The sequence below is a fragment of the Gossypium arboreum genome, chromosome 12, assembly GCF_025698485.1.
Source record: "Gossypium arboreum isolate Shixiya-1 chromosome 12, ASM2569848v2, whole genome shotgun sequence".
In the NCBI taxonomy this organism is placed as follows: domain Eukaryota; kingdom Viridiplantae; phylum Streptophyta; class Magnoliopsida; order Malvales; family Malvaceae; genus Gossypium; species Gossypium arboreum.
This window is the reverse complement of record NC_069081.1, coordinates 8,778,105-8,850,193: the sequence shown is the minus strand read 5'-3', so window position 1 is coordinate 8,850,193 and position 72,089 is coordinate 8,778,105. Positions and strand designations below refer to the sequence as shown.

Sequence of the window (72,089 nt, the reverse complement as noted above, 5' to 3'; positions counted from 1 at the left end):
ATTAAAACGAATGTTAACAGAGGCACCGGTGTTGACTTTACCGTAATCGAAAGAGATTTTGTAGTGTACGGTGATGCTTCATTGAGTGGATCGGATGTGTCTTGATGCGAACGGAAAGTCATTGCTTATGCTTCACGGCAATCGAAACCGCATGAACGCAACTATCCAACTCATGATTTAGAATTAGCAATTGTAATTTTTGCCTTGAAGATTTGGAGGCACTATCTTTATGGTGAAAAGTGCTATGTTTATACGGATCATAAAAGTTTGAAGTATCTACTTTCACAAAAAGATTTGAATCGAGACAAAGGCGTTGGATAGAGCTTCTAAAAGACTATGATTGTGTCATAGACTATCATCCAGGGAAGGCTAATGTAGTAGCCGACGCACTAAGTAGAAAAGCTGCGATTGAATTACGAGCAATGTTTGCACAACTTAGTATCACTGAAGATGGAAGCCTTTTGAGTGAATTAAGAATAAAGCTAGTAATGTTTGATCAAATCGATCAGACAGTTAGAAGATGATAAGTTGTTAAAGAAAGAGAGATGATTCGGAATGGTACAATGAAAATTTTAGCATTGATGGAAATGGTCGCTTAAGATTTCGAATCGACTTTGCATTCGAATAATTCGAGTTGAAAGAGTTAATTCTTCGAGAAGCTCATAATAGTTCATTTGCATTTCATCCGGAGGTATGAAAATGTATCGTGATTTGCGTGAATTGTATTGGTGGTCGGAATGAAAAGGATATAACGAATATGTGGCAAAGTGTTTGACTTGTCAACGAGTGAAGGCAGAACATCAAGTTCCATCGGATTACTTCAACCCATCAATATTCCCGAATGGAAATGGGACCGAATAACGATGGACTTTGTGACGGGATTACCGATGTCTACAAGTAAAAAGAATGCTATTTGGGTAATAGTTGATCGACTTACGAAGTCACTCATTTCTTAGCTGTGAGAACCGATTGGTCGTTAAAGAAACTTCTTGAGGTTTATGTTCGGAAATCATTAGATTACATGGTATTCCAAAATCAATAATTTCGACAGAGATCCAAGGTTTACGTCAAGGTTTTGGAAGCAATTACATGAATCTTTCGATTTTCGACTTCATTTTAGTACGACTTTTCATCCACGATCGATGGTCAATCCGAACGGTAATACAAATTTTAGAAGATATGCTTGAGCCTGTATGATTGATTTTGAGTCTAACTGGGAATATTATTTGTCATTAGCCGAATTTGTGTATAATAATAGTTTCGATCAAGTATCTGATGGCACCGTATGAGGCTTTGTATGGACGAAGATGCCGATCACCGTATGTTGGATGAATCGAATGAGAAGAAGATGATTGGACTGAATTGGTTCAAGAAACGGAAAGTACTGATTAAGAAAATTCGGAAAGATTGAAAAGCGCTTTTGATAGACGTAAATCGTATGCGATTTGAAACGACGGATATTGAATACTCGATCGGGGATAAAGTATTTTTAAAGGTTTCACCTTGGAAGAAAATTCTAAGATTTGGTCAAAAAGGAAAATTAAGTCCTCGTTTTATTGGGCCTTACGAAGTTATTGAGAGAATTGGACCAGCAGCGTATCGATTGGCCTTACCTCCTGAACTACAGAAAATGCACGATGTCTTCCATGTTTCTATGCTAAGAAGATATCGATCGGATCCTTCACATGTTATTACGACCGAGAATGTAGAGATTCGACCTGACTTATCGTATGAAGAAGAACCAGTTGAGATTCTAGCACGAGAGGTAAAAGAATTACGTAATAAACGTATTCCTTTAGTAAAAGTGCTATGGCGAAGTCACAGTGTTGAAGAAGCTACATGGGAACCGAAGAAACGATGAGATCTCAATACCCCATCTCTTTTTCGTAAATTTCGAGGACGAAATTTATTAAGGAGAGAATTGTAATGAACCGAAAGTTACGGTATCGGAAATTGAGTCTTGAGTATCTTGTTTAGTGAAATTTATTCATGAATATTTATTAGAAATATTTATGAATTATAGTTGAATGGTTATTTAGTGTTTAATTAAGTGAAGTAGCTTGAATTTAGTTTAAAGGATTAAATTGCATAAGGAATAAAAGTTTAATTATAGATTAAAGAAGTAAAAGGACTAATCTAGCAATTAGACCCTAAGTGCCATGTGTGTGAATGTATGATATAACATGTGTAATAGTTGGTATATATGTGTAATAGCTATAAGATATTTTATGTTATAGCTATTACACATGTTAATTTATATTTTTATAGGTTAATAATAATATAATATAGTATAATGAATAAATAATAATGAGTAAAGAAACATAGAAAGAGTTACAGAGAGCAAACGTGAGAAAGAAAGAAGGAAAGAAAGAAAGAAAAGAAAAGGGAAATTTGAGGATTAAGGCCCTAAAGTTTAATTGGTAAGTTGTTTTAGCTCATTTTCTTATGATTTTTATGTTTATGGATGCCTAATTCAAAGTTCTACATGTATGAGGTTAAAATGAAGAAAAATAGAAAATTTTTAGATATTGATTTAGTTGAATAAATTGAGGTTTTATGGGTTAAATTGATAGGAATTGAAGTTAGAAGTGAAAATTGAGTGATTTATTAAAAGAATTCTAAGTTAGGTTTAAATAGGGATTAAGTTGAATAGAGCTCAAAATTTATGTTTTATAATGAATTTTATGAGTTAGAAATTGTTAATGAGTTGATTAAAAGAGAATATGAAGCTTAAGTTAAAGAAAAAGATTAGTAATGGAAAAAGGACGAAATTGAAATTTTGTAAAAGTTTGATAGAAAGTGAAAATGTGTTTTATGAATTAGTATATTGATGAATTTTAATTGTATGATTGTTAATAGCAAACGTAGCACGGATACGTCATCAAAGAAGGAAAGAGAAAGTGAATGAAGATATCGATTAAATTCGATAAATAGTGGTTTGTATTTCTATAAACCGAGCTTAATCGTTATTGCTATATTTGATATTTATATTGTATGAAAATGTGAATGAGGTAAGTATTTTTACCATATTGAAATGAATGTGATTTTGAATACCCTATTAACAGTGTCGGGCTAGTCGGATATAGTTGACATGTCATAGGAATTGGAAGTATTGGGATATTCCGACATTGAGTCGATGAGACACTATGTATCGACTAGTTCCGGATTTGTTCCGATGAAGTACTTTGTGTACTATAATGTTAAAGTTCGGATTTGTTCGATGAAGCACTATGTGCTTATCCCGAGTGTGGGTTGGATCCGTGTATCCGTTAGTGTCCGAGTTATGTTAATAAGGGTAAATAAAGTAAAGGTTATTAAAGCATCGATTGATATTGAATAATAGCAATAATGTGTTTGAATTACCATGTTTTAAAGTTGATTAAGCTATTGTTTATGGAAATACCACTGAGAGTATTCTCAGCGTGACGGTTTGTTTCCGTCGCATGCAGCTAGGTACGAAAGTATAAGGACTCAAATATAAGCCGATCCCCAAACTCAAATTGGTGAAGTTTCTATCTTTTGGAAAATGGCATTGTACCTAGGATGTCTTTTGGTTATATTGAAAGTATCTAAGTTGTTAAATGATATTTTGGTATGTTTTGTAAATGTTACCAAAACCTTAAGAATGGTATGTTTTGATATGTTAGTGAAGAGTAATAAGAGGAATTGTTGGTAAATGTTGTAGAAAGAAGAAATGAAGATGTTATAAACTTAGTTATCAACATTTTATACTAAAACAGATTTGGACAGTAACAGTAGTCCAACTTTGAAAATATACCAAAAATAGTATAAAGTGAATTAGATGATGAATAAAATATGTAATTGAAGCTTAATGAATCTATTTTTATATGGAAGAAACAAAATTGGTAAAAGAGTTGTATTTTATGAGATATTTACGTTTTGGTGAAACAGGGTTAGAACAATTTCTGGATTCCCTGTTCTGACTTTAGAAATTCACCATAAATTGTGTATTAAGAATTAGGACTCAAACTTTATATGTATGGATTCATTATTGAGTCTATTTTAATTGAAACAAAGGGCATAGTCATTGGATTTCTGTACAGGAAGAAATTTGATTCGAAGTGCACAAGGGTCAGAGTAGCTGAACCCTGAAACAGGGAGACTTCTTATAATAAACTGTACTAATTGGCCTGACCAAAAATTCTAGAAAAAAATTAGTAAGTAGATATATGAGTCTAGTTTCAGGGAAAATTTACGGAATTGGATTTCGAGTTTCGTAACTCGAGATATGATTTTTTTAGCGACTGTGACGCAGATGGATAGTTTACTACGAAAACTGTTTAAGTGCTAAGATAAGTTTTGTAATGTCTCCTGCTTGACTCCGGCAACGGTCTCGGGTAGGGGGGACGTTACAAACAACAAGTCTTGTGTGTAATTTGAGGATCGTAATCCTAACATTTATAACATTGGCATATTAGTTCTAATCAAATTCTAATTAGCCCATCATTAATTAGAATTTGATTAGAACTTAATTATTAGAGTATCTACACATATTTGACACATATTTTATTTAATAATTAAAGCCCAATAAAATTTTAACCAAATTAGATCACTTTTAATTTGGGCTAACCTATCATGATAGTTAATAATAACATGTAATTACCCTTATTATATATGTGATGTTCATATTTTCCAACAATCTAGTCTTACACTATTAAAAATTGAGCAAAAAGAACAATTAATAATAACATTAATTATTCCGATTAAAAAACTATTATGCAATTGTCTATTAAGTCTCTTCCAAATTAAATAGAGTAACTTAGTTTATATATTATTTAAAAGTGAACAAATAAGAATAATTGAATATGACATTTATTGTTACATTTGTAAAAAGTGATGTGGTGGAAAGAACAAAAAATATATGTATAATCGTGAAAAATATATACATGTGTATATACTCAATTGGTTGAATTTTAAAATAAAAATTAATAAATATTAATATTCAAAAATTAATAAATGTTTCCAAAATGAAAAAAAAGGTAAAAATTTTAAAAATTCTTTAAAGAACTTATTATTATTTTTATTCTTTTGAATTATATATATTTAAAATTTTAGAATATTTTATAATTTTATGAATATTATATATATATTTTTATTAATTTGTTAATTTCAACCACTTACATATTCATACAAGGTATGCTTTTCATTCAATTTTTTAGAGATGTTAGTTTTCAATAAACAAAAACAATTATTGTCACTCAAATTGTATTTATTTGCTCAATTTCGGGTTAAATTGTATGTTGTAGTCTATTAATGGAAATAATTAACACTATCATTGATTATTTTATCTTCTAAATTTTTAATATTAGAGAGATAGATGTTTTTTCAAAAAAAGAGATTAAATTTCTCCGTTTATTTTGAGAAAGATTGTTGGGGAATATTATAAGAATTTAAAATAACTCAAACACGAGAGTAGTGGCATGTGCATTGAAACGAGCAGGTCAACTTAAAGTGTTAGTGTGATTTAAACAAAGATAAAAATAATCAAATTATTTATGAAGATTGATTTAATGATCTAACTTAAAAATTAAACTTTATTAATTATAAGACTCAAATCTAAAACATACAAATAAAATAAATCTAACCTAAAATATTGATTCGAAATTCACCCAAATTAATCAGGTATATAGATTGAGTCTCGACGGTAAGCTAAACATTCCACATGTTGGATCTACACCCTATGAAGTGGGCAAAAATAACATTCATGTACTTACAGGCTAAAAAGCATAGACGCACGCGGATTGAGGGAGATCACGTGGAGAGGACCAAGCTAAACGCTGAAAGAAGCTGAGCTGTACAAACTCCAAAACCAAGCGTCCAACAGTCTTAAATCTAGAGCAGAATATACCGCCAAACAAACCCCTAAGCATTCTCGTACCCTTTCCCTGTATTCCCTGCGTCCAAGCGCAGCAAAGAACCTTCCTTCTCCAAATTGACCATACCCACGGACAAAGTATTTAACTTCTAGACCCACATACACAGATCAGCTATGGCGAATTCGGAGAACGAAAAGATACTGAGAAAAATGGCCGATGCCTTCAAGGAACTTGCCGCTACGGTAAACTCGCAAACTCCGGATATGGAGGTGGCCCCTTTTTCACGCGCATGTTCTTTCGTTTCTCCTCTCTTTGGTTGTTTAGGCATCGCCTTCAAGTTCGCGGAAATGGATTACGTTGCAAAGGTGCGAATTTTCCATGATTCCTTCAATCTAAAACGCTTGATTCATTAAATTTAAACAAATTGAATTCCTATCTATAATCATTGCTTTTGGTGTAACAGGTTGGTGATCTTGCAGAGGCGTCAAAGTCTATTGCAACGCTAAACGCAATGCTTGATAGGGATATAGAAGGGAATTGTGTGAGGAAAGCTGGGAGCCATACAAGAAACCTTTTGAGAGTGAAACGTGGGCTTGACATGGTCAGGGTACTCTTTGAACAAATTCTGGCTACAGAGTAAGAACTAAGAACCTCAATACGTATACTCAATTGAAACTAAATTGTTAAGCTGTTTCCAATTTGTTATAACTCAATTGTGCTGCTAATGACCTTACTATCCACAATAATGACCTTGAGCAATAGTTGGTCATCTCTTTATCTTCACCTTTCTTTCAGATATATAGATGGATGAATCTAGAACATTGGTAGCTAAGAGTTTAACTTGGGGTCTAATATAGCCTTTTTAATTCAATTCTTTTTCTTGTGTTATTAATGCTCTAATTTTTTGTTTGTACAAGTGACTCTCAAGCTCTCATTTTGTATAACTTGGGTTGTAGATTATTCTTTGGATAGTGGTAGATATCAGTTTTCTGTCTATCAAGAAGGCTTTACACTACTTTGGAACTTAGCTCTACATTATAGAGCATCGTTCTATGGTAATATTACCATGGCATGCACCATTTTTAGGGTGCGACACTAGGACATCCCATAAGTGAAGTAAACCTAAGAATCTTGCCACATTTTTCGGGATTAACTCTGTGGCTTGTCATGAATTTACATATCTTGGCTAGCTGCTCCAGATTATCTTTGTTATAGGTCACGCAACCTATATATTGTGCTACATTTCTGGCAAGTTTGGAGTGCTGAGTAGTGAGTACTATTTTCAAAGAACATTGTCATTAGGGTGTGCCAAGTGAACCAGGTCACATGTCTCTTCTGTGTTATGTAATATTATTGCATCTAATTAATTAGGACTGGCTTAGTTGATTATCATTGTTTTCAATGGGCTCGCAATAAAACCACTTTTTAGTTAGTCTTTACTATAGACCATGTTACATGGAATAGAAGCATATGCCTTTTCTATAATCTTCTGCCAGAGCTTCTATCATTTGCTGCAGGCTTTATACATAATTTTTCTATGAACTTTTTCTCTTTTGAGAGAAGTTTTACTAGATCTTTGGAGCCACTTTGTGTTTATTTAGAATTCTAAGCGGAATGATCAAGCAAAGTTCTATTGTTAAGTTCAGATAATAGTAGCTGATGCTCCTTTGAATGGTAATTTGCCTGGTATATCAGCATTGTTCTGCAGTGACCTTTATGTTTATGGTTAATCATGCTCCTTTTAATACTAGTTTGCCACATTAACATTGTTATGTAGTGACCTCTATGGTTAACTGTATAGGGATATCTCATTTGGAGGTACAAAACAAGCAAGTGATGGTCAAGACTTGCAGATATAAACAGACAGATTAAATTTGAAGTTGAAGTTGTTGAATGAGATTTTAGTAGGGATGTAAATGATTAGAGTGTTTGATGAATGGTTCATAAACAATTCAGTTTCTCTTTGTTTATGTTTGTTTATCAAGCTAAATAAACAAACATGAAGGGAATTTTGAGGCTTGTTTATTAAACAACCAAAAACAAATAAAGCTTGTTCAGTTCATTTATATTTGTAAACAAGCTCATTTATGTTTGCTTAAAGCTTGTTTAATAAATTATTTAAAACTAGTTTATTGTTTGATTATTATATAATTAATAATTAATAATATTATTGTTTTTGTGCTTATTTTATTTATAATGTAATTATTAATATTATATTTGATTATTTTATATCTAACAGATAAGATATATGTTTATTTGTTGTCTCTTTGTTTATTACTCATTAACATTGTTCATGAACACGTTTGTTAAACTTAAAAGAGTGAAGATGAACATTTATAATCAAGTAAACAAACATGAATATAATTTTGAAATTCTTAATGAATACCAATTGAACACTAACAAGCTTAGATATAAATAAACTAACATGAATAGAAGTCTGTTCGTTCATGCTTGGTTCATTTATAGTCCTAAATTTTAGAACTCATCAAATCTTTCCTTGGCAGGGGGGATTCCTTAAAAGATCCAGCTTCCAAGGCCTATGCACAGGTATTTGCACCCCACCATGGCTGGGCAATCAGGAAAGCTGTAGCTGCTGGGATGTATGCCCTCCCTACAAAGGCACAGCTAATGAAGAAACTAAATGAAGATGGTAAGTGGATGTATGACTTTGCTTTAGTTATCAAATAACTCTTAAGTAATGAACTTCTTGCAAATATTTACTTCTGTTTCGATTAGCTCATGGTTGAAAATGGTGCATCCATTGGAACGTGGTTTGGTGGCACAAAGCGAAACCTGTCTAGCATAGACATACAAAACCTGTCTGCATTCTCCAGGGATATGTTTAACAATTTCATAACAGATGTGTACAAGGATACAGTTCAACCTTTAGCTTAGGGGTTGGTTCGCATCAACATGTATTCTTCAGGATTGGATGAAGATGTGTCTTTGTTCATGTTTGGAAAATCATAGTTTGAATTTGTATCAGTTGAACTATTGCATAGCCTTAAACTTTCATGTCATGAATGTCTTCATCTCATGAGGGAAATGGCCTCTCAGTGATTTCTTCACCTGAGAGAAGTGAAAAATCAGAAAAATGAATGTGAGCTTTTGTTTAAAAGTATTGACATGCATTAATATTAATTCTCTACTTCCTTTTCTTGCAGAGGCATCGGCGAGGATTCAAATGCAACACTATGTTGCAGCATCCAGACCTGTCATTTTGTACATTGACAAACTCTTCCTTTCAAGAGAATTGGGTATAGATTGGTAAAAGAAAGAACAACTGTATTAACAGATATCTGTTTATTGTGATAATGTCAATAAAGCAAAATAAACTGGTTGTTAAGGCGTTTCAGTTATTCCATTTTTTGCTCTCTTTTGCCTTTTTCCCACTTTCGCAGAACACTGTCTAGTATTGTTGTACAAATCTTATTAAACTTATCTATGGTGAAACTGGAAACAGAAACATGATGTTAGTTGGTAGTCTCATATGAACTGATCTTTTATAGCACCTGTTTTATTCGGATCGGATCATGTTGCTTTCTGGTTTAGCATGTACTCTTTTTTTTTTTCCTTCTGATAGCGGAACAAGCATCCAAAAAACTGCCTAGAACTGAAAAAAGGGGAAAAAAAAAAACAGATAACAGACACTTCATGATTATGGTTCCTTGAGCTGCTTGTCTTGCCTATTTCTTAACTCCGTCCAGATGCTGGTGTCATTGCTGGTGTTTTGTTGGAAGATCACATTGCTGCATAATTTGCTAATGCTCGACAAGATAAGATCATACTTCCAATGCGTTGTCCCCTTGTCTCCCTGCAAAACCATTTGTAACAATTTACAGGTGGCTTGCATGGCAGATAAATGGCGTTCAGCCGTTTCGCTAATAGAGAACCTATAGTAGTAGGTAAAGTTTTGCAAGTGTTATGTGATTAGTGTTCAAAAAGAGAGTAAGAGCTCAAACTGGCATTTCTCTTATCTTTGAAATGGAACGCCGAACCGTATCCTTTATTATTTCTCCTTTCTTCCATGGCATGTAAACTTGATGATGGTTAAAATGCATTGTGAAGTTCGGGTGAGCCTTCTTTCCTCCCAGGTTGCTTGTATCATGGGCATGTATTTCCCCGTTAAATGCCTTGCTCCACTGACATGCCAACTCTTTTGCTTTATAAATAGTTGCCATAGGGTTAACCTTCTCTTTCTCAAACTTTGAAGTCAAATGCACCATAATAGACTCGCAATTTGCTCTGGTATGTTACACTTCTTTCAGTTGTCCAATTATGGTGGATCATACTCACGTTCTGTTAGGGTAGTTCTGATACTTACAAGCTGATATTAGATCCAAACCATGCTACTCGTGCGAGATTGCAGAAAAGAGAAGGTGGTCAGCTGACTCTTGCTCTTCGTGACACGAGGAAGTGTGCAAGTTGACAGTCTATATCCGTTTCCCTATCTCATGAGTACAAGGAAGATCATTGGAAGAAAGAGGATAATCTAGAAAGGCAAATCATAATCTCCCCATTTGTAAGTAGGTGAAAAGCGATCTTTGACAGTGTACTTCCCTGATAAGTGGTACTGCCGAAAAGCTCTTATCATTCCCGCCATAGAGAACACCTTATCCTTCATCATGTCATGGCTCGTTTCTGTTGGTTCGATCTCTTCCAGATTTTGCCCCTTCATACTGTCATAAGGTTCCTTGTAGGGACCAAACTTTGATTGCTATTGGTATCATTATGCTTCTTTTTTTCTTTTATTCTTAGAATCTCATTATGCTTCTTGAAAATCAATCTGCCCTCCTGAAATATAGATGTTTGCCACCCTAGATTCGGTGGTCTGTTCCCATTGAACATCGATCCCTTCCAAACAGTATATCCTTTCATGTCCAAGATGCACTTGATTTATGTCTTTTGTATCCATGAAATTCTGTTTGTGCAGAACTTCCTTACCAATTCTTTTGTGAGACAACTTTCTCAAGAAAGAGTGTCTCCAAGCTTGTTTAGCAAGGAGTGTGATTAAAATGCCTAGTTGTAAGCACAAAAGAAGGCTAAAATACTAAGAAGGGATGAACTAGTTTTTAAAACTTTGAAACTTTAGAGAAAGATAGAGAAAATGACAAGTATTTATTGTTCAGTCTTCCTTGCCTACTTCCTCTCTTTTGGCTTTCCTTGCCAAGCTAATGAGAATGAAATATTTGAGGTTATAAGGAAAGATAGCTCCTTTAATTCCTTTTAGGCTTTTTTTTGCTCGAAAGAATTTGAACTCTAGAATGAAAATAGTAAGAGAAAATCGCAAAGAAAAATTAACCTTTAGTGCTTGCTAACTTAAGCCCTTAATAGAACTTTGTTGATGCCTGGATCGAGAAAGGCAAAGATAATGGTGGAATTGGATGCTTCACCTTATTTGGTAGATGACGGAGAGGGTGTTCGAGTAAAGGTTTGAGATCTGATCAAGAAGTTTAAGGAGAAGAAAGAGAAAGAGAATAAAAAAGTTCTCTTTCTAGTCAGAGTCAAAAGCTTTATAGCCTTTGCTCTAATCTCGAGGTGTCACGTGTTACATCTTTATCAACGAGTTAGAGAAAACTAGTAAAGTAATTTGTTATCGTAAGTTTAACTAAGGTGGAGATTGACGTGCTTTCAATCACTTAGATAGGATATGACGATAAGATCAGAAGTGATAGTTAGTAAATATGATTCACATGAGCTTAAATGAATATAAGTTAATTAGTGTTTTCGAGGGGTATGTCTAAAGAGTAAATGAGACTCTCTTAAAAAATAGATTCAAAAAGTATACTCAAAAAATAAATATATAACAATCTTTTTCAATTTAAAATAAGATTATTTAATAGCGTCTCTCGAAATATTGTCAAACTATGAAGTTATTGGAGTGAGAATTACTATATCGCATTTGAATTTCAAATTTTAAAATATTGGGGATTTGCAGGTGGGATATGCATAGGATCCATGGTTTTTAGAGGTGTGTGCGTGTGAATACTTACATTAATGGTTATGCGTTACACATAATACAGTATTAATAATTACTTAGGATTTCAACGTTTCAACTCGCCAGGTGTCTAGTTCTCAAATGTATTCTAGAATCTTCCTCAGATAGAAAGGTTTATAGAAAGGTTTATAAAGTGCTCGGCTTCATTAATGTTGCTTCTTCCCAATGTAGAAATTATTTTCTAAGTTTTCCAGTTTTTCAGTCTTCCGAGTTTCTAAGTTTTAAACTTTTCCGTCTTCGTTTTGAGTTTTTACTTCACCAACGTGAGTCAGACAAGCATTAAGGGTAACTTGTAGTAAGTTTGTTTGTTCCATATTGCTTTTAAGGGTTTCTTTTAGTTGAGTATGGTTAGGGGAAATCGGGATGGAAAGGCTAGTAGTAGCGTGGGTAAAGGGGACCGACGAAAATCGAAGGCAAAGAGGCTGCAGGGAACCGTTTGTGATAGAATGAGATGCGATAGTTGTTGCAATGTAAGGGCTTGTTGATGCATAACTATGAATTCGAGTTTAACATTCCTCAAAGAGAGAACGAATTAATCACCGTCAGCGGGCCAAAACACGACAGTGGGAAACTAGGGTTCTATTTGCCCTTATATGCCTCGGAAGCTCGCTTTCACCTTCCACATGAATTCATTTGCGCGGTTTTGAATTAAGATAGAGTGGCCCCTAGGCAACTGTTTGGAGCCTCGTGGTGGATTTTGATTGGGTTTCTTATACTATGTCATTAGAGGGATGAGGTGCCCTATCTAAAGGTATTTCAAAATTTGTTCAGCTTCACTTCGACAAACCATGATCGGTAGCATCCTAGGATGTTGTGTTTCAATAAATGGTAGGTATGAGGATTGAGCATCTACTGCTGGGAAATGGGAGCAACTTGGGGTCGGATCGTTCCAAGTATATTTTGGTGGAGCACATGTTCATCGATGATCTCACTATTTCAACCACGTGGTCACTGCCTCCAAGCGAGCTGTGTTTGTCTGAGCCAAAATTGGTTGATAACTTTAAGACAACACAGTTCAATGCCCTTCGAAAGGGTAATCCCTTAGATGTCTCCAGGGTTGTCATGGTCAGATAGATGTTTAAGCATTGTTTGATGGCTGTGAGCCCCAAGGGTACAGAGACAGTGACTTCAATAGGGTTTTCAAAAATGGGACCCCAAGGATTCCACGTCACTTGTAATCATGGCCTCACGGTTGTGAGGACGAGGTGACCCGATTATTCTTTGGAGTGACCCAGGAGCTCTAGTTGTACATTATGACATACAAGTTTGAGGTGGTGCTCTCCGAGGAGGAAGTGGGGATGGAATTGCCTTTGACGAGGGGTGGGTTGATTGAAGGGTAGGCGACATTGTTGGCTTAGGGGGAGCTAGAGTTGCTCGGGTTGTTAACGCTCCTCAAGAGGTGGTGCATATTGATGAGGGGTCCAGTGATATTTAGGGGCAATCCCAACACTTCTTTGTTGGTGATTACGAGGGTATTAACATTGGTATTGACATTTCTAAGTTGAGGAATTGGGTTTAAGGGAGGCAGGAGTGGTTCAATAGATACATGGAGGACTACCCCGTGGGCTTTTTATCTCATAATATCACTTCAATATATTTTTTCCATATTATTATTGACATGCATCTGTAGGGATTTAACTACTTTGTTTGATTTTGTGTAGGTGAAATGGCTACCTTCCCAAACAATGTTTCAAGCAGTGAGGAGGCTGATGTTGAGCAGGCCCCGCTCAACAGTTTGAACACTGGGGCTCATCAAAAGAGATCTTAAACAATTTAGAGAGGAGAGGGCTCAACTCAAAATACTCCGGCGAAAGGTTACCGTGCCTCGTTCTTGCTACTTCAGAGCGTTTGCTTTGTTGTCTTGTTTCGATGGTCACAGAGACGGATTGTTTCTGCTCCTATTGCTGCAAGTTCTATTGATGTACCCTTTGACACTGTAATTGGACCATGCGTCGCTACTCCTTAACAAGTGTTGTACTTAACACATGTCTGTACCCCACTCTAGGTATGCCTTTGGTTCTTAACCTTTTGCCTAGTTTGTCTTTGTTATCAATCTTTATATTGTTGGTACTTATGACCTAGTAGTGTTTTAATACGCAGGTACATTTACCATGGTGCCACCTGCTGGGGTAAGCCCTATTGCCAACAAAGTTGACATGTGAAGTGACGAAAAAGATGAATAAAAGATGAGTAAAAAAAATTAACCAATAAAAGAAATAATGATAAAATAACAGATTTAATCTCAGCAATTTTTGTTTTAATCCTTAGACTCCGTTTGTTTGCCAGTAAAATATTTTTCGAAAAATAATTTCTGAAAAATAATTTACATTTCTGGAAATGATTTACTTTTCTAGTGTTTGGATGAACTTGTGTAAAATATTTTCTGTTGTTTAGCAGATTTCCTGAAAATATTTTTTGAAAAAACTGCTTTTACATATATTAATAAATTTATATATATTAATAAATTTATATTTTAAATTGTTTTTACAGATATTAAAATAATTTATTTATAAATAAATAAATTAAATTAAATATATAATAATACTCAATTATAAATAAATAAATCAAATTAAATATATCAATCAAATGGTTTAATTGTTCAAAATTGGCAATCATCCTATAAGATTCATTCACATCACATGTAAATGGTAAAAACTAATTAACATATTTGTAATTAAATAACCAAGTAGCAGCAGCTCGTCTGGTAACGTATTGAAGCCAAAAAATATATAGATCATACAAAAAAATATCTAATCTGAAATGAAAATATACTTTCATCTACATAAAAGTGGATCATATCTGATTGTATCTAATGAAAAACCCCAATATAAAATGAAAAATAAGGATGATGTTTGCAGTTTTAATAGTATCCTCAGGCATTTCAGTGCCATTGTAGATTTAATAAATGCCAAAAATGAAAAGTTTAGTACATGAGCCGCTCCTTTCAGAACAAAAATTTAAGGATCAAACAATACCTACTAAAGGGATCATACAAAGATGGTTCTACCCGCAAATGATTAATGCTTATCTCTATCCTCATTGCTCAGCATTTCACTTTCTCTTTTTCTTGCCCTAGGGATTTGCTACAATGGCAGAAAGGAATTGGAGAAAAAAAATTCATGATGCAACGAGATCAGGTGTTTCAGCCTCAATTGATAACTGCCCATCCAATTATCCAACCGGTCACGTAAGGATTTGATCTGTGGAATCCCCAAAACTTTTGGCAACACCTAAGAAACATGAATTGTTCCCTCAACTTGATCAATTATGCCCTCAATTAGACGAACCTGCAGTCATTATTCGCAAAAAGGTTATACAAGTTATCTTTAGAATTTTGAACCCTCTAAAGTATAACTAGTTGGTACATGCAGGCCTCAGCTCAAATGTGTACAATGGTGCATCGTCCATATGAAAAATTAAGACTTGGACTTCCACAAATGTTCACTATTCATAATAATTTGTATTTTCCTTGGCTTATATCCAAAATTTATTTGTGTCCCCTTATAGTTTGCAGTCCCTATTAAGGTGTCATGAAAAAACTGAAGATAAAGGAAAATGAATACGTGTAAAAACAAAGATGACAACAATATTATGAATATTTTAACTTACAGATAGGCTCTTCATGAGAAGATACTCAACATCCTCAATTGACACGATTTTGTTCTCTCAACAATAACTTTTAAAGGAATAGTTCGATCATCAGATGGGCGGCAGCATTGACACATATTGTACTTTAGTTTTTAACCACATACAATTATCAGCAACTTTCACCTGATCCCTTAGGGTATACTAAAACAATACACACCTGAAGATAATCTCCATTAAGCATAAAATATTAATTTTTTCCAAGAGCTTCTTCTCATTCTCAACCAAGGCTGGTTGAGCACTCAGTGTAGCATTGTGCACGCGACACAATTCTTCATAGCGAACCAAATTCCCAGAGTTAAAGGATTGGAGGATATAATAAAGTCACTCCACCTTGGTCCCCAAAAGACTCTTTATCTGTAAATGATGCCAACAGTCATCATCTCAAACATAACAAAATAAAAACGTCAAAGCAAAGAAATTCAGAAGGGAAAAAAAGAAAAAGAAAAAAACTACAACACAAACTCCATTTTAAATCAATCCAACACAATGAAAAATAAGAATGTATTCATGTAATTGCAATAGCATGAAAAGAAATGCAAAACGGAAAGAGGCTCTTAATAGCAGGCACTTTTCAGTTATTAAACCTCCACATACATTAACATGAGTATCATAAATGAGGCCTATGAACCTTATCTCTGTGCAATTAAAAGCACATTTTCTTAATCAAGACTGCATCTATCATCTCCATAACAATTGGACCTGCTGCAATATATAGTGAATTTAAGAAACTTATAAATATGTGCTTTATAATTGGATGAGCAATGAGTTCTCCAAAGTTGTAGATGTTATCTCCCAAAAGAGCATAAAGGGACAGATCAAATGCCAAATCCTATATCAAAATAGTTCAAATAAAATTAAATGAAATGAAGCCAGTCGATTCAATGCTAGAACAACACACAGTTGAATAGATTAGTAAAGCTAAAGAAAATTAGCAATGACACACCAAAAGCACCAAATCATAAAAAATAATGGATCTTTATCATAGAACTAAAGAAATTAAAACAACTCAATCCATTAAATATGTGAAGCAACCTCTTTGCACTCATTTTTTTCTAACACTTGTTCACAAGTCCTAGCAACACATACTCAAACTCTTTGCATTTGATCTATTCCAAGACTTGTTCCTAAGGCCAAGCAACTAGAATGTCTAAAGATGATAAGTGTACAAAAAGAATGCCAGATATTTTAGTAATAGTTGCACTGTGACTGCCTCATAAAGGTTAAATTATATGAAAAGCCCCTATACTATGCTCTTTTTGTTTGCGGATATAGTCTCTACTATAATTTGATAATTTCTGGTCCCTTTAATTTTCAAAATGTACATTTCAAGTCCTGAAGCCAATATTTTTGATTGATAATTCCATCAAATAATTTGACTTTTTTTTTTACATGCTGTGATATGGCATAGGCATTTTTTATACAATTGAACACCAAAGACTGTTGCTACTTACCTCCCCTTTCTAATGCTAAGCTTGTGTTAAAAAGAAAAAGGATTCATGAATAGCATGCATAGGAACCAACAAAAATTAATTGAGAACAATATAGTTAAGGCAACAACAATAGGCATTCACATCTCTTTCCCCCTTCAAATGGTTCTCTAAAGTATAACTAGGTTATGAAGTATTACTAAGGTTTAAAAAGTATGGTCAAACTCTAGGCAAAATCATTTCACATTAGCAACTTGTTTGATATCCAAAATTGAACGATGAACTGAATTTGGAAATTTCTTATTCCACTCTCATGTTCATTCAAATTGAGCATGTTTTCAAGCTTTCAACAACAAGGCATCGTGGGTAACCCATAGAAACAGAACAATTAAAGAAGAAAAAAAACTAAATAACATAAAACAAATAGCTCCATAAAATTACCTGCATAGTTTAATAGTCGGATACAACTATTAAACATAACCCAGTTTGAGAAACCAAAGCTCAATAATTGAAAATGACATTTTCTAATAAAAGAAGTTGGTTTTATCCATTAAAACTAAATACCCATTAATAAATTCATCACTTTTAACCCATATATATAACTTCTTATAACAAAGAAGAGATTGACAATTTTAAAGAAAAATCAAACAGAACTTAAAGGTAGAGGCTTTGAATAACTCAATTAAATCTACAAGCTTGAGAGTTGGAGTTGGAAGCAAAATGGAAAAGAAGGAAAATACATGAGAAAAAAATAAAAATAAAGAACACACATCCTTTTTCAGTGGCTGCTGGAGATGGATATTGCAGAGAGTGAGAGCGTGAAGACTTCAGAGGCACTTAAAAACCAGAGGAAAATATAAAGTTTGGGTATTGGGCCTTGAACTGAGAAAGAGATTCTGAGAAAGAGAGAAAGATAGGAAATGAAACAACGGCGTGTAAAATTTGCCTGAGAAGAGAAGATATGCGATAGTAAGGAAAAATAGAAGAAATATTTAAGAAGTTGAAGAACCAAAGAAAAGAAAAAGACTTACTTGGATGAAGAAGGAGATGGAAAAAGTTGAAGAAGGGAAGAAGAAGAAGACTTACCTGGATGAAGAAGAGGATGGAAAATGTCTTACGGAAATAAAATCAGTAAGACATTTTCCCCAAATTGTAGGTCATTTTACCCGTGCCTAGGAAAACATTTTCCTAATGTAAAATGTTTTCAACCATCCAAACACCGTAAAACTAAGATAATATTTTCCGGAAAATATTTTCCTGGCTTTCAAACGGAGCTTTAATTTTACATTGAAGTAGATCATTTCTTATGTGTGTATATGTATATTACGAGTTAATTAAATATAAACTTAATTGGAACATAATTAAAAATCTTTATTATATTTAATATAAAATATATAAAAATTAATTTAAATATGAAATCATCTAGAAAAATAAAAACATATATTATAATTTAAACCTAATATTTCATTATCTTATAAGTCTCAATATTATCATTTCGATAATTAGGGATGACAATAGAGCAGGACATGGGTAGATGTTGTTAAATCCACTACTGCCTCACAGTTGGCATATTTCACTTTACTACCGAACTCAATTAGAACATAATTAAAAACCTTTGTTATAATTTATATAAAATATATAAAAATTAATTTAAATCTAATATAGAAAAATAAGTACATATTATAATTTAAACCTAAGATTTCATGATCTTGTAAGCCTTAATATTACCATTTCAATAATTAGGAATGACAATACAGTAAGATGGGGGTCGATGTTGCTAAATTCACCACCATCTCGCAGTTGGCACTTTTTACTTTGCTACACACCCTACTCCACAAATGAATATATAATTTTAAAAACTACTATAATATCTATGAAAGTTGGATACGTCTATCTCCAGTCCACCTCTTTTCGCTTTATTTTAATTTTGCTACTCATCTTTAATATTTTCAATATTTCTGAAGTTGGATAAATATTTAAACATAAAATATATGATTTTTTATAATATATTATTACATTTTTACTCTTTGAATGAATATATTATGAAACTGGACGAGGCAGGACAAACAATTACTGTAACTGCTCCCTACCCACAATTCAAAAAAAAAAAATTCACCCACTCCACTTAGACTTGCTCCTAAGTCGAGCCATCCGTCCAGACTCGAAGGCCTACCTGAAAAGTGGGAGGATTTGGACAAAATACGAGGCTCGAAAAATGAGTTTGGATAAAATTTAATGCTCGTTTTCTACATGGGCCAGACCTTGGGCAAGATCTTTTTCATCGAGCCTAGCTCACCCAAATATAACCCAACCCAATAATAATTAAACTCATTACCCAAAATCTAAAAAAAAATTTATCCAACTAAATAACCCAACTCAACCCAAAATATAAAATTTTAAAATTTATATTTAATACAATAAATCATTTATTATATTTATTTATATTTTTAATATAATAAAATAGTTCTTATATTTATGGTAGCGTTTTTATATAAATACTTTTAATGTGTTAGAAAATTTTTAATTTAGTCTTTTCTTTAGTGTATTATATTTAAAAAATTTTAAAAAATATGGGTCGGCCGATTCAGACTCATGTTTACTTTTCTTAAATTGAATCGAAATTGTGCAAAAAAATAAGCCCATTTTTAGGCCAGGCCAAACCCGAGTCTAAAGAATAAGTCTAAATATCTTTTATGGACCCGACTAAGCACCTCAAATTTAACCCACATTCAAGTAACTTCATTATGATGGATTGGAGTAAATTGGAGTGTTGGAATTTTATATTGTATGATATAATTTTTTACATGGATATGTGAAAACTTACAAATAAAAATGATTTGAAGTTGCAATTTTCCATCGATTCACTTTTAAACCAAACCCAACGTTCAAAGGTGAAAGCCCACCCTGTTTTGGAGAAACACTCTCACTTGGTAAAAGCATTTGATTTCTAACAATAAACCCTAAACCAACCCAAAAAACGAAAACACAAGCGCATCGACTATGGATGACGCGGAGGGAGGTCTCAGCTTCGATTTCGAGGGCGGTCTCGATGCCGGCCCTCCCGCCCCCACTGCCTCCATGCCTGTCGTCAATTCCGATCCTTCTGCCGCCAACAATACCAACAATTTTACCGCCCCTGGTGGTGTTCAGGCTTCGATAAATGATCCCGTCGCAAATCAAGGTGGTGGAGCTGGCCGAAGGAGCTTCCGTCAGACTGTGTGCCGGCATTGGCTCCGCAGTCTCTGCATGAAGGGTGATGCCTGTGGCTTCCTTCACCAGTACGACAAGTCCCGCATGCCCGTCTGCCGTTTTTTTCGGCTTTTTGGTGAGTGCCGGGAGCAAGATTGTGTGTACAAACACACCAACGAGGATATCAAAGAGTGTAACATGTGCGTTTTTCTTTTGCTTTTTGGCTTAATTATACTTGTATTTTCTTCTTTTACATTGAATCGATAGCTAGCACCATTTTTTTTTATAGGATTTGGGTTAGCGGAACACTTAGATATAAGCTAAAATGGTGCTACTTTATATTGAATGTAACTTGCGAGATTGTCCTTTCTTTTATCTTCAATGAAATTTGTTAACAGCTTATAGAAATTGTGCTTTACATTGGTAAAACTAACTATAAGGAATGATGGGTATTTTCTTTTGGACGTCACTGGGACATCCAAATCATTTTGTTTTCCTCGAATTCAGTAAAGAGCTTACCTTTCATGCACCCTAATACAGACCCTGGAATTTCTTGAATATATTAGTACCAATTCTGTTTTATCATTAAGAATGTTTATTAATATGCAAAATTCCGCGGCTGCAGGTACAAGCTAGGTTTTTGTCCTAATGGTCCTGACTGCCGATATAGGCATGCAAAGTTCCCAGGACCTCCTCCTCCTGTGGAAGAAGTCCTGCAGAAGATTCAGCAATTAAGTGCTTACAATTATAACAACAAATTTTATCAACAGCGGAATGCTGGCTTCCCCCAACAAACTGAAAAATCACAGATTCCACAAGCACAAAACAATGTAAACCAAGGAGCAGCTGGAAAACCTTCAGCAACTGAATCTACTAACGTGCAGCAGCAGCAGCAGCAGCAGCAACAACAAGTTCAACAACCGCAACAACAGGTCAGCCAGACCCAGATACAAAATGTCCCCAATGGTCAGTCTAACCAGGCAAACAGAACTGCTATACCTTTGCCTCAAGGAATATCTAGGTGTGTTCAGAGTCCTGGGGTCTTTAATTGAGTTCTGTAAATCATTAATTGTATTTTATTTTAAATACAGTTAAGATACATCTTTTATTCAATAATAATTGCCCAAAGGAATTGTCATTATCTATAAGGTGTAATTGGTATCATAAAACCTGAAATAGGTAGTTGTTCTTTTTATTACACGTCTATACTGTATTATTCAAATTTGACAATTGAATGATTTACTATTCTTTTCTGCGTTGTTTTCCTCTTTCAAGCTCTTGTATTCTTTATTTTGCAGGGGCATCTAAAAATATGTTGATGCCTGTAAACTTTTGGACTAGATAGTACAGTTAAGGGTTGAATAAATTTATCATTTTTCTTCTCCTTTTGTCTTCTGTCTACAAAGAGAAATGAAGTTATTATAAACTAAACTTGTTGAAGCCTTAGATACAACGAACAACTTTCTTGTGGTGAAAAGGATTGAGAAATTTAATGTATTATCATTTTCTTTATTTAGAATTTCAAAATATTTTTATACAACTAGGCCATCTTGTTTACAAAGGCGTTATGTACTCTGGTATCAGTGTGTTTATTTCCTAGTTTTGTTGGTTTAGATCTGAAAGAAAATCAATCACCTTTTTTTTTCCTTCTATTCCAGTGGCATGCTTATTTTGCTGGATTTGATTATTAAGTTTACAGCTTCTTGTCTTTTCTACTTTATATGCTATGATGTGATCCAGTGAGAGATATGACAGATTAGAGATTATATGAACAAGAAAGTGATTTACATGAACAATAGAGGAAAAAGGTTATTGTTGTAAGTGTAACCCTGTTGTAGAATGAATTAAAATGCTCTGTAGTAAGAACCCTATCTGTAGATCTATGCTTAAGTTTACGTAAAAATCTGTAAATAGTGAGTGTATTGGTTTTGCATTTGTCAATCTTTCCAACGGTTTTCAACTAATATGTCTAAAAATCCTTAAGTATAAATTCACTTTATAATCAACAGTAAGCCATTGCCTTCTTATTATAATACTTTGTTCTTTGTTTAATGATTGATTATTGTTGTGAAATTCCATCTTAACTGTTGCTGTGGTAGTCATCTACCTTATACCAAGCTGACAGATTCTGTTTGCTGTTCTATTATTTTCTGAATTTTACATTATTGGCAGTGTTATGTTTCTTTGCTGTGAAAAACTTGATTATAATTGATTACTCTTAAAAATGGCACCCTAGGTATTTTATTGTTAAAAGTTGCAACCGTGAAAATCTGGAACTATCTGTTCAACAAGGAGTATGGGCAACTCAAAGAAGCAATGAGTCTAAACTGAATGAAGCTTTTGATTCTGCTGAAAATGTGATTTTGGTCTTCTCCGTTAACCGTACACGGCATTTCCAGGTAGTTCAGAAATCTAATATCCTCCATCTGTTCAATTTGAGAACCCATACCTTTGTGTTATTCTGAAATAACTTATTCTGTATCCTCTATATTCAATTTGAGAATTCATACTTGTGTTATTCTGAAATAACTTGTCACCCATAGGTCTTGCATTACTGTTTAGTCAGTCTTTAATAGATCATTATATAAACAATAGTCCAAAATGTTGCCTTTTTATGTTGTATGATGTCTTAGTTATTACATTGTCTTGTCTTATTAGGGTTGTGCCAAAATGACATCCAAAATTGGTGGATCTGTTGCTGGAGGCAACTGGAAATATGCTCATGGAACTGCACATTATGGACGTAATTTCTCGGTAAAATGGTTAAAGGTGTGTTTCTCTATACCCCTCCCCCCTCCTTTCCTTTTAAAATAAAATTTCTATGAAGCTAAGTTTTAAGGAACTAAAAACATTAAAGATATTCTTAGCATGGAGGTAGTTTTGACAATTTGTGTTTATTAGATATAATATTGCTGCACTGGCTGATTGGTTTTGTGCCCTCTGTTAGATGCAATAATTTGAATTTTTTGGGCATTCATCCACAAATTTTCTGAGATTCTGATGACCAACTGCTGCTTGATATGTAGTTATGTGAGCTGTCTTTCCACAAAACTCGGCATTTGAGGAACCCCTACAATGAGAACTTACCAGTGAAGGTATAATTCCAGCCTTTGATGGTTAAGCCTTAACATTGATTGAGTATAACTTGGCAATAATTTTGTCATCTTATATGAATTATTTATCTGCTTTTACCATGTATAATTTAGCTTTAATATACTGTTTGCAATAGACAATATCACAATATTTTAGCATGTGATGCTGTTGTTTTTGGTGTGATTATAGTTCAACCTTACTGCTGTATTTTGTGCACTTGCAGATAAGTAGAGATTGCCAGGAGTTAGAGCCTTCTGTTGGTGAGCAGTTGGCCTCCTTGCTTTATCTTGAGCCAGATAGTGAGCTTATGGTATGCTTATTCTATTTTATTTTTTGATACCTGAGTTCGAAAACAATAGAAATATAATTATAAGAAAATTGTGGGAAAGTTGAAAATTAGGAATAAACAGAGAAGGAGCCAAATCTTGTGTATACTTGATTAGACGCTAATTAGTATGATCTTATTTACATACCCTAATATGAGGTCCTTGTATGGTATATGAGTATGGGTTAAAGACTCGTGCAGGCTAATAGTGTCCTAATAAATCATATTATGCTGGTGGCAGTAGTGATAAGGTTTTGTGGACTCCAGAGTGTTTTGGGGAGTTGAGTTATCATGTTGTGCTTACTAGAGCAATGTATTTTTGTACTTGATGTTCCGTGGGAAATTGGTTAGAAACTAACTGTTTTGAGGCACATTGCAGTTTGCTAATAGTCTGTCAAAGTTAAATACTAGTATTGTTTTGAACTACTTAAAGAAGGTAACGCTGTTGAAACATCATGAATTTGTATGTTTTATTCAACTGTTTAATCCCCATGGTATACAGGCAATTTCACTGGCATTTTGTTTGGGTTTTGGCATTGCTTTCATTTTGCCATGCTTTTGGTTGAGATAAATAGGATGCTGTATAAGGCTTACATTTTGACTTGCCTTTCATGTTATTGGATACCCACAATGAATGAATTTGTACGATGTATTCAATTGTTTAATCTCTTGGGATACAGGCAATTTCACTGGCAGCAGAATCAAAAAGAGAAGAAGAGAAAGCAAAGGGAGTCAATTCAGATAATGCAGAGAACCCTGACATTGTTCCATTTGAGGACAATGAAGAAGAGGAAGAGGAAGAAAGTGAGGAGGAGGATGAAAGCTTTGGTGCTGCAGCTCAGGGCAGAGGAAGAGGCAGAGGAATCATGTGGCCCCCTCACATGCCGCTAGGCCGTGGTGCCAGACCCATGCCTGGAATGCGAGGTTTTCCACCGATGATGATGGGTGGTGATGGCTTTTCTTATGGACCAGTTACACCTGATGGTTTTGGGATGCCAGATCTTTTTGGTGCTCCTCGTCCTTTTGCACCGTATGGACCCAGGTTTTCTGGAGATTTTACAGGTCCTGCATCTGGCATGATGTTTCCAGGGCGACCTCCACAGCCTGGGGGAATGTTTCCATCTGGTGGAATTGGGATGATGATGGGTCCAGGGCGTGCACCATTTATGGGGGGTATGGGGCCCACAGGTACTAATCCTGCTCGAGGTGGCCGGCCCGTTGGCATGCCTCCTATGTTTCCCCTACCTCCAGCACCTGCCTCTCAGAACTCTGGCCGGGCTATTAAAAGAGATCAGAGGACACCGACCAATGACAGATCTAGTGCAGGATCAGAGCAGGGTAGAGGTCAGGAAATGGGTGGTCCAGGGGGCGGGTTGGACGATGAGACACAGTATCAGCAAGAAGGACAAAAGGCCCACCATGAAGATCAGTTTGCTGCTGGAAACAGCTTCAGAAATGATGACAGTGAAAGTGAGGATGAGGCACCCAGGAGGTCAAGGCATGGGGAAGGGAAGAAGAAACGGAGAGGCTTGGAAGGAGATGTTGCCACTGCTTCTGATCACTAGATGCAATGCTTACGGTTTGGAGGATGTTAGAATCACTGCCTTGCTCTCAACCACGTTGTCTTGCTGCCATTGTTGAACATTTTTAAGCAACTGACTTTGCATATGTAGATGGTTTCATCTCACAATTGACATACTGGAGAGCTGCAGAAAAACCTAGGTTTAGATTGTGTTTTGGTGCATTAGTTTTGCTCCAAACTGTGGAACTATATTGTTTATTGTGTATGATCATGCACCGGATCACGAGAAGAGTGAATATATATTGTCAAGAAAGGTATTTAGCCTACATGCTATATCTCATGTAAGATTTCATGTTGGAAGGGTTAGGACATGGAAGTAAAAGGAAAAGGCTCTTCATTGGAGTTGGATGCATGATATTTAATGTTTCACGGTTTATACCCATTTCAGCTTCCTTTTGTTTTTATTGCCATTGTTCTTTTTTTTTTCTTTCTTGGTGTTCCTATTGGCATTGTTAATGATTCAAAATTTTGAAGCAATGCAGAATGTTTCTGAATTATTGGATCACATAATACATGGACAACACGACCAAAGATGCATGGAAACTTCTCTTTTTTGAGCATGCCTCTCAAATAGAAAAAGGGTAAACTGCATCATAGGTCTCCTGGGTCTTTTTCTTTGCCCCCCAATTATGAATTTTTTTTTTAAATTGATTACCTGGATTTGTCTTAATTTTGTCACCCAATGAATTTTTTTAAATTGATTTTTTTAAAAAAAAAAGTGATTACCTAACTATGGATTTGTCTCAGTTTTGTCACCCAATGAGTTTTTTTAAATTGGACATCCAACTAAACAAGATTGTTTTTTTAGTCCCATCTCTGTTAATTGCACTAAAAATTGGGTAACATGATAGTTAAAAAATCGATATAATAACAAATTTAGTTCTCAACTTTTACATATTATTTCAATGTAATCATAATTTTAAAAATTAACCCTCAAAATTTACAAATGATCACAATTTGGTCCTAATTCTAAAACTTCAAAGAAATATATAAAAATACATAAACATTTTTAAAAATATAATAATAAATTTAAATTTTATATTATGTTGAATTTTTTACATTTTATATTAATATTAAATAAGAAACCCTTCCCCATCTGCCTCTTCTTTTGGCGTTCAAACACTCAAATAATATAATATATAAAAATTGAGAGTTAAATTTGTTATTATATTAATTTTTTATTACCCTCCAGATAGTGCAATTAACAAAAATGGACAAAAAACAATTTCGATTAATTGGGTGACCAATTTTAAAAAAAAAATCATAGTTGGATAATAGAAAAAAAAAAGAAAAACTCATAATTAGATTGTGATATAGTTTACCCATAAAAAAAAAAAAAAGCCCGGCAGTGGCAACTATAATAGTAGTTAGATTCTTACAGCGTAATTTAGTGAACAAAATTAGGGGTGTGGTTGCAAATGAAGATAATCAAAACTAGTTTAGAGAACAGATCTGCTTACACAGCAAATTATTATATTTTGAAGTACTGAATACACTATTTTCCAATAACAATATAAATTTTGCAAATACTCAAGTTTTCCAATTATTGAATAATGCATTGCACACTCTATCATACACTATAATAATTGCACCAATCAATCAAGTCAACATTCTCTTGCAAGTATAATCGAACATAATCTGTAAAAGACTTTTGGATCTTTGATCTCCAGGCAATTTTAGAAGGCGAGCAACTTTGGAGAAGCCGGCATGGTGTATACGTAGCGAATCTGCCTCCATTTCAGGTTTTAGCTCCTGCTTTGGAAGTTTTGGTCTTGATAAGGCCCATTGCATTGCCCATATGGCCAACGGGCGCATGTAAGTTAGAGACCTGTATTGATCATCTGTGTTCCAAGCTTCCGGAGTTTGAAATGAGTAACTGTAAACATATTAGCAACATGTTAGTGAGCAAAGGATGAATATTAGAACAATAATCATCAATGTGATGTTTCAAGAAGTAGATGCAGAAGCATGGAAAGTTTCCAGTGCAAGTATTTCAAAGGGTAAAATATCCCTTCCAAGACATTGTTGCTACTATCTAGTTTTTCAGCAGAGCTCGAAATTGATCAATCTTACACATTTACAATCTTATTTTATGGTTTCAATGATAACAAGATGGAATTCCCCTACATTACATCTAAGAATTATATTTGGAGTGAAGTTTGTACTTGCCACCGTCCTAAAGCAAAAGGAAGTATCCCAAAAGACTAGACATTTGAAGAAATCGATAAAAAACTCCAATCTCAAATCTCAAGAAGGATTACTTTCTTCTGAGGTCTGAACCATGGGAGAAAAAAAAATCAACATCAAGAGGAAACTTCTACAATCTGTGAATTCCATTTGGTTTTAAATCCTTCAGTATCTATTCTTATGTCACTCTAACATTAGTGGGAAGGCTTTCCAAAAAAATCATGTCAACTACAGAAAAACGAAAAAAGAGAGAAGAAAAAGAAAGAAAAGCCATCTTACCCTAGTCCTTCTTCAGACCACACTGATTCAAAGATGCCACTTGCAGTATGAAATGCCATATCCACCAAATCTTCATGGATCATTGTTGCAGCCACCGCATATGTAACTCCAGACCATATTTCCCTTGCTTGCATGGATGACATATCAACTCTTCCATCAGGCAGCATCCCATTTACAGCCCCCCGCTTTCCACCTTTCACTTTTAAGACATTGTAGTTGTATACCTTCTCTAACACACTTCTTGCTTTGTCTTCATCGACTATTGGAAAAAGACCACATGCCCTTGCATACCTACAAAGACATTGTAATTCATTACCACGTGAATAAAACAATATTAAGAAATTTTGTTGGGATGAAAAGGAACATGCAACAAGATTAACAAAAATAATAATTTCATGCCTACATTGGTCAAAATTTCAATTAGCTTGAGCAAATTGTGAAAATATTCATGCTTAGACCAAAAAACATTATGGGATAGATGCATGCCAATATCATCTTTTAAAGGTACTGCTTATATTTTCTAATCAGAAAAATAAATGAGAGAAAATCCTAGGTTCAGAATAAAGAAAATGCTTTTGAAATGAGAATTAAGAAACATAAAATTCTAACGAAAACATATTCTAGATTATGCCCGAAAGTAAATGCTGGACTAGAATTTAAGTTACATCCATCATTACAGACCATTGGCCAGCCAATTGATCAGCCTGAATAGATGAACTTGTGCGACTGCCACTGTTGTCATAATTAAAGTAAGAGCCATTCCACAATTTCTGATAGACGTCTTTTGCTTTCAGAAACTTGTACCAAAAATAATCTTCAGAACCCTTGTCTCCTACTTCATGTGCCAAGGCAGATGCAGCCTGTAAGGCTGCCACCCATAGCCCACCACTATAGGCACTTACACCAGATACAGACCACGTATCATATGTCTGATCAGGGAAGCCATCATTCTCAATCATCCCATCACCATCCTTGTCAAATTGATCCATATAAGCCATTGCAACATAAACAGAGGGCCAAACGGCTTGCGCAAACTTTTTGTCACCTGTGGCAATGACATCCCTGTACACTTGGAGAACAAATTTTGGATTCAAGTCTTTCCATTGATCAGTGTCATAAAGGCAGTATGCATTTACTTCAAACCATGGGTCAGCCATTCCAATATCATGTGGAACAGCTCCAAGAACCTTTCTCGGTACCAGTTGTCCATCATGTAAAAGTTTCATCTTACTAGGATCATGCATCATTACTGCAGCTGCAAAGTCTCTTTGGATGCTGAGTTGTAGTTTTGGAAATAACATGATTAGTGCAAAAGATGCATAAAAATGGACATCATAGGTGTTCCACATGTGATACTCAATTCCTTCAAGATAAAGGAATTGACCAATATTTTCCTCTCCTTCTTGAAGCAAATTTGTTCCTAAAGCCGAATTTGATGTAATTGGAGTGTGTATTTGCTCGAGTATAGAAGTCATCCTTCCCAAAATGTCAATGGCAGTATCATTTTTATGGGGAACACCAATTATGCTTTTCAATCCCAACTGGGATTTATCAAGGGAAAACTTCTTTCCTCCAATGCTTTCTAAACTATGGACCGGAGATGACCCATCTGCAGTACAGACAAAAAGGGAAAGATTGGCACAAGTCATCTACAAGAAATCCAATTTTAACAATTGAGTTAATATCTAGGTACCTGTCCAAATCGTTCCCCCTGAATTAAGATAATAGAGCTCATTGAATAAAGTGACGGGGTACCTGTTGGACGAGTTCAGGAAAATTAGAGCCTGATAGCATGGGTAATTACAAATAATAAACAAGAACTAACCATTCAGGAAGCCTCTTGTCTTGGAGTACAGGCCTTTGCCATGTTTCGATTTGTGATTCCCAACTGTTGTGCTCTATGTTTCAAGAAAATGAACATGCAAATGCAATAAGGACTATAAGCAACTAATTTGAGAAACTGGTAAACTTAAAATTTGAGGGCTTTTTCCATTAACAAATCTTATAAAGTTTAGAAAAATTTATTCTTATAATTTTAGAAACCATGATTAACATAATGAAAACAGAGAAATATTACCAAGAATAGCATCATGTGCAATATTTGCTGCAGCATCCCCATTAGATCCATAGAACTTCGTATAGCGCCTGTAAATAATACACTATTCAGCAAGAAAATAAGCTTTCAAATAGGGATATTTCTTCTACAAGTATGTAGTCACAAACCTGTAATAAGTCTTTCCACCCATAAAGTTTACTTCAGGACAGTCCCATGCCAATGAAAAATTAACAGTACGTACAGCATCAGATGGAATTGTCACAGAAGCTGCAATGGCTGCCCCGATAGACGACCCTTGTTCTGAAGGCACTGATGCTTCAGTGGATTTTAAATGCTCAAAGGAGCCATGCTACAAAAACATTTTGAGATGTCTCAAGTTCAGTGAAATGATGATCAATGTTGACCCAGTAATTTTGCCCCCACGCTTAAGTAGCTCAGAGGCAATCTTTGTGAATAGTACACAAGGGATCTGAAGGGGAAAAAATCAACATACCTCTTTTATTTCTTGCCACATTTCTTTTGCAGTTATGCCTTGTGAGTTTCCGGATATCAAAAAGCAGGGGCACTCTGAAATACGAATGCCATGGGTTTCCTGGGCAGCGATTGCAAAAGTCACAGGAGGTTGTTCATCTGCAGTCCTGTGGCAGTAATACAAGGTGTTAATTATAGAAACCAAAAAGAAGCAATGCAAAAGCTAATAAACAGAACAAACCAAGTTGAAACACTTTTTATCCCCCAGCTTCACTGATGACCTTACATGTGATGTAAAAGGACACCGTGCACACCATCCTTCATCCTAGCAAAATCAGTTGATATGTTAGTAGTATAAACCAAAATATGCTACAAAGATAAGAACATTCCGATAAAAGGAAAGAAATAATAAACAAGTAATATGTAGAATGAGTGAAACTGAAAATTAGCATACAGACACATCCGCACACACATCTATACAAGTCTGTATGTGTATGCGTATGTGTGCATGTGCAGGTGTGTGAATACGTATATAAGCATGACATGCTTACATTATTTTTGAATTGGAGTGATGACCAGAAAATCCAGATACTCCTCCCACGGAATTCTGAGAAGATATACACAAAAATATGGCATGAATACTAGCTGCTAATGGTCAATTGAGGGATAAACACATTAAAAGGAAAATAGTTACTCACAGCCCAAGTGAAAAGCAACGTGACCTCTGCATTGGTGTTTCCATTATTATATAGCTGAACTATCAAAAATCAAACTGATCAATTCCAAAGCAAGTCGTCTTCACCATAGTAAAGAAAATTTTTAGAAGATCCATTCTCACGGTGAAAGTAAAAGCTGAAACGGGAAAGCTGCTTTCTTTGTAATTATCAGGAATGACAGGTGAAATTTGCCGACAAACAATTTCAAGTTCTGGGTCAGGTTCACCTGCATTTTAAGACAAGATTGTGACCACCCTATAAGATGATACATCCAAGAATGTGGTCGTAAAAGAATAAAGGCAAAAGGTTCACCACTTGGTAATGTGGATACCTTCATATACTGTCCAAGCCCTTGGGTATAAAGCATGATATGTAGAATTATTACCCCTCAGATTCCAGTCCCAGGAACCAATTCCAGAAACTGCATCTTCTCTTTAATGCACATAATATTCGTAATTGGTAAGATAACCTTTTCTTGTTCTTCCAATGTACCAAACAAAGCGTATTGCTCTCAAGCAATAATCAACAGCATGCATTTATTAAACATAGAGATAAAAGAATATCTGCTTACTTGACTAGCTCAGAACTTGCCGGGCACAGTACACTGGAATACTTTTTGCCGCTTGAGCGTGAAACAAAAACCTGCAAGAAACATTTAAAGTCCATTAACACAGATTATCAATGCCATGAATCTTACACATTATCCCCTACAATTAAAAGGGTAATGGTAATGACAGTTGAAAAAAAAAGTGGAAAAGGGGGCAACTTCTTAATCACAACTTCGGTTATCTTGCAGATACTTCTGCCAGAAAGTCATGTTCATCAACAACTAACAATGTCACAGACTCACAGATTTAAAGAAGCATAGCATAAAATGCTTGTTAGAAATTTCCCGGTTTTTGACAAGCCAACTTTTGATAGAACATGCGTCTAGTTTAAATTATAGCTGCTGGCAATAGAAATGATGCAACACCAGTATATTCCTTTCTCTAGGCTGGCTAGGGATAACCGACTTACAGAAAACTGATTCGCTAAAACTGGTTTCTCTTCACATATTCTAGGAAATAGTTGCCAGCGCTGAAATTCACCTTTGTAACTTCTTCCAATGCTTCCAGCACTGAAAGGCATTATTGAGAAGTGGAACAAGAGGGATAAGAATATTAAAAGAGTTAGTATTCAGGAAAAGAACAACAACAACAAGGCACATAAAGTGGGTAAATCTCAAAGAACATTATGTTGCTGCTAACATTTTTCAGGCAAATTGTCATATTTGAAAATCCATAAAACTAATATGGATATGTGCTGCTTAAATGCATAAATAATTCAAAGGTTAAAAAATTTTTATTTGATTTGTAAAGTAATAAGCATAGGAATGGTTTAAGGTGACTTTACATCCCTAAGAAACATATGACCAATAAATTAATAAGCATTCATTCTTTAATGTTACATATAGAAGTAAACTGAAATAAGAATTTTCAGCAAGTAAATGAAGACATACCCAACACCACCTAGAGGAATACCGTGAGAAGATGTGATATAGCGCTTAGCAAACGGGTCGATAATAACACCCCGCTTCAAAACAAACGTTAAGATGTGTCAGAAAACAGAACAGAAAAATTAGGTCAAATGGTAATATTTACCATTTATAACACATGATGCTAAGAAGACGTAATTAAGTAGATCACCCTTCCTTTGGCTGAGTTTTCTCGGATCAGCTGCCACAGCCGAATACCTATGGGAGCCTATCAAAGCAAAACAATGGTTTGTGGATCAAATAATAAGAAAGGGTATGCATTTTCCAAATGCTACTACCAAATGTGCATTATACTGTAAAGAACTTGTCTATATCTGGTTAAAACAAGGTCAAAACATTGTAATAATTGCCACCAGAAAATGCATTGATAAATGTTTGTCAAACTCTATCTTCTTCGTGTTCTATTTATACCACTTCAAACCTACTTCATGTTTTAGTATCTCATACCAGGGTGTTATTGTTTATTGGAGATTCTAGAAAGTATTGGCTGTAAGACACTTGACAAAACTAAACTCAATTTCTACCATGTTTGACATGGCGTGTCAACTTGGTTTTGGCAAATTTCAAGAGCTAAAATTCATTTACAATAAAATGTATTGGAAATCTTGTACATTTTGTTTAGATAATTTATATTAGGGTTAATATATACGAAGTTACCGGCACTACCTAATTTTTTTTGGACCTAATTGGTACCTTAATTCAGAAACTGTAGCCATAAGCCAACTTGATACTATGTAACCATAAGCCAACTTGATATTTTCTTTTAGATACTAACACCATTAAAATACGTTGACATGGCATTGACGACCATTAGCACGGTGACATGTGGCAAAAAACAAATAATTTATAATTTATAAAAAAATTATAATTTTTTATTTTCCCCAATTGTCAAAATGTGAGGCTGCTACATGTCACCATGCTATTGGTCATTAATGTCACATCAACGTACTTTAACAGCATTAGCCAGGTACCTAAAAATGTATCAAGTTGGCTTATAGTTTTCAAGTTTAGGTACCAATTAGGTCCAAAAAATGTTTAGGTACCAAGTAGGTATAGATTGTCAAGTTCAGGTACCTCCTTATATATTAACCCTACTTGCATGATTCATCTCATGTAAGCTCATTCTCTCAATCTTAGTGTTATATATTTGACTACAGTAAAAAGAAATGCTGTGCAATTTTGTAAACAAATTCTGATGCAGAGAGTTGGAATTCCATGCTTAACAGCCTATAACTGTAATAGGTGCTCACTCACAATTATATTGCCTATCTCCAAATCAGCTTAAGCTATTTTCTGTTTATCCTTTTGAAAATATCTCTTTAAGAGTATTATGCATTTACATTTGAAACAACAAAAGTAAATTACACAATATACATGTCACGAGGTTTATGATTTGCAAAAACCATGAAAACTTTTGCTGTCTAAACATACCATCTGAAGCTTCTCTTGAAAAGTTAGAGTGAACATTGAAGGAACTCGTCCCTCACCATTTAGTTTTCGCCTCCAAGTCAGTGATGGCGGTTTCCCAGTGTCAACCTGAAGCAAAACAGGCAAAAGCATCAGAAATATAAATATGTACAAAAAAGCCTTCTAAGTAGCAAAATGCAAGTTGGAAGCCTATGACTATAGAAATCATTATCAGACACTGAATACAACTCTTAAACATAAAAGCAGTAGTGACATTGACAGTCATCAATGAGAGATTTAGTGGATACAGAATCTTTCCTAGACTTTTAATATCATAAGCAATTAAGCATCCTTCATTTATATTGATGGGTTACGAATGGTAGATGAAAACGGGGAGAGCTGCATGTTGGCTTCAACATCAAAAGACTAGGAAATGAATAAAAATTTAATTCATCAGACTTCATGATCTGGTTTGGCTGGATAATAAGCTTCTTTTTCTAATAAGGATCAGAAGCCTTTAGGTCTTGTATATGTGACTTTAACAACAATTATAACTTTTTTTATATCCACCTCTTATAGAAGGCTTCTAACTCGAACAAAATGAAGTCAAACCCTTCAAAAACAAGTAGAAAGTGGCCTTACCTGAATTCCATAAAGCAGAAGTGCAAATTATTAGCGCCCCAAAATTTAAACGTGACTTACCTTATTTATTGAATGATTAGATGTGTCTTTATCTCCATCAAAACCATTATCCAGGATCTTTCTCTCAGACATCTTTCCTGAATATACATATAAGTGAATAGCAAATAAATCAGCTTAATTGCTTTCAAACAACTTGCAATAATGACATCAGAACAATAAAACTATAAAATTTGAAAAAAGGGTTCTAATTCTGCATAGCTTCATACAGACTTTTTTCCTTTCTCCACCCTTTTAGCAATTACAAAGAAGTACAAGTCTTTCAAAAGAATAAAATTCAAAGTTAGAACTTACATATTAATAACTCCAGACAGCATTTACAATTATCATTCTCCACAAGAAGAATGCCATGATAAAGCTTCAAGATACCTTGTACATTTTTTTGTTGAAATTTGGTTTCTACTGAATTTCAAATCCCCTCTTTTAGCTTTATTTCTAAATTTTATCCTAGATTCATCAGATTAAGAAATTAGATTTAAGATCCATAGACTCTAAAATGGTATACAGTAAAGCCAATATTTCCAAGTTCATTGGAATTGATTCTGTTCAAACACATAACATGCTTAAAACTAACTGTAGGCAAATCAATATCCAATACCTTCATGCCTACATACATACATGCATACATAAAAGTAGTGAGCGGCTAAAATTCCATATCGATTAATAACTGATTTCCCTGCAATCATTGATCATCTGCCTGGCCAATAGAACTTCAAAAACATTGACAATAGATAGATATACTGATAAAACTACGAATAAGCTTATAATATACATTATACGAATAAAAGATCACGAAATAATACATGAGAAAAAAAAGTGAAGTCTCTAACCTGAGAAGCTTTGACCAGAACCTGAAATGGGTTATAGGAAAAGAAAGGATTGGTACAATGTTGAAACAAAGATCAAATGCTTGAATCCTCAAATTTATAGGAATGGGCTTCTGAGATTTAGAGAAAACATGTTAAGATTAATCAAAAGACGTTGTTTTTGTATCCTGCCCCCCACACATTGTAAGCTGATCTTGTTCTCTTATAATTTATGCTATTTCGATTTAAGTCCCTTGACTTTTAGGTTTTTATTTTATGATCCTATATCTTTTTTTTTTTAAGTTACAATTATAATCAATGTGACTCATAGAAATTATTCAACCTTAATTATGTTATAAAGTGCTACTACATTTTACTTTTCTAGAATCGTTTTGAAATTATTTTTTATTCCATTAAGCAAATAATGTAAGTGGAAAGATTTGTGAGGTAATTAATCAAGTCCCTTTCTCTATCAACTAATCTCGAAGCGAAATTTAGCACGCAAGCTCTGTTTTCTTAAAGCGTAACTTCGAATAAGAGGCTGGGGTTATTATTGAACAGGACTTGAATCAACAGAAAACAAGTTAAAAATGAGATGAAACTTTCAAAAAAATTTATATAATCCAGTTATTATGCTTGTTTTTTACGCGGGAGGCATCTCAATATTAGATTCTTGCCATTGTCTTCTTGCTTACTAGTCGAATATAATCGTTTTCGAGTCCATTTCATAAGATTTTAGGGTTTTTTTTCTTTTTGCCAGACAAATTTTAGTTTAATTTTTCAAATACAATTTTTAACAAACTTTAAAATACTTTCTTAATAATTACATTAAAATATAATTTTCATAATTATTGTATCTTACATTTGAAATTAATAATATCTATTATTTTGCCAATAAAGAAAATAGTAAAATTGAGATAAATGAAGCTTTGAATTTTCATGTTTCAGAGTGAACTAAATCCAGATATATTAATTATTATAAATTAAATTTGATAATACATTTTAGTGATTAATTCTAATTCTAACTATTTGAATTATATTGATGGTAAAATTGAAATTTAAGACGATGAGTATGAGGATAGGCCATTTGAGAGTTAGTTTTTTATACGCCACTGATGCGTTGGTCTTTCAGAGCTTTTGGTAGTGATTTTTTTTATTAACTTAAGTTCATCGTCAAGTTGGCCAAATGATAGCGAGGTTAGGATGGTGATGCATCTATAATTTGTTTCAGCTACTGTCAATTTGTTTTTTTTCTCTTTTTGGATTATTCTGCAGACATGTCACTTGTGCATAAAATTGCAAATATCATGCATTCTAATGATTAATTCTAATTATAATTATTCAAAATATATATTTTTATACAAAAAAGTAGGCACAAGCTTAAACACTAGTTGGACACATTCTTAGTACTAAGACCTTCATCCTATCAACAAAAAAGTAATGATTTAAGCTTTGTTGAACTTTGTTGACGACAATGAACCCAAAAGGCATATTAGTCATCAAACTTGCTAAATGATTTGTACATTGATTCCCTTCTTTAAACACATGCTTAATCACTACCTCTCAATCCTTATATCTTAGTTGCCACATCGATTTGACCGAGGCAAGGGTGCCCACCTTCTTAGTATGTTGTAACAATTGCACCGCAGCTAAGTTATCTAATTCCAATATAACCATGCGAAATCCACAAGCCTAGGCCAATGATAAACATTCATAAACACCTACAGTTTAGCTTAAATAACAGACAAGCAACCTGTGATACACATAAATCCTTTGATCCACAATCCACTTCTAACACCTTATACCAAACCCGATTGATAGGTCTAGATACCGAATGTCACAAACAAACCGAATAACTTATCAAGACTTCTAAACTGACTGGCTTAAATATTTTGGCTCCATCAAATTACAAGATTTAATTTTAGTTATAATCCTCATTATTCGACTTTACAATTCTTACAAATTGTCTACATTATCAAATCTGGCAGTATTTACAATTCTAACTTAAGTTTATGAAAGTGATACTTCTAATTTAATCCCTGAGGCGTAGTTTCTAGGAATGCCCCTCTATACAAATTATACGGCTACCATGCCCTTCGCACAAAGATGGGGTGTCTAGCTTGGTCTTCTCCCTCAACGACTATGTTAATTTGATCTTGCAACCAAAATAATACGATCGTAAGTTTTGATGAAGTTAGTGAATTTCTATGAAGTAGTGTAACAACGTTAAATCGAAATTCTTCAAAAGACAAAAATTTTAAAGCATATATTTCAAACTCCTTGCTTATCCTTGGCCTTTTGTAGATTTTCATTAGCGTGGTCAATGCCTGGCCTTATTTCCACAGCTCACCCCTGGCGGACTATAACACCCCTTACCCGTATTCGAAGCTGAAACAAGGTACGAGGCATTACTGGACTTACACACAAGAAAACACACTTTTTTAAGCCACCAATTTTCGTCCAAATTAAAAATTTTTGCAAATACTCATAAAGTCCCTAACACGAGCCTACAAGGCTCAAAACATGCTTTGGAAGCGGTTCGAGACTAAACCGAGAACTTTAGAAATTTTTACAACACTTAGAAAATTTTTGCTAAAACAGGGATCACACACCAGTGTGGCTTGGGACACGCCCGTGTGGACAGGCCGTGTGGTCACACACGCCCTTGCCCCTAACCCATGTAACTCTCTGTTTGTCACCCAAGAACAAATTGAAGTTACATGGCCAAGACACACGCCTGAGACACACGACAGTGTCTCATGCCCGTGTGCTCGATACTGAGCATTCTGTTTTGCAACAATTTAGGCGCAGGGGGCACACGGCCGGATCACACGCCCATAGGGCTGATCGTGTATCACTTACGGCCTAGACACACGCCCGTGTGTCTACCTTTGTGGATAATAATAAGGCTATTTACTAAGTCATTTGCCACTCTTATTCACACATATACTTACCCCAATTCAAAGGCACAAAACAATACATACTTCGGCAACCAAAACATCTACATTCATGGTTAAAACCTATCAACTTATATCTTAATCTAACATATTCACTACATTTATTATACCTTAAATCAAACATACAAATCTCACATTCATTAGGCTTTATTCAATTACTATTTAGTTATCAAATTATACTCAAATTTCTCATCTCATCAATAGATCACAATTCCAAAAATTACACAATCATGCCATAAATCACATTTCTAAATATTTCACATTCACCAAGCATACCATGATCATATCACCATAGACATTGACACATATATGAATATACTTAGGCTTACAACCATGTTGCCACTATAAGCCAACTTACATGGTAAAATAGCAAAACAAGACTTTGACAATTACAAGCCATTACATTGGCTAAAATCATATGACGCATATAACAAAATGACCAAGTCCCTATACGTGCCATAACTCAAAATACTTGAATTCATCAATACCCAAAATGATAGCTTGATAGTGTGATAGGATCTCCGGTGATATCTAACTTGAGCTAGGTTGACGGCACTATAAAACATGGGAAAGGAAGGGGGTAAGCTATATAGCTTAGTAAGTCCATATGAACATAATAAGTAACTCTTACCAATCATTTACCAAGTCTAATAATATAAACACAAAACAAAATAGTATAAATTGCTATAAACCTCATAGTTATAAATTATTCAGTCACATTGTTTACTATATCAATTTGCAAGCATAATTTAACATGTCTTGACTTTAGCCTAACAACCGTAATCTCTCCATTATAATCGATTACCACAATCAACCAATCATTTCAAACCTCAAAATAAGCATACACATTAATTATGAGTATTCACTTTTCAAGCATATATTTTAACATCTTTCAATTGTTAAAGCTCATATCTTCTCATACTTCCATAGTCATTTTAATAGGCAATTATGCCAATCATTCCTTTTTCTTATATCTGATAAATTACAACTTGTGTGAATAAAACATGCTATATCATAACTCAATTCAGCCTGAAAACCAATTACACAACCGCCAACCGAATTTTCCAGGTATTTCATACATTACAAATATAGACCAATAATCACAAGGCTTTCACAAAAGCATTCTTATGGAAACCATGAATTCACAATATCATGAAGTCAATGTTTATAAACTTTATGTACATATGATAAGCCATAAAAGTAACATGTTTTTAATCCCATACTTGATTACATTTTTAGATGATTTATTATATGAATTAGTGAATTTAATGCTCCTAATCTTTTAAATTCATGTTTATATACTTAGGTGAGTATACGGGAGCGAAAGGAGTGAAAAACAAGCCAAAATCGGGCAAAAAGTGATGTTCTCAAGATCCACACGGCCTGGGCATTTCCACACGGGCTGGCCACATGCTTATGTGAGCACACGAGCTAGCCACACGCCCATGTGCCAGTCGTTGTCAATTTTGCACCCTGCTTCCCTGTTACGCGAAAAAACCTAATTTTTAGGGTTTCTGAGCATTCTAAAGTCTATAAATACATATTAGAAGAGGACCTAAATGGAGCATGTAGAGTAGAACGCTGAAATTAGTCGAAGACCACCGACAGACTCAACTCAGAAGTAGGATCTCCTTCAAGACTGAAGATCTCCCTTCAATTTCTTTAGAAGTTTTTGGGTTTCTTTATGTTTTGTTGTTTTCCTATTTTTGAGATGTTTTTCTTTCCAAGTTTGAACTAAATTCCCTAAATACCTAGGGAAAATGAAACCTATGATAGATCTTATTATTTGATTTTTTTGAATTACATGATAAATATTTATTCTTGATATCAATTATGTTTACTTATCTTCATGTTTAATGTTTTCAGGATATTAATTCATGATTGGTATGCTTATTCAGTGGAGCAAAAGTCCCTGTTTAAGAGTAGATCTGACATAATTGAGGGGAGTTGCATGAAATCCTAGAAATAGGACGACATAAATCTACCAGATTAGAGTCAAATCTAATAGGGGAATCCATAGATCGAGTTAATGCGACAATAGGGGTTTTAATTAGAAAGAGATTTCAATTAATCAACCTAGATTCAGTTATTTTTACTCTCAAAAGAGATATTAATATAATTTAGGAATTTCTACAGATCAAGTCAAATGAATAAATCGTTTAATTTAGATTTAGAATATTAAGTGAAGTCTAGGTGGATTCTTTCCTGGATATTGTCTCTCTCATAAGTTTTCTTCGATTATTTTCTCAATTTGCTCTCTGTCGCTTAGTTATTAGTTTAGTTTAATTTTAGATTAAAAACAACCCTTCAATGTATAGTCTAGATAATAAAAAGATAGTAATTACTAGTACTTTTAGTCCTTGTGGATACGATATTCCTGACTCACCGTAGCTATACTACCATTCGATAGGTGCTCTTGCCTTTGTCGTTTTTTTTTAGTTCGTGACGTTATCAACATACCTGTACTAATTCGTAATACTTACATACTCTTTCTCTTATTTGACATACCCATTAAATTTCCTGGTGAACCACTTGGAATACTAAAGAATAGTCGGGAATCTAGTACACACAATACCGTACCAATGCCATATCCCATATATGGTCTTACATGTAATCCCGTATCAATGCCAATAGCCCAGCTATGGTCTTACACGAAGTTTCATATCGATGCCATATCCCAGATATGGTCTTATACGTAATCTCAGTAACCCTAATGTCATAACATTTGTATCCTATCTATTCCTAAGGTTCAATTGAGACTTTTTCTGTATCGAATCTCTGTCGGTCATTTCTATAGTATCGTACTCAATAGAATTCACATTTCATTTCAAAAATATAGCATTTACCACAATTATATCAATTAAGCATTTATATATATATAATTTAATGCTTATTAAACATACGAACTTACCTCGACATAAAAGTGGCGAATAGGACCTAGCCATTAAATACTCATTTTTTCCCTTTCTAATTCCGAACCTCGTTTTTATTGATCTATAATATCACATTTAAATTATTTAATCATTATACTATTCAAATTAGCCCAAAACCATATTATGGTAAAAATTACATTTTTGCCCCTAAAGTTTAACGTTTTTAAATTTTAGTCCTTAGGCTCGTAAAATGAAATGTACTTAATTTTTTCAATACCCATGCCTAGCTGAACCTTATGCATGCTTATAGCAACCCATATTTTTCTTTTATTCACATTTTAACACCTACTTTATAACTTTTTACAAATAAGTTCTTTTTAGACATTTTCACCGAAAATCACTTAACAAAAGTCGTTTATCAAACAACTAACATGCATTTTCTACCATTAAACATCAAAACACACATATCCATCATGGGTAAAATTTTAGACTTTGATTATGTCTTAAATTAGTGGTAGAAATAGATAGATCATGTTACAAGGATTTCAAAAACATAAATATCATTAAAAATGGGGCTAGAACGGACTTACAATCGAGCTTGGAAGCTTGAAAAAACCTAGCCATATTTTCTTCTTTGTACATTTGGCTATGGGAGGAAGATGGACAAAAATTGGCTTTTAATTTTGGTTTTTTAATTCATTTAATTACCAAATTACTAAAATACCCTTAATGAAAAACTTTAGAAACATACCTAACTATGCCCATTTTTGTCCACCAACTTAACCAATGGTCTAATTACCATTTAAGGACCTCCAATTTAAAATTTCATAACAATTAGACACCTCTAGCTTATAGAAGTCAAGTTTTGCACTTTTTACAATTTAGTCTTTTTGACCAAATTGAATGCCCAAACGTCAAAAATTTTTTAACGAAATTTTCACGAAATCATTCTATAAAACTATAAACCATAAAAATATAATAAAAATAAATTTTTCTGTGTCGGATTTGTGGTCCCGAAACCACTGTTCGGACTAGACCCAAAATCGAGCTGTTGCACAGATTTATTATCTATCTTAGACGTAAGCATATTTTTTATGCTAAAGGTTGTCTGTGGTACTAGCCTGATTCCACATTGTTTCCGTTCCCTTTATAAGTTACAAATTGAACTCTCGTCATTATCCTTACCCTTGGTTATAAAGTTTGTGGCCTTCCCCTGATTGTCCTTTATTTATGTTCCCGTAAAAATTTGGATCCTTACCCTGATTAATTTATCTGACACTAGAATAGACTTTAGGATTTTCTACCTCAAGATATCTCTCCCAAACTCACAGAACTAAATGTATTGTCAAGCTATTGAATGGGTACGCCACCAACCCGGTGGGTTTATACTTTACAATCTGGCCAGAAGCTACTTGTTTGCCTTGTTCCAGATCTTCTGAAAAATTAGGTTTAACGGTTAGTTTCTATCAATCATTTTCCTCCATCACTTTTCAAAAAACTGTCTACCCAAGGTAGTCATTGGCAATTTTTTTCCTTTGAATATTCCATGTGGTTCATCTGACATTACCTAATCCTAGTCAAACATTTTCCTATTTGTAGATTCATGATAGGCTCTACCAATTAGTTTGTTCAAGCGATTATTATCTCTAAATAGACCTTGGCGGACTTACCCGTCCTTGGCTTCCCTTTTTTACCCATGGATCCTTAGGTTTAGGTTTCGCTTGAGCATTTCATCATCATCATACTACTCTCCATGTGAGTCATACAACGTTATTCTTTTCCATATCATGTCAGCTTTCTGGTTCACTGACCTGGCAGACATTTATCCATTTCCATAGCTGAGCTATGGTCTTACACCTCGTAATCCCATGTTTATTTTTCTAGTAGACCACCTTATGTTTACTGTCTCGGTGAACTACCCCGTGTTTACTATCCCAACAGACTACCCCGTGCTTATTGTCCTGGTAGACTATCCAATGTTGTCATAGTCGAACTATGGTCTTACACATGTAACCCCATGTTTAACGTCTTGGAGGACTCTATTAGTTTCCAAAACCGAGATATGGCCTTACACCTTGAACTATTTCCATGATGTCGCCCTGAAGGACTTTACTGCTGTCAAGGTGTCACTTCATAGAGTTGACAGACAGTCATCACAATGTCACTCTAGTGAGCCAATCGATATCATTCCACAACGCAACCCAACGCTAGTGCCTCATTTATCCCAATGCTAAAACCTCATTCGTCCTAGCAGTTAAGCATGACAACCATTTATCTTGGTTAATTTCAGGACATTTAAACCTTACAACCTAGAACCCAGTTTATAGAAATCTATTAGGCGCTCTTACTTTCTCCTTCCTTAAATCCTCGAGTACAGAATGATAAGATAACTTATTGGTTACTCGATTTCTCCACTTTCAGACTCCAATTCTCACAACTTCTACTCCACGCTTTGAGCTCTCCTAAGTTCTCTTATTCTCGGGGGCAACCAAAGAAGACAAAACAAGTAAAAAGAAACTCACAGACTGAATTAAAGAGAATTTTTCTTCTTTGTTGGAATAGCCATTTTCACCTATATATATAACTCATATACATGGTTTCCCAACCCTCTTAGCCAATCATTGGAAATCATTATGTCTCCCTCTATGGAACTAGCTAGTTTCATCCTAACCAAAAAATTAGAACTCAATTATTTATTCAATCGTAGATAATTTTTATCCAAAATTCATGGTAGAGTCTGCCAACTCTCTACCTTATTCAATTAAGTCCCAAAATTCCTCTAGATTCAAGTCCTTAAAGATATTCGGGTGTGACACTACTTATATCTCACATCAAGCCATCTACAACGACCATAACAAATTTATGTTTAATAGATTTACCAGTGTTTATCTCTATCCAACCCGCTGGTGATTTTGCCCAAGCAATATACTTTAGTTGTCTCGCTAGTTATTGTTCTTTAACAGCATTGAGTTGGTAAGCATCCTCAATATGTCTAACCACGATGACACTTTGACTACATCTACTATTCCATCAACTACCACCTCTTATATAGTATGATATTTACGATCAATGTGTCTTGTCCTTTTATGATTTATTGTTTCATTAATATAGCTATTGTTGCACGATTATTGCAATACAATGTGATAGTTTTTCCAAACTAGGAATGATCTGAAGATCTATTAAAAAACTTTCGGAGCTAGACTGCTTCTTTTTGTTGCTTTAGAAGCAGTCACATATTCGACCTTCATAATAAAGTCAATAGTACAAGTCTGCTTGACACTTCTCTACACTATGACTCCATCGCTTAGGACAAAAGCACAAGTCAATACTGATTTCCTCGAAGCTTTTTATGTTTGGAAGTCAAAATATTTATATCTAAGGGGTGTTAGGTCCCTTTTAGAATATACAAGGATACTATCCCTCATTCTTTGTAAATACTTGAGTATATGCTTAACTATTTGCCAATGTTTAGGTTCAGGATTTGTCTGATATCAATTCACCATTCCTACTGCAAAGCAAATATTTGGGTGTGTACAAATTATGACATATATAAGGCTTCCTATTGTCGAAGTGTATGGATCCTTTTTTATATGCTTTCTTTCTTCTTCTTTTTTTTTTTTGTCTTAGAACAATCATACAAAGAAAGATGGAAACTTGATGCAGAAGGTTGTGCACCTTTATTTGCATCGATCATTGTAAAACCCTCTAGAATCTTATAAATGCGACAAGGATTTCATGTTGTTTTTCCAATCTCTATGGACTTAAATTCCTAGAACGTAACCAACCTCACCGAATTCTTTTATGCTAAAATTTTTAGTTAACCAAAATTCAACCAATGATAATGTCTCTACATAATTCCCATTGATAAAATATCATCCACATATAGAATGAGAAAGGCTACATTTCCATAATTTATAAACTTATAAACACAAGGTTCATCATTTTTTTGTTCAAATTTGAAAGTTTTTATTACTTGATCAAACCTTTGGTTCCATGAATGGGATGCTTACTTAAGTTTACAAATGAATCTTAGCAACTTGCAAACTTGATACTCTTTTCTTTTAGCTATATAACCAATAGGTTGCACCATATATATGCTTTCTTCAATATAGTCATTTTAGAATGAAGTCCTGACATCCATTTACCAAACTTGTAGTTGAGACTTACTATAATGGATAAGAGAATGTGAATATATTAGAGTATTGCTACTAGTGAAAAAGCTTCCTCGTAATCAATACCTTCTTTTTGTATATAATCCTTTGCTACAAGTCTATCCTTATAGGTTTCAACTTTTTCTTCCACGTTTTTTTTCGTTTTGTAGATCTATTTACACCCTATAAGTTTTATCCCCTCTAATAAGTCTATAGGTTCCCAAATTGTATATTTTATAGAATCCATTCCAGTATAAAAAAAAAACTTCTTTCCACAGCTTGGAATCAACATATTACATAAAATCATCATATGTAAGTAGATCGTCATCTTATTCAGCAATTTCTATGTTACAAACATTACCATTATACATAAAGAAATCCAGTTTTCTAGAAACTCTCCCACTATGATGATGTTCCTTATGTTGTTGATTACTTGTACGCTTATTATTTGGAACAGAATTTAAATTGAGACTTAAGGGTTTTTTTTTATTTCTCAAAAGTTCCTTTTATAACAATCTACTTCAACATTTAATATAATTTTTTGTAAGAAAACTGCATGTGTCGACGCTTTAATCGTCTAGTCGTTTGAGTTATAAAATAATCCAACCTTCGATTTAACTAAAAATGGGCCGTTATAGCTCTCCCCCCCCAGGAATTTTCAACCCCAAAAATCTTACCAGAAAATAGGTTAGGCTATTATTTTCTCATAGTTTCTTTGGGTTCCCAAGTAGCCTCATCAATCCCATGACGATGCCAAAGAACCTTTACTAAGGCTATTCTTTTGTTTCTTAACTCTTTGATCTCTCGAGCTAAAATTCTGGTCAGTTCTTCACTAAACGACATGTCGGGCTAAATCTCAACCTTGGTTGGAGAATTATATACGAAGGATCTGATCTGTACCATCATACCATAGACACATGAAACACATTATGAATCTTTTCCAATTTTGACGGCAACTCAAGTCGACAAGCCATTAGCCCAATTCTCTCGATAATTTCATACGGTTCGATAAATCACGGACTCAATTTTCTTTTGCGACCAAATTGGAGAAACTTTCTCCAAGGCGACACTTTCAGAAACACTTTATCGCCAATCTAAAATTCAATATCTTTACGCTTCAAATCTACGTATGATTTTTGTAGATCTGGAGTGGTTTCTAAACTGTCACGAATCACTTTTACTTTCTTTTCAGTTTCTCGGATCAAATCAACCCCATGTATCTTTTTCTCATTAAGCTAAGTCCAGTATAATAGAGTCCGGCATTTACGACCATACAAGCTTCATACAGTGCCATCTTAATGCTCGATTGAAAACTATTATTATACGCGAACTCAACCAATGGTAAATATTTTTCCCAATTACCTTCGAACTCTAATACACAGGATTGAAGCATATCTTCGAGAATCTAAATCACTCTCTCAGACTGACCATCAGTTTGATGATGAAATGGTGCTAAAATGCAACCGCGTACCCAAAGGTTCTTGCAATTTCTTCCAAAATTGTGATGTAAACCGTGAATCTCTATCCAAAATGATGGAGACTGGCACTCCGTGCAATTTCACAATCTCTGAAATATACAATTTGGCTAATCTGTCAAGTGAGAAGTCTGTACGTACTGGAATAAAATGTGCAAACTTTGTCAAACGATCAACAATAACCTAAATAACATCTTTCTTTTTCAGTGATAATGGTAATCCCGATACGAAATCCATCTTAATTCTATCCCATTTCCACTCTGATATCATTACTAGATGTAATAGTCCTGATGGTAATTGATATTTGGCTTTAACCTATTGACAAATCAAGCATCTTGACACAAATTCTAAAATGTCACATTTCATGCCCAACCACTAGTACATCTGTTTCAGATCACTGTACATCCTAGTACTCCCAAGATGAACGGACAAGCAACTAATGTGTGCTTCGTGTAAAATTTTCTATATAAGCTCAGGATTCCTCGGCACACAAACTCTACCTCGAAACAGCAAACAATCATCAGATCCGATCTGAAACTCTAAATTAGTAGTCGACTCGCAATGTACTCTTTTAGCTTGCAATTCATTATCACATTTTTTAGCCTCACAATTTTTTTTCTAAAAACATTGGTTTAACTTTTAACTCAGCTAAGATTGAACCATCATTAGACAAAGTCAATCGCATATTCATCCCTCTTAGAGTAAACAAAGATTTCCTACTTAGAGCATCGGTGAGTACATTCACTTTCCCCGAGTGATAATCAATCATTAACTCATAATCTTTCAACAATTCGAGTCATCTTCACTATTTCAAGTTTAAATCTTTCTGTGACATCAAATATTTCAAGTTCTTATGATCGGTAAATATGTGGCACTTTTCACCGAATAAGTGATGTCGCCAAATAAAACGATTGCGACCAACTCCAAATTATGTGTTGGATAATTCTTCTCATGTGTCTTTAACTGTCTGAAAGCATACGCTATCACTGTAATGACCCAAACTTTACTGTTATAGGAAAAGTGTATTTTCGGGTCTTCATTTCTGAAAAATGGATTCGTAAATATTTATTAAAAATATTTACGAAGTTAAGTGAGTGGTTAATTAAAGTTTAATGAAGTGAATTTAGCTTAATTAAGGATAAATGGATAAAAGGATTAAATTGAATGAACTGTAAAAGTTTAATTATAGAATAAATAAAATTGAGGGGATTAAAAAAGTAAATAAGCCAAATTGAGTGCCAAGTGTGTGATAAAAATAAAATTACATGTGTGATAAATAATGTACATACATTTGTAATACATGAATGTATTTACTTATTATTTAAGTAACTATTAATGTATATATTATTATTAAATTGATATTATATGATAAATAAATAAAAGTAAGACAAATGTATGGTAATGATTGGATACAAATGTATTAATAAAAATACATACACTTGTAATACTTGTATTTAAGTATTAATAGATATTTATTATTTATAAAAGATATTTATTAATTAAATAATTATTTTATAAGATATTTATATGCTAAATAAATTAAATAAAGACAAGTGTATAGAAATAAATTGATATAAGTGTATTAATATATATGTATACAAATGTAAAAGAAATAATTGATTATTAAATAGATATTTATTAATGTTATTATATTATATTATATATATATATATATATATATATATAAACAAAACAAATGAAATAAAAGAAATAAAGAGAAAGGAACAGAATGTGGAATGAAAAGCAAGGGAAGGAAAGAAAGAAAGAAAAGAAAGGAAAGGAAAAAGGAGAAATAGAGATTTTAAAGCTTGGAAGTTTAATAGCTAATGTTGTCTCGGGAAATCTCGGCTAAGCAAGGGAAAGACAAAGACAACGGGAGTTAGCTCAGAAATTACGGTTTGTATTTCTATAATCCGAACTTAATACTTAAATTGTTGGATTTATTATTTAATATATATATAGTAGGTGTTTTGAGATGATTATTTGAATTAGATTGAATATTGATTATATTGAATTGATTTATGAATATATGTGAATGTTTGAATTGAAATGAATATTGATGTGGAAATTGAATAATAAATATTTGTTATATTGGAAAATATATGTAGTTGGAAGTGTGATGAAATTGATAGAAAATGTGATTATTATGAAATTGAATATTTATTAGTGAAAAGTGAATAGAATTATATTGAATTGAAAATATAATGTTAATTAATTAAAATATGAATTAATTGAAAACTGAAAAGTGAATTAAATACCCTATTAACTAGTCGGGCTAGTCGGATATAGTTGGCATGCCATAGGATATAGAAGAGTACTGTGTTTTACCTAACCATCGATCGAGCACTTATGTGCGAATACTATTGTTGTTATCATATCTTTGTTATCGATTCGGCACTTTGTGTGTCGGATATTGTTATTATTATCAATTCTTATCGCTTTTAGGTTTGTTCCGATGAGGTACTCGTACCGTCTCATATCTTATTACTGCTCGGATTTGTTTTGATGAGGTACTCTGTGTACCGTACTGCTACTATTACTATTACTATTCCGGCTTCGGCCGATGAGGCACTATGTGCCGTACTGGTGTGTTGGTTGGATTCGTGTATCCGTCTAGATCCGAGTCATGTTAATAGGGGTAAATAAAGGAACTAGAAAGATCGACTGTTACTGAATACTTAATTGTTACTGTATATCTAATTTTTACTGAATAATTGACTGTTACTGGATAACCAATCAATTGATTGGTACTGAATAACTGATTTTATTGAATAATTGATTGTTACCGAATAACTGGCTGTTACTAAATAAATAATTGTTCTAATTGACTGATTGTTAATAAATATTACTGATTGATTAATTGCTATTGAAAAATAATAAATGATTTTGAATTTAAAGTAGACCAAAACATTGGTTGGAAAGTGAATGTTTGAATACTCATTAAGCTTGAATAGTTCAATATATATAAATTAATATGTTTTATAATTGTTTAAGTGTTCAGATTATAGAAATACCACTGAGTTTATACTCAGCATACGGTTTGTTTCCGGGCGCAAGTTAAGTTAAGGCTTGACAGTTGAATCAACATCCCAGGCCGATCCCGAATTCGATGAGGTAAAGTATGTTGAGTATTGGTAATGGCATGTACTTAGGATGTCTTATGAGAGTCATCTAGGTTGTAAAAGTATTGATGAAATAAGTAAATTATGGTTGGCAATGGTATATAGTATGAAGTTGAAATAATTGATAAAGTAAGTGATATACTTAAAAAGATTCATTGGATAGGTCATAAAATGTTTTAGATTGGTAAGATTTGAGTATATTTAAGTGTATTTGGATTATTTGAATGTTGGCAAATTGTTTTGGTTGAAGTTTTAATTTGCAGGGTTAGAAACATTTATTTTAATAAATGACTATAATTGAACTTTACAGACTGGTAATGCCCTGTAATCCTATTCCGGGGACGGATAAGGGTTAGAGGGTGTTACAATCACTTTACCTTCTTGCATGAAAACACATCTCAAACCGTTCAATAACGCATCATTGAAAATCACAAACTCTTTACTCGACTCAGGCTGAACTAAAATTGGTGTTTCGGTTAACAGTGCTTTCAACTGATTAAAACTCTATTAACATTTCTTAGACCACTCAAACTTTATATCTTTCTACAATAAATGAGTCATCAGTGTAGATATCATTGAGATACCTTTAACAAATCTCCGATAATAGCCCGCTAACCCCAAGAAACTTCTGACCTCAGAAATGTTTCTTGGTGGTTTCCACTCAACAATCGCCGAAATCTTGCTCGGATCAACTCTGATGCCTTTCGCTAAAACAATATGTCCCAAAAAATTCAACTTCTCGGAGTCAAAACTCGCATTTGCTGAATTTAGCAAATACTTGTTTATCTCTTAAAGTTTGTAACACAATTCTCAAATGCTTGGCATGTTCAGACTCATCCCGAAAATAAATTAGAATATCATCAATGAATACAACAATGAATCTGTCTAAATATGGTCTGAAAATTCTATTCATCAAATCCATAAAAACTACAGGAGCATTAGTTAACCTAAACGACATAACAAGAAATTCATAATGCCTGTACCTGGTCCTTAACATAGTTTTCGGCACATCTAAATCTTTAACCCTCAACTGATAATAACTAGATCGTAAATTAACCTTTGACAATATTGTTGCTCCTTTCAATTGATCGAACAAATCATCAATTTTCAGCAAAGGATACCTATTATTAATCGTAACCTTGTTAAGCTGTTGATAATCGATACACAGTCTCATTGATCCATCTTTCTTCTTTACAAATAAAACTGGTGTACCCTAGGGCGAGAAACTCGGTTGTGAAAAACCTCTATCTGTTAACTATTACAACTGAGCTTTCAACTCTTTCAACTCTATCGGAGCCATTCTGTACAGAGCTATCGATATTGATGATGTTCCGGTATTAACTCAATAGAAACTTTAACCTCTTTGATCAGTGGCAATCTGAGTAACTCTTTTGGAAACACATCTGGATATTCACAAATCACTGGCACTGATTCAGTTTTCAGTTCAAACATTTTTGTATCAAATATGTACGCAAGGTAAGTATTGCAACACTTTCTCACATATTTCTGTGCTAACATAGTCACTATTACAATAGGTAAACCATTCAAATAATCAGATTCAATACGAAGACTCTCACCATTCTGTCATTTCATCTTAATAATCTTTCGTCTACAGTTTACAACAGCATCATGCAGAGTTAGCCAATCCAATATCACATCAAACTCATCAAACGGTAAAAGCATCAAATCAGCTAGAAAATAGTAACCCCAAGTCATCAAAGGATAATTCTTGCTGACTTTATCAATTAGGACATACTGACCTAAGGGGTTCGATACCTTAACCACAAATTCAATCGACTCGACAAGTAAACTCTTACTAGACACTAAATTTGTACACACATAAGAATGGGTTGAATCGGGATCAATCAAAGCAGTTACATTAGTGTTATAAAAAGAAAAAGTATCGGTGGTAATATTTGGTGCCGAAGTATCCTCGCAAGCGCTAATAGCATAACCCTAGCTGGCGCCCATGCCTTGGATCTCACTGTTGAATCTCTAGTTACACTTCAACTACCACTCAAATTTCCAGTATTCTAGGGCTCAGCTTAATAGATTGAGCTTTTTTTTTCTCGGATTTCTCAGGGTAATCTCTAAGGTAGTGGTCGAAAGAATCACACCTGAAACATGCTCCGCTCTTCACCCGACACTCGCCATAATGTAGTTTGTTGTAGTGTTTGCACTCGAGTCTAGTAGTTCTAACACTACTCACGCTAGCTACAGATATAGCCTAGGGTTTAAGAGTGGAGTGTCTCGCATCTCTATTTCGACAAGAATACCCTGTAGAAACAATAGGACGATAGTGATATTCTTTAGATTTCTTTTATATTGATTGATGAAACTTTCCCATAAATCTCTTCTTCGAATCTCTAGCTTCAAATTCAGCTTTTTTCATTTCTTTGTTAAGCTCATCAACTTTGTGTGCTCTGCCGACTAATACAACAAACACTTTCAGTTCAAGTATTCCAACTAGAAGCTTAATGTCTTCATTCGACCCACCTTCAAAACGTTTGCACATAACCACTTCAGTTAGAATGCACTCTCGAGCATACTTGCTTAATTGGACGAATTCTCTTTCATATTCAGATATGGTCATACGACCCTATTTTAGCTCTAAGAATTCCTTACACTTTTGATCAAGAAACCGCTGACTTATATACTTTTTTCTGAACTCGATTTGAAAGAATTCCGATGTGACCCGGTCTCTCGGTACTACAGATATTAAAGTATTCCACCACTGATATGCGACATCTTTCAAAAGAGATACAACACATTTAACATATTTTGACAGTGTACACGACAACTAATTGAAAACTCAAATCGTATTCTCTAGCCGGAACTCAACTCTCTCAGGGTCATCATCAACTGTAGCCCTAAACTCTTCAGCCCCATATTTTTAAATTTTATCAACAGGTGGTTTGTTCATACGTACCAATTTTAAAACTTAAGAAGCTACGGGGATCGATTGGGGAAAAGGTAGAGGTGGAGGTAGCTGAGCAGCTGGATTAGTTCGGACAAACTCAATAAACCACTCATTCATCATATGAAAGAAGGCTTCCTTAGCCTCTCCTCCATGACCTTCAAATACGGGTCTCTATCTAGAAGAAGTCGCTCCTCGAACGGAGGCCGGCGCAATACTTTCTACATCATCAGAATCTACTCAATTGGAATCTATTTCTATATGAAAACATGATTTTAAACTGTCAGAAATTATCACACTATCACAGGTTACAAATAGCATGTATAGCTAGACTCACATACACTACGTTAGTCCGAGAATCGACTAAATCGTAGCTGTGATACCAATAAATGTAACACCCCTAACCTGTATTCGATGTCAGAATAGGGTTACAAAGCATTACCAGACTTGTAGCTTATACAATTAAACATTTCATTACCAAATACCATTTAAATCAAAAACCATTCAAAGACATTCATACAGTCCCTAATACGAGCCCTCGAGGCCTCAAATAGACATTAAAAATGATTCGGGACTAAACTGAGTACCCAAGAAATTTTTACAAAAAAAATTAAAATTTTTCAAAGTGCAGGGGACATATGCTCGTGTGGCTAGGCTGTGTATCTCACATTGCCAAGAGATACGATCGTGTCTCAGGCCGTGTGGGTATTCGAAATGGGGACACCAACCATGTCCTGGCTCGTGTCTGACCCCGTGTAACTCACTGACTTGGGTCACACAGCCAACAATATACCCGTATGGCCAGACTGTGTACCTTTTGAAAAGGCTTCACATGCCCATGTGCCAGGCAGTGTGATAGACCGTGTGAAAACTAGAGGGTATACTGACTTGTGCCACACGGCCAAGCCCCACGCTTGTGTGCTAGGCTGTGTGAAGCTACTGACTTGCATTCTATAAAAGTATCAGGGGACACATGGCCGTGTGTCACACACAGTTGAGACACACGCTCGTGTCTCTGCCTGTGTGGACAAAAATAGGTTATTTTCTAAGCCTTATTTCTCACCCGATATGGTACCAACCTTAGCTCAACAAGGCATATACAATCATGGAATAAATAGGCACTCAAAACCAACTAATATCAAGTTTATATCATGTGCTATCCATACATACAACATGTTATCCATAAGCAAAATCATTTGACCACTTTTAAACATATGAAAAGTACTTCCAAAGTCTACCAAAATGGTCAATTACATATATTAGACATTGTACCTAACTTAGCATGCATACACATTCTCAATTTCAACCATTTGGTATTTAAATACCTATTCTCAAAAGAAAACATTCATATAGCAATTATACCCAAAATATCATAAGGCCATTTACATATATTTACATCTCAAAACATATACCATTTTCAAGCCAAATCAATTGGCTAATACACAACCAAACCTATAGGCCACATTAGACAAACTACCTATACATGCCATTTAACTCAAAATACAAAGTCCAAAGTACCAAAATAAGATTTTGGTAGTGTGATACGATCCTAGATGGCTTCCAATCCAAACGAGCTTCCGAGACACTATAAAATACTAAAAAATAAACGGAGTAAGCAATTAAGCTTAGTAAGTTCATAAAACATAGAATTAAACTTACCATATAATCACAATTTAGGTAAGAAATCTCAACGCGTAACTCAATTCAATTTGGCCAAAGCCTATCGCATAACCATTCACCAAGTTAGCCAAGTATACATGTAAAAACTAGGAATTCATGTATGAATTCAAGAATTATTAAAATTCCATATACATGTAACATTTATACCATATATCTGTATATCATATATATATGAACGATTTCCATGTAAATACCTGTACTAGTTTGTATTGAACTTATATAATCTCATAATAACACTATGCCCGTTGAACCACTTAAAATCTCGTTAGATACGAGGGTAGTACACATGAGGTGTACTGAATTGTAATCTGTCAATTCTTGTACATGTAGGCTCATATGAGCGATAAACGGTAAGCTCCTCTAAGCTGAATATTGTTAAGCTCTTACGAGCTTCAAATCAGTAAGCTCATACGAGCTGCGGTGAGTCCGCAACACATGCAGGACCTCAACCAAAACGGTAACCCTAATGACATGTCATTTGTATCCCACGAATTCCTAAGGTTCAAACTGGACTCGGTAATCTTCATATATTCTCGATTATGTATTCAATAATTATACATAATAGTTTAAACTAATTATGTACATATATATTTAAATAAAAAAATAAACTATACAATATATTTACACGAACTTACTTGAAACTCATACGGAGAAATACAATTGTTTATTTCATGACTTTATCCTTTCCCGGGTTTAATTCTGAATGTTGCTTTTCTTGATCTATATAATCAAATTTAACTAACTTAGGCATCATTCTATTCAATTTACTCCAAAATTCAAGTTATGAAAAATTTATTATTTTGCCCCTCTACTTTTGACTTCATTTCAATTTAGTCCTTAGGCTCGTAAAATGAAATTCGTACAATTTCATCCCTATACAAGCCTAGCCGAATTCTATACATTCATATAACAGCCCAATCATATCAAAATTTCACACATTTACCACACAATTTTCATATTTCACAATATAACCTCTAATTAACAATTTCAACAAAAATCACTTAACAAAAGTTGTTTAACTAACAAAAAAGATTCATTTTCTTCCATTAAACTTCAAAAAACCCTAACATATACATCAATGGTAAAACCCTAGACATTCAACCATTTTGCAAATTAGTCCCAAGGCTAGCTAGGTTAAGCTACAATGATCTCGGAAACATAAAAATCAACAAAAACGGGACAAAACGCACCTATATGCAAGGGAAAAGATGGCTGAATGTTGAAGCTCCTAAAATGGTGTTTGTTTGCTGTAATTTTCAGTTGGTTTTTGAATGAAAAAGATGATCTCTTTTGTTTTATTTTATTTTATTCATTTATTACCTAATTACCATTTTAACCTTACTTAACTTTAAAAATAACAAAATTACCAAGTCATGCTCATCCAATATCACCTTTAATGGTCTAATTACCATATAAGGACCTCTAATTTAAAGTTCTATAGCTATATAACACTTTTAACTAATAGAATATAACTTTCACACTTTACGCGATTTAGTCCTTTTTCACAAATTGAGCATACAAATGGTAAAATTTATTAACGAAATTTTTATACCATAATTATAACATGTTGTAGATATGAAAATAATATTAAAATAAAATTTTCAACTTTGGATTTTTGGTCCCGAAATCACTGTTTCGTTTTCACTGAAAATGAGTCGTTACATATTCTACCAAGCATCATCAAAACATTCAACCAACTCTCTCTCTATATATATACACATACATGATCCAAATAATCTCAAATAAAAATAATATATACACAACTATATCCAAAAACCATATCATTCTTCAAAATTAGCATGACATAAATATAAGACTTCCTTAGTTCTATCCTATTTTGGAGCAATAATGAAATGAACTTCATGCAATACATTACGTCAAAATTTTTGCAAAATTTATCATCTTAGTTTAGAAGCATCTGGACACATTAACATTTAGTCTTCAGACACCAATAATTGCAACTTTCGACCCCTTAAATATTTCAGCCTGCAAACCTCATTAATTTTAGCATATGAACGTGTCAATTGGTAGATTTCAAGTAGTATGAATTTGCATCCATCTAGATCTCATCATTCAACATTTTAAACAGGGTATTTAACTAGCAATACATCACCACTGCAATAACTATTGAGTATGAATCCTATTTTAGTCAAATTTGAGAAATAATCTTCTAGTTAAACTCTGCTTATTTGTTTCAATCAAACTCTGATTAGTCTAGATTATTTTATTATTATTTGACCTATGAATTTAGCCTATAAATAGGCCCTTTTACAACATTAAAAAATACACCCATTAGAGATTAGAACTCATAACACTTTTAGAGAATTTTGTCTTTACGTTTTAAGGATTCTTTATTTTTTGAGTTTCGAGGTTTAGTTTTTATCTCTATCTTTGTACTCTTTGTTCTTTTGCCATTATACTAAAATTATCTTTGCCTGTGGTTTTTTATCCTTTTTGGAGAGGTTTTTCCACGTTAAATTTGTGTATTCAATTTCTCAATTTCTTCCACTATTTTTTACTTGTTCGTTGCTTAATCAGGTCAATCCCCAACAATAACAATACAGGTCTTTAACTACTGTACATTCAACCATCCATTAAACACCAAGCATGCAATCCGATCAACATTTTAACGCACTAAATCGGATCCATATAACCATGCAATTTCAAGTAGTCATATAATACACATTTTTTATCAATTATTTAAGCATGCAAATTCAAACAACATTATAATACATTCCAAGTTGTTTAGTAATAACCATAATTAAAATAATTTATTCAATTCAAAACTAGCATTTAAAATGGTCTTACATGTACAATAATAACACAAGTAATTATTAAAAATTCAGGCACAATTATACAGGGCATTACACTGGTTGGGACACTTAAATTTTTGCACTATTTCAGACCAAACTAATCAGCAACAAATCAACTATTTAAATGTCCAAATTTAAGCTTCCAACACCATAAATTCACAGCAATTAAAACTGCCACTTTACCACTTTCAAACGTCATTTTAAGCACCTTTAATATCATCAAAATAAACAATCAGACACCAAAATTTTCCAACAATTAAATTTTCCATTTAACAACTTTCAGATATCATTTAAATCATCTCAATACGAATTTAATTTCAAATTTTCAATAATATACAATACTTATAATATCTATTCAATTTAATCTTTATCATAAGCAACCAATCATGTAATGGCCTAAATTCAAAGTTATCGGAACAGTGGTTTCATAACCACAAATCCGATTTAAAGAAAAATTTATTTCAATATTTTTGCATGAAAATTAATATGATAGGAAAATCGTATGAAAATATTAATAGAAAAATTTTACCGATTTAGTGGTTAGTTAGAAAAAGAAATTATTGAAGAAATTGGGTAAAAACAAGGTATCGGGGCCTCTATCTCGTAAAACCAAGTCGAAAATAATTTTATAAATATTTATGAAATTTTAGTAATGTGGTCTTAAAATTTTGTTAGGAAATTTTAATGTTTGGGTAGTCAATTAAATGAAAAGGACTAAGTTGTAATAGGTGTAAAAGTTGCTAGAATGATTAAATAGCTTAAGAGTCTAATTAGAAAGGATTTAAAAGGCAATTAGACCCAAAATTTATTATGGCTGGACGGCAAGGGCATGAAATCAGCAGGAAAATTGATAAATTAATGGCAAAATTGGAATATTGCAAAATTAACTAAATAAAGCTAAGACTAAATAGGAAATATCTAGATTTCTCTTCATTTCTCTTCAATTCCAGCAGCTAAAAATGCCATAGGAGGGTTCTATAAGCTGGTATTTCATAATATTTGCACCAAGTGAGTTAATCCTTGCCTTTTTCTTGTAATTTTTGTGTTTCTAAGACTTTTACAACTAGGTCCTACTATTAAATTCATTAGTTTTTGACTTCATGAATGAAATTGAAAGTCACCATGGTTGAGTGCTATAATTTTATGATGAAATAGAATGAAATTAAAGCTTTAATTTGTTTATGAGATGATTTTATTAGGTAATTTCAATAGAAATTGATTTTTAGGACCTAATTGTGAAAATGCTTGGATTAAAGTCTATTGCTGAAATTATGATTCCTAAAGGTTGTAAACTAGTTTAAGGTGATAGAATAAAATGTTAATTGAGAAAAATCAGCTCAATTGAGAGGCTAATTGAGTAGGGATGAAATTATCATTTATTAAAAGCTTAGGGGGAAAATGGTAATAAACAGCTTGCACTAAAACAGTTTGGACAGCAGCAGTAGACTAACTTTGAAAAATCACCATAAATTGTAAAAATCGAATTAGAAGATGAAAAAAATATAGAATTAAAGCTTATTGAGTCTAGTTTCTCATAGAAGAAATATGTAAGCAATGGATTTGTAAATTTTGAGATACAATGAATTTTGTAAGACAAGGTCAGAATGAATTCGGGTTCCCCTGTTCTGACTTTGAAAAATCAAAAAAAAATTAATAAAAATAATTAGGGGCTTAAATTTATATTTATAGAATCCTGAATGAGTATATTTTCAAGATAAATAAACGGGAATATCATCCGAATTCTGTATGAAGAGATAATTAATTTTTAGTGAAGAAGGGTCAGAACTGTCAGACAGCAGAACAGGGGTGACTTTAAAGAATAAAATGTACTTATTGGATAAACCAAAAATTTTTAAAATTTTATGGTAAGAAGATATATGAGTCTAGTTTTAGCTAAAATTAACGGATCTTATTTTGGAGTTCCGTAGCTCGAGTTATAAATAATTTAGTGATTATGACGCAAATAGACAACTTTGAATAAACTATAAATAATAATAATGAAATTATAGAAATTGTTGCATATGAACATGAAATGTATTAAATTGATAATTAAATTTATTTATTTAGATTCAGAAGATTCAAATACGAAGCTAGATCGAGGAAAGGAAAAAATTCAGGATTAGTAGATTTTTGTACACGAACAAGTATTAAGGTAAGTTCATGTAACTTGAATTATATTCTTAAATTGCTTGAAATTGTATGTTATTGATGTGAATATGATTTGAATGTTCATTGTTTGAAAATTAATGAAACATTGATATATTTGATAAAATGGGAAGAAATCCCGCTTGAATGAAAGGAAAATTTGATGGATCTCTGAAAAGGAATTGACGGTAAAAAGGATCTAGCCCAGACGGGTGATCCTATCCTGATATAGCCCTCCCGAAGAATATGTGTAAAATGGATTTAGCCCGGACACGTAATCCGAATTAGGGTCTGAATTTAGCCTGGATTGGTAATTCAGATCCAAGCTCATTAGAGTAATTGTCGTTGCAGGGGATTTATCCTGGACTGGTAATCCCGACAATACTCTATGAGTTTATATTATGAGGATTTAGCTGGATCGGTACTTGTAATCCCATTGTAAGGATGAGGTTCATGGGAGTGTGCTCTCGAAATGGAAATGTCGCACATGAATGTGAATTGACGGACTCGGGAATGTACACTAAAAGTGTACCTCGAAAATCCATCGAATATTCCAAGAAATTCAACGGATAAATATGAAAAAAATATAAGGAAATGGAAATCATGTATTGATGAGCTCATCAATCATAGTATATATTATTGGTACATGGAAATTATTGTACTAACTTGAATGTTGAGTTTGTGCATGTTAGGGTAATAATGCATTGAATGGATATAGGAATGTTTATTGTATTGTATTGAAAATATTAGGTAAGTATAATTCTTGTTACATGAGCTTACTAAGCACAAAGTGCTTACTCTGTTTCATTTTCCCCTGTTTTGTAGTGTTAAGAGCTCAGAGGTCGGATTTGGTCAGAGACACATCACACTATCAACCTCAGGATTTCGGTATATAAAGAAACTTTATTTTGGAAATCAATGACATGTATAAGCTAATAAAATAAATGTTAACGTGAAATGAATGTAAAGTTAGCCATTAGTATGGTTAAAAAACCTGGTTTTGGGTATGTGATGACGTTATTTTATAAATATGCATGAATTTATCTTGAAAATATGTTGAATTGGATTGGTTGATGTGGATTGTTTTTGGTTTAAAATTTCAGGGAAGGTTAAATATCTATAAAGGGGTTATATTGAGTTAAAAAAAATTTAATTCGTAAACTCTGGTAATACTTCGTACCCTATTCCGGCAATGAATACGGGTAGGGGTATTACAAATCAAATCAAATTAATTTCACTCGATTTATTATTTATAACCCACCTTATGATCTTACCATGTAAATGAGTTCATAAATACGACAATTGAAAAGGTTTGAGTTATAGAAATATAAACCGTAAAATCTGAGCTATTTGTGGACGACTTTGCCTTTTCCTTTCTTTTTTAAGGAATCCGGGTTAACGTTAGTTACGGATTAACATAAACACATCAAATCATCAATATGCAAACAAATTCACACTCAATTGCAAATTTAAACGACTTTTACAATTTATTTAGTTTTAAAATCGAGACTAACCTAACTTTCAATTTTAAAACTCAAATATTCAACCCGATTTCATCATAGTCCAATTTGGACCTCCTATTTTTCATTTCTAACACAAAATTTTCAATTTATGCATTTCATCCCTATTGTACGAAACTATCAAACAACTTCACAATCTAGTCATTTTTCACTTCTAAGTTTAAAATCTATCAAGTACTTAATATTTCAAAGATTCATTAATGGCCTCTTTCCAAATTTTAACAATTACAAAAAATAACACACAGGTTAGCTAGATTAAGCTCTCGGGATTCCAAAAATATAACAATTACAAGAAAATGACTAATGTGTACTAACCAATTATGGCTTAGTTTAGCATTGTTTCTCATATGTACTTTTGGACCAAAAAGCAATTTTGAGCAAAAGATAAAATTTTCTACTTTTGCTTTTGAATAAAAAAGTGCATTTACAAAGCATCTTTGTCCCAAAAGCACTTTTGAAAAGCTCAAAAACATCTTGTTTAGCAATGCTTTTATCTCAAATGTGCTTTTTGTTTCAAAAATGCTTCTTAAAAGCAATGCTTCTTAAAAACAATGCTAAACTGCGCTAGAGCTCAAAACTTTAAAACCCTTACAATCGAATGTTTCTTTCTTTTTCTCCTATGGTGGATTCGGCTATTTGGGAAAGATGAGAGTAATTTATCTTTCTTTCCACTTTCAAGTTTTTTTATGTAACACTCCTTAACCTTAGACAGTCGCAGGAACAGGTTTACAAGGCATTACAGAACATATCAGACAATTTACAATTAATTCGAAATAAATGACATACATATCTTGATTTAATCATAAAGTCCCTATAATGGACCCTCAAGGTCCAAATCACACGTTAGAATCGAATCGGGGCTTGTTCGGGTACTCCGAAAATTTTTCGTAAATTTTTTTTAACTCAATATAACCCATTTATAAATATCTAACCTTCCCTACAAGTTTCAAACTGATGCCAATCCAAAACAAATCTTTCAACCAATACATTTTCACACTAAATATACCTAAATTATGCCTATAACTTTGACTTAACCATATAATCAAATTACATTCATAAAATCATATAAAATTTTACTAACTAGCTTTATTCATTTTTCTTCCAAAGCTTAATACCAAACTTACCAAATTTGTCAAACCATTTCATTTAACTTAGTACCAAAACACCAAATATCATTTATTACAACCAAAATCATAAAACATTTTAAAGTGACCATTACAACACCTATGTACATGCCACTTTCATTTAAGGAAGAAAAATCACCAAAATTTTTGTGCTAGAGTCGGGATTGTTCAAATGCTGGATCGGGACTCTGGACTCCTATTGACCTGTGCACAGAAACAACCATACGCTGAGTACTTCATACTCAGTGGTATTACCATAATTCAAATAATAATAATAATGGAATAAAATTATCAATCATATAACTATCCAATTTTTCAAATATCAATTCATTCTTAAACTTTCATTAATTAACAATAACAATATAGTTTTTTTAGCTATTCTTCAATTTCATTCACATATCATATGTCTCAATTTCAATCACTACATGAACATTTAGTTCATGCATTTCATTTCCAATCTCAATTTCAATCCACAATTCAACTTTCTCACATTTTCAATAGTACAATCAATCAAATTCATTTAATTTTCCCATTTTGATTATTCACCTTATTAACAAACCCGAACTTTGACCAATACACGGATTCCAACCCAAACACACCAGTACAGCACATTGTGTCTAAAACGTTACGTAGTACCTAATCAGTATACGACAAATAAATGCCTGAAACGACACACGAGGTGCCTGATATACGACACATAAAGTGCCTGATTGGCAAAGCCGATAAATCTCATACTCTTCCAAATCCTATGGCATGCCAACTATATCCAACTTAGCCCGACTAGTTAATAGGGTATTCCAATTCTCAATTAAATTTTCACTTTCATACCAAATTTAAGATCACTATTCAATTTCAATTTCACATTCAAATCAATATACAATTCAATTATACATACACTTTCACCATCCAGTCCAATTCCCATTCGACTCAAATATTAATACTTACCTTATACTCAATTTATTAAATATAAAATTTATATAAAACATTTAATAAAAAGAAATTTGAATTATAGTAATACAAACCCGGATTTGTTCGATTACTCCTCGACAACTTTTCCCTTTCCTTTCAATGCCGATGCTTCGGGTTCTTTGCTAGCTACGAAAATTAAAATAATTATACCATTAATTACAACACTAATTATAACAAATATTTGAATTTCTATTCAATTTACACCTTATTTTCAAATTAGGTCCTAATTAACTCATTCACTTTACTAACTTAATTCATACTTCATTCTTACTCAAATTCCTATCAAATTCAACCTAACTATCAAGTGTTCATAATAAAACCCTAATTTAAAATTTCTTTCAATTTAATCGCTCAATCACAAAACTTATAGCTTCTTTTACAATTTAATCCATTTATCAATCCTAACTTGAAATTCATTCAATTAAATCCCTAATTCAACAATTTATCCAACATGAACCATGCTTAAAAACCTATGAACTTCCAAGACTTCAACTTAATTTCAACAAAACTTTGTTCTAAAACTTCTAAAACATCAAAATTTAAGTAAAAAAGACTTAATTGACTTACCAATTAAAGCTTAAAGCTCCCAAACCCTAGTTTCTCCTTTTATTTTATTTCTTTCTTTTCTTTCCTCTGTTTCAAAATGCTTTTGTTGCTCTTTCTTTCTTTTTCTTTTCTTTCTTTATTTCATTTCTTTTATTCTTTTACTTTATTAACTTAATAATAATAATTATATTAAATATCTTATTTAATAACAAATATATATATTTATTACAATTGGACACACATATATTTTACAATTGCCCACCATCCAATTGTCCTATTTTATTTATTTTATATAATTTAATATTTTAATATAATAAAATATTTTTACTTAAATAAAAGTAATTAAATAAATATATTAAAAATGTATAAATATATGCATTACACTTGTATAATTTAATCACCATACATTTGTCTTTATTTTAATTTATTTTTAATAATAATTTAATAATTTAATAGAATAATAATGATAAATAATAAATATCTGTTTACTTAAATAAAAAGTAATTAAATAAATATCTTACAAATGTATGCATACTATTATTACATTTGTATATTTTTATCATCATACACTTGGCTTTAATTTAATTTAATTCATAATACAATATTTATAATTAATTAATTTAATAATATATTAAGTCTTTTTCTTAATTTCTCTTAATTAGGCTAAATTCACTTAATTAAAGCATATTTAAACACACAACTAGACTCAAAAATATTCCTAATAAATATTTACGAACCCATTTCACTAAGACAGAAGCCCGATAATGTATTTTTTTGATGCCCGTAAATTTTGGGTCATTACATATTACATGATTGTTTTTATTTTATTTTTATTATAAATGTTATAAATTAATTAAATTTTATACTAAAACTCGTTATCAAACCATTCACCACCGTCCACTATTAATAACATGGTGGAATAATTGCCACATAAGTCCATTGACTATGATCTAAATGAATACTCTTTAGTAATTGAACTTCTACAATTTTTACAATTTAGTCCTTATACCTTAATTAATTACTAATTCGATAAAATTACCTATCCAAAATTCAATTCTCCTAGAATATAATTTCCTAAATGTTTATTAAAAAAATTTACGATCTTGATTTACGAAAATGGGTCTCGAAATCAAATTTTTCGATATCACTAACTTTATGATCATTACACTTGTACCTTAGTTAACTATTAATTAAACAAAATTATCAGGCCAAGCTTTATTATATTTCTATACTAGTGTCGTAACTTTTAATGTTTAATCTTTACAAACACAGTTTACAGAAATGACATTTCGAAATGTTAATTTTTGATACCACTGGAAATTCAGTTGTTACACACTTAGCCTTCTAACAAGTCCTCCAAATTTTCCATAATCTATTTAGCAATTTTATGGCCTTCATGTTGCTAGCTGCAGAGTGCTGCTAACGCTCGCAATTATATTAGCAATAAACTATTTTGTTTGTGTGACACCCCACACCTAATCTAGCCGCCATATCCAAGTGTGTGATGCCCACATTCGCTTTCGAAACAACTCCAATTCAATCATACACTTCATTCCAATACAAACAAATTTATAAAACATTTACACGGCCCAAAAAAAAACAAACCAAATTAAAAGATCTTTTAAAACATTTTTGAAACACATTTTGATTCTAAACATGCTTACAAAAGCAATCGTGAATCTACAATATGTTTTAAAGGACTTACTCTGAAAACAATAAATTAGGTTGTGACGTGAAAATAGGGGATGTCACGGTGTCCTTTCATGCCAAGCGTGGTTGGGATAAGAAACGACTAGGTCACAACGAAAAGTAAAAATGCCATGGCATCACGACAAAGGATGTCACGATGTGACTTACTATCGAGCATGAACCTTTCCAAAAAGTACAAATCTTGAACTTATTTCAAACCAAAGCAATTCCATAACTAAAAGTATTAACATTCCATGTTCAAGGACTCATAAAACTCAACAAAACACACTTAGATATATAAGGCACCTCCATAAATACTCGATATCAAAATCAAACATCAATTTAGTTAACTTGGCACGTAAGTAACACAGAGAATATAATTTAAACATTATGTAAAGATCCTAGTATGTCATTTTACAACATATATACACACTTAGGTTACAAGATGCCAACACTTTCAAGTTGCCAAAATGGACCATAATATCGATACCTTACCAAGGTTCAATATGTCACCCTAACTAGCTAAATATAAATATGCAAAGCCATCCTAACACTCAATTGAAAAATCATAAATTTTTAGCATCTAAAATCACTTTATCAATACTATCATCTCAATCAATGCAACACACTTAGATAAACATGATTCATTAATTAGCAATCTCAAGACTTATGCTTACTTGACCAAATGCCATCATTAAGATTACAAAGTGGCCAAAAAGTCACGACATAAATATCTACAATCCATATTAATCAAAAGATCCTATAAGACTCTTAGTTACCTAGGTACATGCCATTACGACTCACAAAACATAACAAAACCTTACAGAGATTTTAGTTGAGCTAAGATGTGAATTTGGATGCTTTTGACATTCATCAATCAATCTGAGACCTAATTGTCACCTACGTACGGAAATAACAATCCGCACGTTGAGCAATTAAAATAATCTTTGATCACTCTCTGGTATAATTGTTGTTCGAATATGATTCAATATTGCCTTTTCAGAGAACCATTACTTTAATGCTCTTTTATTTTTTATATAATTCTAACTTATTGACGCTAACAATCTCCATTTTTTACTGCTATTTTTCTTAGATCCTACTTGATTGAATATGCCTAATTACTAGGCTAGACTTAAATTTTAATTGGTATATAACTTTATATTAATTAAGTGATAAATAAGATGCAAAGAGTTGTGTTCAAGTAATAACTTTGTCTTTACATCAATAAAATTATCATAATTTACAAAAAATTAACACAAATTTTTACCTTAATTTTTAACTAATAATTATAAAATAAATTATAATTATACTTATCACAACTTTTTATATCTTTTATGTTTATAGTTGTATTCAAGTAACAACTCTATTTTAAAATTAACACAATCTTTTTAACTAATATTTCTAAATTAATATTAAATTATTTTTAAAGCTAATTTAATAATATGATCGAAAATGAAAGGTATTATCATCAATTTGAAGGTTTCTCCAAACTTATGTTCTTATATATATATATAACTCATTATTTTCCTTTTCTTTCTCATTTTTTTAAAGGCAAATGTCAAAATCACACATGAATTTTGTTCTAACGTGTCATTTGATACATAAATTTTAAGAGTTATGTTTGTAATTTTAAAAATTGAATCAAATAAAATTTTAATTAAAATTATAAAAATTAAAATTTATGTATAATATTACATATCCTATCAAAATTTATTTATAATTTTGAGATTTATATATAATTTTTAAGAATAGTCTGACTTGGAAACGGATCCAGGCCCTCATTTTATAATTTTCATTAGCATTCAACCTATCTCACTATCTTTTTGACGAGGAAGATAAAATCCAAGGAAAATTGAAAAAAAAAAGTGGATTATTTGGGGTTTAATAAAGTAAAATAATTTGATTACTTCAATGTGTGAAAAGAACATGTTTTGGAAGCGTTGAGCTTGATGACAGTTCCATACGGCATCCTATTTATTTTGTCGGTACTAAAGGCAGGTATAAATGGTGGAATTAAAGGGCAGATTCCAGGCCATTCTAGATACATGTCCAAAACTAGCTATGGTAACTATGGCCAATGGCTTATGTGTACTTTTTTCCGCCTGACATTTACATATTTCATAAATTGAAATTTTAAGTGTTTTATTACTAAATTATATAAATGTTAATTTTATATTAAAAAATATTTGATAAAATAATAAATATAAGTATTAAATATAATTATGTTGTAATACTTTATACACGACCTAATTCTTTGGATCCAAATATAAGATGCCACAATACTTACGTACTTAACAAAATTTTACAATCATGCGAAAATTATACTAAATATACATATTATTTATTTAAAATCCTTTTTAAGATAAAAAGTTTGAATGAAACACTTATCGTTTATCACAGACTCTCAAAAGTAGTATAAAGTCTTACAACATAAATACTTGATAAGATAGATATATTCTAGCATATATTACTATTTGTCATTTGAAAACATGTTTCTAAAAGTATCCCTCTATATACATAGCATCGTCCTACGATTAGCCACCTCGGCGCATTTCCTGGCTTGGTTCTTTCTGGCGAACGAGTTCAACTCAAAAACCTACATTACAAATAGACGTCTGTAAGTTCAACAAAACTTAGTGAATCTTAACCACTATTACCTTTAATCGACGTTGAGTTTCCACTAAATTAAGAATTTTAAACTTCCTTTCAGACTTTGATAGATACTTTTCTGATCCACGGTTGGTGGATAATCATATGCCAATCTCCACACCTAACCATCCTATACACACTTCGCTCGATTGGCGGATCACAGACTTTATACTAGGGGTGAGTATTCGATCGAGTCGAGTCGGATCGAGTCAAAAAATTTTGAGTTAGTCGAGTTGACTAATCCTATTTTAGCAATCGAACTCAATTTGAATTTTTTTCGAATCGAATTGAATCGAGTCAAAAAATTTCGAGTCAAGAAGAGTCGAGTTAACAAATCCTATTATTTGTACTTAATGTTGCGCTTACATGAACTGATTATTTAACTAGTAAACGAAGTATAAAATTATTTAACAACATAAACAATTTAATGATTTTGCCTTTTAACTTAATTAGTAACATTTATCAAAATAACGTAGTTTTACCTTTTAACTTAATGGTTTTGACTTTTAATTTTAGAAAAGGTAAACATTTATTAAAATGACATAGTTTTGTCCTTTTTTATTCGGATTTTCGGATAACTCGAATTGTGTAATTCACATTCGAGTTAAACTGAAAAACTTATTTTTTTATTTGAGTTGATCCAAATAACTTGATTAACTCAAATAACTTAAACTATTTAATTCAAAATTTGAAAATTTTATCGAGTTCTTCAAATCGAATCGGATTTTGCTCACCCTTACTTTATACCATTTCTCAAATCCCATTACACCAATTCTTTACAGATAATAGTTGGATATGCTTCTCAGAATGATACTCAGTGGATGCTACTCTTGACGGATTCTTTTACAAGATCCAATGATTATCATAACACTAGTTACGTCGTATCTTCAAATTAGTCCAGATAAACAGACTTGCTTAAAAGGATATAACAATTTAATTCAAACAATAGATTCTTAGATGTCTCCAATACAGGACCTAAGAAATTCCAGGTTTAACATACACTTGCACCACCTAAAATTTCAAATACACAAAGTTCTTTGTCCTTGTGGCCACTATGGCGTATTCCCTAGTCTATCACACTTGTTTTGAGAATTCATTCAGAAAATGCCTCGAAGGCATACCCACGTTTCACCATACGGCTGACTCATAACTTGTCATTAGGCTCGTACGTTAGAATTCATTACACAGGTTTTCCAAATGGCTTGTCACCAAGGCTCTCCATATAAGAACCCACATAAGATTTACAAAATTCGCCATACAAGCTCTTTAGATAATTTATCACTCAGGATTTCCTGATTGCTATGGCATTAAGGCTTTCCCCTGTAATACACTACAAAGACTTTTCATGTATCTCATAATAAAGGTTTTTCAAGTAATCCGTGCTTATTATCCCAGCAGACCATCTATATGGATGCAATAAAGCTTCTCCCACATAGTCTTATACCTTTACGCCCTCTTGGAGTATTATCATGTGATGCCATGGCCATAGACTTTCCACAATTTTATTCTGTGATCTGCCAATCTGATAAGCATTATAGCTGCCCTACCGGAGGCTATACAATAAATCTCAATTTTCATAGTGATTTGTCTGTTCGATTGGCAATATGCCTAACTTACCGAAGGCTACACAATATATAATTTTTTTTAGATTTATACATACCACAGACTTGCATATACTAGATTTGTACCACAACAAAGGTCTTTTTACTTAGACTTTGACTATACACACATATAACACTAATTATTATCACCAACACATTCCAAAGATGACGTACCAACTCTCTAACAGCAAAGACACTTATCATGCAACTTTGTATTCAAACACACGTCAATACTCATTCCTTTACATCTATACAGATATCTTCTCAAGGAGACTCAACTTTACCCCGGTCCAGAGCTTCTGTTTTGATCGTTCGTTTTAGTTCAGCAGCAGTAACTACTTACAAGATTACAGAATTTGCATTAGAATCCTCATTTATGGATAGTTCACTAACGTTTCAACTATGTGGGACCCCTCTCCTAAGCAAGGTCTTCTACAAGCTCCCCACTCCTCAACAATAGTAACATACAGGGTTATAAAACTTACCAAAAGGCTAAATCATCTACTAATTAAACGAGATCTTAGTTTGATCTTAATGAAGAAGAATAAGAGAGTGTTGAGATTGGAAAGAAGAACCTGATCATTAAGTAGAAAGAAAAATCATCTGAAATATCCCCCTCTCATAAATATACTCTTGGTCCCCCTGATTTCCTTACCCAATTCAAAGTAGGTAAAAGAAAATTCAGCGAAAGTTTACCTTATTGTTGACCAGTCATAGGGAGGGTCAAATCAATCCAATTTACTCCTGTTAAGAAGTGGCCAACCATGTTATTATGACGATTTGTTTAGTTTGCTTGTTTTAGTGTACAAGCAACCTTTCATACATCTTGCTACTTTGATCTTTGCTTTTAATGCTGCAGAATCCTAACAACTCCCAACAAACCCGATACAGATCTACTTGAATAGTATTCATTTAAATCGGGCATATTATTTCTTTGCAATGACTCATGTATGGCGTGATCTTAAGGACAATTAAGTCCCTTACTGTTTTTTCATACACTTGGTAAGTTCTTAGTGCTCAATCAAAACTCTGAAGCGTACTCGTTCTTCACTTGAAGTTACTCTACAATTAAATCCTTAGATACCGCCAACGAACGAGTTTTTTTATTAGTTTGCACCAATACTCTGACTCGTCATTAGGCCAACAGGGTGACGGATTATGCTACCACAGCATGCCAAACAGTTTACATACATACTTTACTCGTCTTTTTGAAATCGTTGATTTTTAGGGTGTGACATATGTTATTTAATAAAAGTAAATATTGATTTTTTTAACTTTAATCTTATTAATAAAATATTTTATATTATTTTGGATAGTTTTAGATGAAAGATAAATATAGTAATTTGAATATCTCATTTTTTAAATGATAAATTATTTTAATTTTTAATAAAATAAAATCAACTTAATATTTTATATTAAATGGTAAGTAGCTACCTAATTACTTATCTTATTCAACATTTTTTATTGAAAATTTTATATTAAGTAAAAATTAAAATAATTATCAAACACGTTTAGAATATTAAATGTTGAAAATTTTCATTAAATGAAAGTTTTCAATGGTTTATCAAACACACCCTTACTCTACTTTTTCAGCCATCAAATAATTGTCAAACATATGAAAATGAAAATTCAATAGTTTATCAAACACACCCTTACCCTACTTTTTTAGCCATCAAATAATTGTCAATTTTTTTTTTATTGTTGTAAATATGGTATCTACTATCAGTAATAATGATTAATTTTGTTATAGGTACTCATTGAAAAAGTAAATAGGTAGTCATGAAATGTGTTTAATTCTCATGAGCAGGGGATCAAACCCCTTGACCACATGGTTAATGGATGAGGTGAACAACTATCACACCGCATCTCATGATTGCATTATTTGTTATACTCAAAACTCTACTATGGATGTTTTAGATATAAATAAAAGTATCATGTTCAAAAATTGAGTTTTTACAAAAAAAAAAAAAACATTTAAAATGTTAGTTAGATTTGTGTTCTAATATTCAAGTAGACTTAATTATCGGCTAAACTAGATCACGTTTAAGTCGAGCTGGTGCAAATTATAGACCCATTTTTTAGGTTGGACCTAGCTAAAAAATGGGACTAAAATTAAAATTTATATTAGCCCGGTAGCCAAAATAACATTTATATTATCCTTTATGCAAGGATGGATCCTCGATGTATAGACTAACAGGAAAACATGAGTTTTAGCATTCAAACAGTAATATTTCATTTTTAATAACTAGAAATCAATTTCTTAATACAAACATATCTCAACAACACTCCAAAAAGTTATCTATTTATGGGTACCTTTGGATTGCTTTAAACTTAGAAGCTTTTCAGCTTTCAAACCTGCTTTAGTTGGTGTTTGGGTAACATCATTTCAGTGATATTTGGCAACTGACGCCAAATTCCGGAATTTGGTTGGAGCGCAGGTAAAAGTTTCTGTCAAGCCACTAATGCGACCTTTTCATATTTATGCCCACTATCTCTCTCTAAACTATATTAGTACTCATCTCCTTTTCACATTTATGCCCACTATCTCTCTCTAAACTATATTAAGGCTCATCTAATTATAATTTTTTTTTTTTTTGTCGAAAA

General features: G+C 33.0%; 3 protein-coding genes and 1 pseudogene across 6 annotated transcripts; 2 read left to right on the top strand and 2 right to left on the bottom strand.

Annotated features, from left to right (window-relative positions):
* Positions 1–5,831: 5,831 nt before the first annotated feature.
* Positions 5,832–9,303, top strand: LOC108477000 (accelerated cell death 11). The gene is made up of 4 exons (XM_017779401.2): positions 5,832–6,202; positions 6,301–6,473; positions 8,342–8,487; positions 9,002–9,303. Exons 1-4 carry the CDS (start codon positions 6,011–6,013, stop codon positions 9,106–9,108), a joined length of 618 nt encoding a protein of 205 aa, XP_017634890.1. The 5' UTR covers positions 5,832–6,010; the 3' UTR covers positions 9,109–9,303.
* A 5,334-nt stretch (positions 9,304–14,637) lies between these two features.
* On the bottom strand, positions 14,638–17,357 carry LOC108476800 (26S proteasome non-ATPase regulatory subunit 13 homolog B-like; annotated as a pseudogene).
* Positions 17,358–19,677: 2,320 nt separating this feature from the next.
* Positions 19,678–25,481, top strand: LOC108479519 (30-kDa cleavage and polyadenylation specificity factor 30). 2 transcript variants are annotated; one of them, XM_053023094.1, is made up of 7 exons: positions 19,678–20,299; positions 20,725–21,120; positions 22,336–22,498; positions 22,758–22,868; positions 23,126–23,194; positions 23,416–23,502; positions 24,020–24,275. In XM_053023094.1, exons 1-7 carry the CDS (start codon positions 19,911–19,913, stop codon positions 24,086–24,088), a joined length of 1,284 nt encoding a protein of 427 aa, XP_052879054.1. In that variant the 5' UTR covers positions 19,678–19,910; the 3' UTR covers positions 24,089–24,275. The 2 variants fall into 2 exon arrangements, with proteins under 2 accessions (XP_052879054.1, XP_017637668.1); XM_017782179.2 differs by having other exon boundaries at positions 19,698–20,299; positions 24,198–25,481.
* Positions 25,482–26,537: 1,056 nt separating this feature from the next.
* On the bottom strand, positions 26,538–35,834 carry LOC108476610 (uncharacterized). 3 transcript variants are annotated; one of them, XM_017778875.2, is made up of 21 exons: positions 35,279–35,834; positions 34,743–34,895; positions 34,452–34,528; positions 33,774–33,878; positions 32,494–32,550; positions 32,307–32,380; positions 31,826–31,925; positions 31,380–31,450; positions 31,140–31,240; positions 30,931–31,034; positions 30,791–30,844; positions 30,644–30,699; positions 30,379–30,417; positions 30,115–30,259; positions 29,789–29,970; positions 29,643–29,710; positions 29,391–29,463; positions 29,259–29,320; positions 28,247–29,174; positions 27,566–27,856; positions 26,538–26,975 (listed from the first exon to the last, which is right to left on the bottom strand). In XM_017778875.2, exons 3-21 carry the CDS (start codon positions 34,521–34,523, stop codon positions 26,699–26,701), a joined length of 2,859 nt encoding a protein of 952 aa, XP_017634364.1. In that variant the 5' UTR covers positions 34,524–34,528; positions 34,743–34,895; positions 35,279–35,834; the 3' UTR covers positions 26,538–26,698. The 3 variants fall into 3 exon arrangements, with proteins under 3 accessions (XP_017634364.1, XP_017634363.1, XP_052878791.1); XM_017778874.2 differs by lacking the exon at positions 34,743–34,895; XM_053022831.1 differs by lacking the exons at positions 33,774–33,878; positions 34,452–34,528; positions 34,743–34,895; positions 35,279–35,834 and having other exon boundaries at positions 32,449–32,550.
* Positions 35,835–72,089: the final 36,255 nt, after the last annotated feature.

Excerpts from the sequence above, each read along its gene's own strand:
- LOC108477000 (XM_017779401.2), top strand. The coding sequence starts at position 6,011 with ATGGCGAATTCGGAGAACGAAAAGATACTGAGAAAAATGGCCGATGCC. Across the intron at positions 6,474-8,341 it reads GAACAAATTCTGGCTACAGA|GGGGGATTCCTTAAAAGATC; the intron begins GTAAGAACTAAG and ends TTTCCTTGGCAG. Across the intron at positions 8,488-9,001 it reads GAAGAAACTAAATGAAGATG|AGGCATCGGCGAGGATTCAA; the intron begins GTAAGTGGATGT and ends CTTTTCTTGCAG.
- LOC108479519 (XM_017782179.2), top strand. The coding sequence starts at position 19,911 with ATGGATGACGCGGAGGGAGGTCTCAGCTTCGATTTCGAGGGCGGTCTC. Across the intron at positions 22,499-22,757 it reads ACCGTACACGGCATTTCCAG|GGTTGTGCCAAAATGACATC; the intron begins GTAGTTCAGAAA and ends TTGTCTTATTAG. Across the intron at positions 22,869-23,125 it reads TCTCGGTAAAATGGTTAAAG|TTATGTGAGCTGTCTTTCCA; the intron begins GTGTGTTTCTCT and ends CTTGATATGTAG.
- LOC108476610 (XM_017778875.2), bottom strand. The coding sequence starts at position 34,523 with ATGTCTGAGAGAAAGATCCTGGATAATGGTTTTGATGGAGATAAAGAC. Across the intron at positions 31,241-31,379 it reads GCAAGTTCTGAGCTAGTCAA|AGAAGATGCAGTTTCTGGAA; the intron begins GTAAGCAGATAT and ends TGTGCATTAAAG. Across the intron at positions 29,971-30,114 it reads TGTGGCAAGAAATAAAAGAG|CATGGCTCCTTTGAGCATTT; the intron begins GTATGTTGATTT and ends ATGTTTTTGTAG.